A 72089-nucleotide genomic window follows, 5' to 3' on the forward strand; every position below is an offset into this window, starting at 1 on the left:
GCCAAAGTTTAACTGAAGCTGTTGTCTTGCTTTGTTGTATCCTCTTGTAGGATCCATGTGTAAACAGCTGCGAATGAGTTCTTTCTGTTGGCCTGTTGTGTACTGCTCCAAATAATAAAGTCTGTCTTGCATGTTATCGGTTTTACTCTCAATCCCATGTTGGAAGGCTTTAATGAATGACCTATAATGAAGTGGGTCACCACTAAACACTGGTATGTCTCTTGTTTGCAGTAGAGAGCTCTGCTGTTGCTTTATCAGGAATTGAGTGATGTCATTTTGTTTTTGGATAGCGTTAGCAAGAGCATTCTGGTTATTGTTCACATCATCCTGTCTGTAACCTGCTCTTTGAGAGTCAAATACATTGGCACCTCCTGTATTGGTCAATGGTGTTTGTCTCAAGCTTGTATGCAGAGCAGGAGAATGGGGCCTTGATTTGCAAAGACTTGGCCTCCCTTTTGGAATCATGTATTCAGTGGCATTGGATACATCCTGTAATGCTGGCAGATGTTTCTGTGTTAACGATGGTTTGTATTCATGAAAATTATTTTGCTCACATCCATTCCAACTTGCTTTGCCATCCAGTGATGTTCTTATTCTTGCCCGAGCAAGAGAGGATTTTTCACCCTCTTCCAGTTCCAGTATCTTTATTTTTGCAATTGAAGCAGCCAGCTCAGCTTCAATTTCCAGTGCTTCTCTTTGTGATTTTAGTCTGGATATGGATATGGATTCTTCCATATCAAGCATGCGTTTCCTTTGCAAAATTGCAGCTTTAGCCTCCAAAGCAGCATGCTCAGCCTTTGCTCTTAGTCTAGCAGATGATGCTTTTGATGTTATGGATGCATGTGTCTTTCTGCTAGAAACAGCAGAGATGCTGTCATGGGGATGAATCATATCCTGTAGGTTTGAATCCTATTTCAACTTTACAGCACATTCTGATGTAGCATCAACATTTAAACCCAAATTACTTGGCAAGTCATGGTTATCGGCATCCTTATCAAACTCCAGCACACCATGCACCCACATGTTAACTTGACTAAGAAGCTTTGGTTCAAACCAGCTGGCATGATCAGCCTCTTTTTCCTCTTCAGGCAACATGTGCTGCACAGCCACTTGCATCTCCATAAATGTTGACAACAGATCATTGAACATGCAAACATGATAGTCCATATCATCTTTCTTGTCTTTTTTCATGAGTGTGATGATTTCATTCTTTTTCTTTGTCAACATGCCCAGCCTACTTCGCCGAGTGCCAATCAACTTCCATAACATTTCCTCATCGGCCATTTTGATTTCCAGTCACAGCTCTTTGTTCCAAACATCCAATTCAATACAGCATTTCCAGTGAGGCTTTACTTGTAAATCCATTCACAGTTGTGACATCATGATTCTGTGACATTTGTGACATTTGCTTCCAACAACAGATGACTTGTAGACAGTAGATGAGCATCTTTGGTTCTTCATTAACTTGATTTACTTGTAAATTAATTCACAGTTGTGACATCATGATCTCCATTGAGCTTCAAAACACTTGCTGTTAACAACAGATGAATGGTAGACAGTAGATGAGCATCTTTGGTTCTTCATTAACTTGATTTACTTGTAAATTAATTCACAGTTGTGACATCATGATCTCCATTGAGCTTCAAAACACTTGCTGTTAACAACAGATGAATGGTAGACAGTAGATGAGAATCTTTGGTTCTTCATTAACTTGATTTACTTGTAAATTAATTCACAGTTGTGACATCATGATCTCCATTGAGCTTCAAAACACTTGCTTCCAACAACAGATGAATGGTAGACAGTGGATGAGCATTTTTGGTTCTTTATTAACTTGATTTACTCACTGTTTTCATTGTTGTCCTTGATTTACTCACTGTTTTCATTGTTGTCTGTATTGTTCCAAGTTCAACTCCATTGTGTGGAATTCCATCCATGGTAGAATTTTTCTTTAAACTTTAATGTAATGGCTTCTTGTAGGTCAACCAGGTAGTGTCTTTAACACGCACATTCCAAAAAATCCAAAACGAGATCCAAGGTATTATGAATTAAATTATAGATTTATTTTAAGCATCTAAATAAAACACCAAAAGAAAGATTCCAATACTGATAAATAATAGTATTCTAACACTGATGTGGTTTAAAGAAAAATGTATGACCTGGCACCTTCACCAAACATTTTTACCATGCCTAGGCCTTCTCTTCCTGCTCATTAAACCACCTCAGATTCCAAGAGTCCCCGCCCCCCACTCTCAACATGCACTACCGGCCTTTGGATACTAGGTGGGGTAAATGACTACAGAGGGGCAGAAACCAAATGTAAACAAATGATAGATACACTAAGAACACAATAGAATGGCTCCAACACCAATAGTAAAGAGGTCTTGATATGATGCAGGGCCTGTATAAAAAGGCCAGATCGCTGGATCCCAGTCAGATTTCCATTTTTTTTACTTCAGACACCATTCTTATAGCGACAGATACCGTTGAGCGGTGTAAGGAACGGAATCTGTAAATTTTTCAGGGTGGCGTCCCTAGGACAAGACTCTGTTTTTTTAGATCTCTAAATGACAAAGAGAGTTTATGCTATGCTAGAGAAGAGATGTTTTGTTTTATACTTCTTTTAACTGAATTGGACATTTCCAATGCAGTCTCTTTTGTAACTTGCTTTTTCTAATTAAAACAACTTTTTTATAATACCTTCGTGGACTGTTTTCTATCGCAATGTGTCACGACGCTGGCCTCGCCCTTCTCTCGTCTGAGGTAATGGTATAGCTATATCCTGGAAGCCATGCAGATTGAATCAATTGCTGGTTACTGCTTTTCAGCTAAAGTTATATAGAGGATATTATATTATATATATATATATATGGCACTGTTTGTTGTTTGCGGGCTCCAGTATCTCTGTGTTCGACGGGCTCCATCGGGTTTGTGGGAAACTGAGAGTCTAGTCACTGCAGGACCGGACGATCGGTACCACGGATCGATGGATCTGTCGAATTGATAAGGGGTGCTGGGACTTGCAAATGATTATTAAGTGTTATTGCGCTAATATAATTACTATTGTTGTAGGCAAAGTAATATCATCAGACTTTCAAATGAGTAGCATTACAGGCCTTTCCTCACAAATGAGGACAGTGGCGGTGCCGGTGAAGTAATATCATCAGACTTTCAAATGAGTAGCATTACAGGCCTTTCCTCACAAATGAGGATAGTGGCAGTGACGGTGAAGTAATATCATCAGGCTTTCAAATGAGTAGCATTACAGGCCTTTCCTCACAAATGAGGATAGTGGCAGTGACGGTGAAGTAATATCATCAGGCTTTCAAATGAGTAGCATTACAGGCCCTTTCCTGCAATGATGATAATGATAATAATAATATTATTGTTATTATAGGCAATAAGAGTTCTCCCAGACATACATTCGGTTTATTACAAACAAAGAAGAGGTTAACAACTCTTCTATGCTTATATTTCATATCAACTGGATATAACTAACTAGTGACTATGAAGTAAGCTTGATAGAAATAGTAATTGACCCGAGAACTTAGCGAGTTTAGCACCTCGCTGGGGGATATCGGGCGGCCACAGGGTTCTATCTCGAGTAGGTGACCTGAGATAGATAAGAGACAACCCATCGGCATTCAACACTATGCATGCCAGAAACAAGAAGTAATATTTAAGTCATTGATTGTTATTCTCATAGACAAATACACTAATATTAAACATGATTGTCTAGCACACTGTTACACTTAATTTAGAATAATTCCATTATTAGGTTGTAAGCAATTGTAATGTTGTGTTCTAATGATAATGAGGACTGACCTGACCTACTAAGATCATAATTGGAGATTGAATAAGTTAAAAGAAACGGTTTAAAATGTTCTAAATGTATCTTTTCAGATGTACAAATGGGTAAAAATGATAACAAAAGAAGCAATGTGTTTGTTTATGAAAGCTACAAAACAATATATATATATATATATATATATGTCTATTTGAATTCAATTAGTGTAATGTTTTAATTAGGATAAAATTGATCTCCACAAAATATGTGAAGGGGGAGTGTCTAGAAGACTCCCCCGTTCCCAAAGATGGCAGCAGACAGCTTCAATTGGCTGTACTCTTGCTAATATCATCGATGATGACATCAGCAAAAATGTGTGACAACTTGTTTAAATGATGGTTCCCCGGTAACATGAAGACGGACGTTGAGAAAGCTGAAGAAGACACGCCATCCAGGACAACTGGGACTCGATCGCTGATGAAGGTGTAGAAGACACCCTTACTCTACTGCAATTTTTTGAGAGAACTATTTTTGACTATACAAAATCTTGTGTAAGCTGTACTTTTTAACCATAGGTGGAAACTAGGTATACAGCTGTCATTTTGGTATATTTAGAATTCTCCTGAAACTAGAGTGTATATTTTAAGTGGAGAGTGAGTTGGGATGACCGCTGTGGGGACGATTCAATAAAACTCAACAACTCTAATTCACCTGTGTGGGTCTCGATCAATCCGCATTCCTACACTGCACCAAGACCAGTGGTCACCCACACACGTAGATAAAGTACTAGCCACAGAATACACGTCTAGTGCTCCTGTTAGAGTCTTATTCTTGCTTACCAGAGAGGAGATCCGGTACAAGAATCTTGTTCGTTGGTTGACTTGTTTTTTTTACATTGCCATTTTGTCACAGGAAAGATTTTCCTCTAGGATGGAGCCCAGGGCCCTCATTTATCAACGTTGCGTACGCACAGATATGTGCTTAACCCGTGCGTACGACCATTTCAAAGCAAAGTGTGGGATTTATCAATTTGAACGTGAACTTGACTTTGTGCTTATGTCTACGCACAGCTCTGAGCATGCGTAGCTGACGCCCAGTGGTAGAATATCATTACTACGGCATATGCGCTCCTCAGTTCATGCATTAGTTTCAACGCGGAAATAAGCTTTCGTGCATTACTCCCGACACTGGCGCGTGTTCTGTATGAACCGTAATTCATTATAGTTCATTGTGAAATAGCGACAGTAGTGTAATTATAATGGGCTCATGCGCGAACAAGAGGTTGGCTTGCTTGTTTGGCACGGGGGGCAGACGCAGAACACCTAGTGTAACTGCCGCCGTGTCATAGTGTAATTCAAGTTAAGCTTCAGTATGATGTCATAGTAGTACCGGTTAGAACAGGCTAGAACGTTCTGGAACGGTCTTGAGGTTTGAGAATGCCGCAGTGATGTCATAGCAGAACCCTCCAGAACTGCGCTCCACAGTGTATAAATAGAGATAACTTACAAGGGTTCTCTCTCTCACTTCTCAACCACCATCAACCACCTAGCCCCTTTCGTGACTGTGATGCACCGAGTGAATCCACAGTCACTTGCTCCTCAATAGGAAACCAACCTAGATTTACCCTGAATGACTGGTTCTGACCAAACCGTTCGTTATACAAGAATCACAGAGACGTTTCAAAGGTACTTACAGTTGCAGGAGGGTTTCGGACAGAGATACGGGATGGTTTGAAAGCTCTGCGTTGCTAATAAACATTTTAAATAATTTTCATAAACTGGTCAACACTGCATTATTTCCGGCATTGTGTGCATGATGCGCATGCGCTGTGATCACACCAGGCAGCCAACGCCGGAAATAATGCCGTGTTGACCAGTTTATAAAAAATATTTAAAATGTTTATTAGCAATGTCGAGCTTTCAAACCATCCCGTATCTCTGTCCGAAACCCTCGTGCAACTGTGAGTACCTTTGACATTCCTCTGTGATTCTTGTATAACGAACGGTTCGGTTAGAACCAGTGCTTCAGGGTAAATCTAGGTTGGTTTCCTATTGAGGAGCAAGTGACTGTGGATTCACTCTGTGCATCACAGTCACGAAAGGGTTTACAGAACACCCACCTCCAAACGCGATTAAATATTGTTTCAAATAAAAAGCGGCATACTATTATTTTGTGTCATGTTTCCAAATAAGATTGGCCACAACGAAATTCTTTCTACTTCAATTTGTTGGTTAGAATAGATTACCTCGCTCCGTTGAAACTTCACTGAGACTAACAGTAAAAGACAGTATTTTTTTTTGTGAGCTCCGCGCACAGACGTGATAATAATAATAATAACAATAATAATAATAGAGCTTCATTTTATATAGCGCCTTTCAAGAGACCCATGCAAGTGTGACGGATCATACTGGTCTGCGTTGTGTTTGATGTTAAATGTTAATGTCCCGAGGGCGACGACACAGGCCGCTGCACTAAGAAGTGAATTCACTCCTAACTCCCGTACCTATGCGTCTGTTAACCCTGTTATGGGGAAGTGAGTTTAATTTACCAGCCCGCACTGCCACAGTCACTCGTCAACACACCTGTTTCCGTGACTGTGGACATACCCACAGGCTTCCCCGTTACACTCACCTCCCTAAACTCACGCCCCTCAGGACATCCGGGTCACTGGGCACCACTGTGACGGATCATACTGGTCTGCGTTGTGTTTGATGTTAAATGTTAATGTCCCGAGGGGGAGTCGAACAGGGGGCTCCCGCATCCACGGGCGACGACACAGGCCGCTGCACTAAGAAGTGAATTCACTCCTAACTACCGTACCTATGCGTCTGTTAACCCTGTTATGGGGAAGTGAGTTTAATTTACCAGCCCGCACTGCCACAGTCACTCGTCAACACACCTGTTTCCGTGACTGTGGACATACCCACAGGCTTCCCTGTTACACAAGGTCGCTTTACATAGATAGGGGGGGGGGAAATAACAAAGTAATAAACATAGTGGACAGACTATGTAAATATGATGATGGGATTCAAGTTCATGTTTGTATTGATCACATAGGCAGGCTACACATGGCGTATAGGCTACATCATACATGGCAGTGAGATTCATTGTTCTTATATATGCTCTCGTATTATTGTTTATATAGGCTACCCAATACTGACATCAAAATAGATTGTATGCCTCTAGAAATCATATGCAGCAGGTAGAAAATGTACAGAAAATCCGTCGCGATTTGGAATACAATTGAGGAGAACTTTAATCCCTGGGTATTAATCGAACAAAACGGAAAAAGGCAGTCATATTCCAGCTTGGGCTTTATTAGTTAATATGGTCTTTAAGAGATATCATATCCGACATCACCGTACGTGTACATGTCTGTCAGCCTGTCTCGTATTTCTCCATAACATGCAATTCCCTCGGGTCAGTCCATTATTTCACATCCCATGGGGGTGTTTCATGACCATATATGGATAATCGGGGCGGTTCTGGTATGCAAATACTTAAAACCATGCACAAGCTCAAGCGTAGGATCAAAGTGATATTTATCAAGACAGGTGTGCGTAGGACCTGTGTACGCACGTGTGATAAATCCCTTTTTTTTTGTGCGTGCACACATTCTAAATTCTGTGCTTACGTATGAAAATAGAACATTTTCTAAGGAATTTTGATAAATGAGGGCCCAGGTATGTAATTTCATCTTTCCTTGTGACAATATTGTCACCCACTGTAACAGAGAAGCCGTTGGCCTTGCTGAGTTTGTTATTTGATCCAAAGAGAATGGACTCTGTTTTACCCAGGTGTAATGATAGTTTGTTATCACCTAGCCAGGTGCAGATTCTGCCGAGTTCAGAGCTGAGGGCTTTTTCAACCTGCAACTTGTCCCTGTCAGAGACCAGCAGGGCTGAGTCGTCCGCAAACAGGAACAAGTTGCAGTCACAAGCTGTTGACATATAATTTGCATAAATTAGGAACAGTAACAGTCCTAGTATGCTTCCTTGTGGAACACCACAGCTCACTGAGAGGGGGGGATAGTTCACTGATAGTTCACTGATAGTTCAGTGATGAACTATCAAAACCAATTGCTTTTAGCTTGTCAATCAGAATGGATTGACAGTGTCGAAAGCCTTTTGGAGGTCCAGCATGACCCTGCCGCAGTATTTTCCCACGTCCACCTCTTGTTTGATGTGGTCGTTCAAATAGAGAAGGCATGTGTCAGTGGAGTGGGATGTTCTGAAGCCAGATTAGAATTCCTAGATTAGTATTTTTTCCACAAGGTACTTTTCGACCTGTTCGTAGACAATTTTTTACATGACTTTGAGATGGAGGTAAGAATAGAAACAGGGCGGTAGTTGCCTGGGTCTAATGAGCTGCCTTTTTGTGCAGGGGGGTTACTCTCGCAATTTTGAAGTCTTTGGGGACGTATCCCTGTTTTATTGAGAGGTTTATTATGTGGATGATGACTGGGGTGATGGCGGCTGCTGAGTCTCTGAGGAATTTGGAGTGGATATTGTCATGCCCAGTGGCCTTGTTAGGTTGAAGGGCGCTCAGTTTTTTGAACACCTCATCTGTTGTTATTTCTTTGAGTTTGAAGTCGTCTTTGTGGACCCCTAGGTTTTAGTAGAAGGCTAGGATGTGTTCTACCCCAAAATGCCCTGAGTGGGAGGGTAGTTTATTAAGCAGTGTTGTGGCTGTTTGTAAAGAAAATGTAATTGGCCACCTCCAGCTTGTCTGTGATGAGGGTGTTTTCTGTCTTTATGTTGATGTTTGAAAATCTGTTTTTTTGTTTTTTTTACTGCAGCCTAGTTGGTTGTTGAGTAATTTCCAAAGTTCACAGGGTTTGTTTTTGTTTTCCTCAGTTTTGTCATTGATGACATTTCTTTTTGCCGATTTAATCATGGTGTTTACATTGTTTCTTAGCCTGTTCCTTTATAGTTTGAGTTCAACCATGTGGGCTTGGAGGTCACTGTTTGAGCTTTTGGCAAGCTTTGACTGACTTTCATGAAGTTCAGAGAATTTTTTGTCTCTGGTTTTCATAGCGGTCAGTATCTCTGAGTGCATCCATGGCTCAGTGCGTTTTCTAACCCTTGTGGTTCTTAGGGGGGCCATGTTGTTTAGTATTGTTGAGAATTTGGTTTTGAATCCAAGCCATGTTTCTTCAATTAGTGTACCACTGAGCTCATCTAACCGGTCTAGGCTCTCCAGTTATTGGTTAAAGGCCTCACTAGAGTAGGTTTTGAGGTCCCTAGATGTGACTGTTTTGTGACAGCCAGCCTTTTGTTTTAACTTTTTGCGAGTACAGAATATCATATAATGATCGCTTAACCTGCATGCTATAACCCCTTTATTGGAGATCCTGGACTTGTCAGAGGTCAGAATGAGATCAATGGTAGTTTGTGTTGAATCACACACTCTTGTGGGTTGGGTGATTAGCTGGCTGACACATTGCAGATCACAAAACCTGCTGAAGGACTTGGAAACGGGTGCTTCTTTTCATCACATATCCGTGTTCCAGTCCCCACTCAGAATTGTTTCTACATCTTCAACCCCAGCTAAACACCCATCCAGTATTCAAATCATCATAAAAGCCACTCTGTTCTAGTGGTCTGTAGATTGTGCCGACTAGTATAGTCTTAGCCCTTTCGAACAAAATGTCAACCCATACCGTTTGATATGTACAGATATACATAGTATCTACATATTGTGGCAGATATCACCCCCCATCCCATGGCTATGTGAAGGATGGGCGATACTACTGCCACGGGAGGAGTGGAAGCAAATATGTAGCCGATTAGGACTGATAGAACACACCTGTGCACCATTAGATCACCCACATTTAGATAGATAGATAGATAGATAGATAGATAGATAGATAGATAGATAGATAGATAGATAGATAGATAGATAGATAGATAGATAGATAGATAGATAGAGAGAGAGAGAGAGAGAGAGAGAGAGAGAGAGAGAGAGAGAGAGAGAGAGAGAGAGAGAGAGAGAGAGAGAGAGAGAGAGAGAGAGAGAGAGAGATAGATAGATAGATAGATAGATAGATAGATAGATAGATAGATAGATAGATAGATAGATAGATAGATAGATAGATAGATAGATAGATAGATAGATAGATAGATAGATAGATAGATAGATAGATAGATAGATAGATAGATAGATAGATAGATAGATAGATAGATAGATAGATAGATAGATAGATAGATAGATAGATAGATAGATAGATAGATAGATAGATAGATAGATAGATAGATAGATAGATAGATAGATAGATAGATAGATAGATAGATAGATAGATAGATAGATAGATAGATAGATAGATAGATAGATAGATAGATTTTGCATACAAATTATGCTGAGCAGAATGTAATATCATAACTGTCTATTATTCTTCTTGCAATTGAGCCAATTTTCATTTCATTAGGTACGGTTCTGAGGTGTGTGTTCAACAGAATGTAGTATAAAAAAATGGGTTACTGAATGCTGAACAGCGACCCCTACAGGTCGGTTAGAAGACGCCTGCACAGCAGAGACAGGAAGTGGCAAGGGTAGTGTGAGCCTCCCATGCGTTACACCTCGCCAATGAGAATCCACGCTGGCAGGCGAATATATGTGACAGGCTGCCTCCTCGTGTGCCGGAGGGAACACGTGATGCAAGGCTTCTATCCTCTCTACAACCGAACAGTGGGGGGCATAGTCAAGCAACGTTCAAGACAGAGGAGGGGAGAATTGGATACACGAAATTGGGATGGGAGAACATTTTTTAAATAAGGAGAAAAAGTGGATAAAAAAAAAGAAACATAGTTTATTAACAGAGTTCAGGTTATAATCAGAAATGCTAACGTTTGACCAGAAAGTGAGCGTGATCAGTTTATAATCAGAGACATCATGTTGTAACCACAAAGTGACAAAGAGCTTTTGGTCGTACACACATTAAATACATAATCGAAATGACGTATATTAGACACCAGATATGACAGAAAAGGTAAACAAGAATTATGCCCCAGTTAGAATGAATAACAAAAGACGGGTCTAGGCTTATGTTATGTCTTTCACACTAGAACAAGAGTAAAGGCCAAATACCATATCTCCTAACCTTGGTTTGTTGTTAAAGAGACACTCAGACTGTCTCCTAGTGTAGCTGCTGTAGTCAGAATTATTATTATTATTATTTTAATATATATTAATTTGCCAAGGTATGGCGAGTGCCATACCTTGCCATACCAAAACGACGCTCCTGATTGGTCCCCTTGATACCACATTGTTGGGTATGGCCTATGACACTTGGCCATAGTGCAGGGTCTTGTGAGGTCAAACCTTTAGTGGTGGTGGTGATACTGCTGCTTGTAGAGGTGGGTGACACGTCATCTTCATGATGGGCAGGTGTTATGGTCTCACTGAAGGTGGATGTTGACGGACAGGGTTCCTGCAAGTTTCAACAGGTTACATTTAAGACCTTTTTAAGACCACTTTCAATAGAATTGAATGCGTATTTCATGGCCATACCAGCAATAGCCATAGCAAAGAACTATTAAGGAAGATGACTAAGAAGCAGATGACTGAGAGCAGGGGACACAACCAGGCTGGATAAGCTGGTCAGGAAGGCCAGTAGCGTGGTTGGAGTGGAGCTGGACTCCCTAGCGAGGGTGGCGGAGAGGAGGAGCCTTGCTAAGCTCCAGGCCATCAGGGAAAACCCCTCCCACCCACTATACACAGACTTGGCTGACAGGAGGAGCATGTTCAGTGCTAGGCTCACACTACCCAAATGCAGCACTGAACGGCATAGGAAGTCCTTCATTCCAACAGCCATCAGACTATACAATGCATCACTGTGCCTCACTGCATCACTGAGCACAGAGTGGCAGTTACCATCTTCCTGGACTTAGTTCGAAACAGCACTGTGCAATACTACACCTACTGTAGACCTCAGTATATTTTTACTGTATTTATTTACTGTATATTTTATTCCATTTTTATTCTATTTTACTCTACTCTTATCCTAGGCAACAAGAGGGCCTACCTGGAAGAGGTCAAGGTCCTGGCGGGATGGTGCCAGGAGAACAGCCTCTCCCTGAACGTCAGCAAAACAAAGGAGATGATTGTGGACTTTAGGAGGTCGGGGGTCAAGGACTACAGCCCCCTCAGCATCGACGGGGCACCGGTTGAGAGAGTGAACAGTTTTAAGTACCTCGGAGCCCACATATCCGAGGACTTGACATGGACCACACACATTGACAGTGTTGTGAAGAAGGCACGACAACGCCTCTACTTCCTCAGGCGCCTAAGGAAGTTCCAAGTCAGTCAGAAGATCCTTAAGAACTTCTACTCATGTACAATAGAGAGCATCCTGACTGGCAACATCACCTCCTGGTTTGGGAATAGCACTGCACGAGACCGAAGCAGACAGCAAAGAGTGACACGTTCAGCCGAACGCACAATTGGAGGGGGGCTTCCCACCCTCCAGAACATTTACAACAAGCGGTGCAGGGGTAAGGCTAAGAGAATCATCAAGGACTCCAGCCACCCGAACAACTGCCTCTTTGAACTGCTGCGGTCAGGCAAGCGATACCGGAGTCTCAAGGCGAGCACAGAAAGACTCAGAAGAAGCTTCTATCCCCAGGCCATCAGGCTGCTAAACGAACAATAAACACTATGCAACAACCATCAAATGCACACAGCACACACACCCACACGCACACACTCACTTAAACAAACAACACACTGCAGCACCCACTCTCCACACTTTAGATCACCTAAACACACTTTATATTTATTGGTAAAGGATTTGCACTACAACTCGTACACCTTACTGTAAATTGTACCTAAATTGTACCTCATCCCATTTCTGCTTTGCACTATATAGTATTGTATATTAGTACATTGCATAGTATATTGTATATTGTTTGGTAACTCAGTTACTTCTATTCTGCATCGAACATTGTACATATGTCTATACTGAACACTGTGACCTCTATTTTACTTCTATTTTACATGCTATACTATTTTATTTCATACTTATCTTGTCTAGCACAGTCTCTGGAGCGTAACAGTAAGAAGCATTTTGTATAAAAGTATTCTGTACTTCTGTATGACAACTATTAAAGAAACTTGAAACTTGAACATGAAACTTCATTTGATTCGTTTTATTATTCTAATTCGTGACCTGTTCTGTCTAAATGTTTAAATGTTGAGCGATTTGCAGTGTCAAATTTCCCACAGGATAATAAAAGTATTTCTATTATATTCTATTATATTCTAAGTCATTCCATATGTATTGGCCTAATAGGCTATTACCATATCTTAATTTGCAGCCCGGACATTTCCCCCCCAAACACATTTAAACATGATACAGAGAAGTTATCGCAACATAGAAGTAATTTCCTAATCCAATACCATTTTAAGATCTATCTGACTTTTTTAAGGCCCAAAATTCTGATTATTAAATGTAAGACTTTAAGAATCCTGGACAAACAGTTATGAATATCAGCACTTTGAAAGGGATCATGTACCTCGACTAGTGTGTCTCCTGAGCTTGGTCAATATCCACCTGGTCTGGTGTATCCTCCTGCACATTATAGGCAGGAGGTGGGGTGCCAAAATACTTCAATAATGACCCTAGGAGAGATAAGAAAATTATATAATAATAGTAGAAAGCATTGCATTGCACATGTCCAGAGTTAATAATATTGATTTGTTACATTGTTTACACTGCTTTTTTTATTCTATTTTATTTTTACTTGAATGAATGAATGAATGAATGAATGAATGAATGAATGAATGAATGAATGAATGAATGAATGAATGAATGAATGAATGAATGAATGAATGAATGAAAACTTTATTTAACAGATTGCAGAATGGGTACAATACAGTACGGCTCAATACATACAATTGTTAAGGGGATGCAGACCTGAGAAAGACGTTTGTCTTGTTTCCATCAGGGTCCCCCATTTTCAATTCATATAGACATTTATGACATACACAACATACATGACATTTATGGCATAGGGACATATAGGTATTTAGTACTGATACATTTGTGACATAAACGGTATTCAAATATACAGTACTGTAACCCCTAGATCCTGACAGAGTATATACATATGATGGGGAGGGGACTGTACATTAGGAGGGGGTGGGTGGGTGGGAGAGAAATATACATACGGTGGGGAGGGAATTATATACATGCGGTGGGGAGGAGACTGTCTATTAGGAGGTGGTGGGGGTTTTGAGCATTTACGGTGGCCAGTTTCGAATTGCAGCCTCCCATAGGTGCTCTTTAAGAGCGGTTTTGAATGTGGGCAGGGATTCACATTCCTTTACAGCTTTGGGTAGGGCGTTCCACATTGTTGTGGCATAATTGCGAAACATGTTTAGTCCCTTGTTTGAGCCGAATCTGGGTTTACCATGATTTGTTGAGCTTCCTCTGGTGTAGTGGTTGTGGTATTCACTGACATTTGGGAAGTATTTTGACATGTACATGGGTACCCCGGTCGTATAGTGTATCTTGTAGACCAGGCTCATTGCAAGTTGCTGTACTCTGTCGTCTACTCTAAGCCATCCTAGGTTGTCAAAGTGGGCAGGGGTGAGGTGGGTTCTGGGGTTCAGGTCAAGTAGTAGTCTGACCAGTTTGTTTTGTGATGTTTGTAATTTTGTTTTAAGCGCCTTTGAGGTGCTTTGGTACCATGAGGTGCACGCATAGTCATAGTACCCTTGAATGAGTGCTCCTGCCAGAGTCTTCAGGGTATTCTTGTTTACCAGAGAGGAGATCCGGTACAAGAATCGAGTTTGTTGGTTGACTTTTTTTATTACATTGGATGCCATTTTGTCACAGGAAAGATTTGCCTCTAGGATGGAACCCAGGATGGAACTGTACTATAATTATGTCACCTGTACCATGTCTTATACTACCTGTACCGCCCCTTCCCTCCCCATGCTGCTATGATGCCTGCATTTCCCCAAGGGGATCTATGAGGGCCGACGGTCCACTCTACTGGTTAAAGTTGCTTACTCGTGAGTAGTACGTTCATTGATAAAGAAAAATAATGTCCACAACCACTCCGGTGTAAAACAAAGATATCCAAATGGTTTATTTCTCTTCCACAGCGAAGTCTTTCTTTACAGAAGTGATCCTAAAGCTATTTTCCTAAACTAAAACTTGTTTGGCTGTTTACTGCCACGAAATATTTAACGTTACTACTACAAGATACTACTACAAGGTAAGAAAACTGTATTTTCCCAGTCTCCAAAATCACTGCAGACTCCACACGTGACAAATTCCTCCACACCTGCAAGCCGTTAAAATCAACTTGCCGGCTCCTAAAGGGAAAGTGACACAAATGTCCTATAAACAGTTCTGAGCTAAATAAAACGGTTCAATGACTTTATCTAAATCCAATCAATATTCCTAATGCCGTTTCAATGTAAGGTTGTAAAAATAAACATTATAAACATTCTCACTAAATATAATACAATAACATAAATATACAGCTAACCCCCATTGTATTCTGAAATGTAGACTTTAACAGTGTAGGCAACTAAGCCAATAGAAATAAGGTATAACTCATGAGTGCTTTGGCTCCTATAGGATCAATAAAGGAATATCTTATCTTATCTTATTCATCATAGCTTAAAATGACAAGAGCAGCTACAGTAGCTAAGTTAATAATATGCTCAAGTCACCAACAGTGTTCATGAGCTTTTGAAAAGCAAAGTGCATATTTTTCACAAAATTAAGCAATGAGACACTAGACCAGGGGTGGCCAACCAGTCAGAGACACACAAATTACTGTGGTACCACAAAGAGCCACACCATATACCAGCGTTTCTCAATCTTTTTTTTCAGTCACGGCACCCTTCATGTGTTTATAAGTGTCACCCTCAGGCCTCTGAAGTTGCTAATGTCTTTTTTATTTGGGCCTCACAGGGTTAAAAGTACCCTGTGAGACCCACGGTTGCAAAATTACAAAATCACTTTTAGCCATTTAAAAAAAGAATGTTTATTTTAAAAATGTTAAAGGGGAACTATTTTACTATTTCTTTCACTATTTGGGCACTTTTACACAATTCCTGTGAGTCTATGGAACACCTAGTTTTTTTTCAAAAAAAAAATTCATTGTTTTGTATTTCTAATCAAGTACTCAAAAACCGCATTTTTCTACCTCAAGATCTTAAGCCATTTTGAGGCTGGGCTCCAACCACTGTGTGGCCTGGTGCCAACTGCCACATCAACTGCCACATTATTATGCAGCTGAGAAATCTCTGACATCACAGATATGCACATTTTCAGATGACTCAGTTCAGTGAGGGTGAATATTGTGAGAGGAGATTTGGAAGAATGCGCCAATATGAGAATTAGAGACATAGATCCTATTAATATAAGTCCACATAGCTAAGAAACAATGGTAAACACTGAAAAAGGCCATTTATAAGATAGTTCCCCTTTAAGCACATGTATAGTCAATTGGTCCTGTTGTTCAGCCTCACAATGCTATTTGATAGTAAATGTGTTTATATGTCCCACCCTCTGGCCTCTGAAGTTGCTAATGTCTTTTTAATTTGGGCCTCACAGGGTTAACCTCTTAAGCCTGAGATATACAGTAAAAGTGTATATTTTCAGCATTACGCTTGTTTACCAATTATTTTAACTGTTATTAGTGAAATATAAGATTATAGAAATCTCAGGGCATTGAGTCGGAAACCGGCGCATATTGACAGGAGGCAGTGGCACATCCAAAAGTGAGTGTAGTCTTTTGAAGGAAGAGACTCAGGGCTTTCAAATTTCGAAAAACTACCCTACCCAGCTCACACCAGCCCCTGTCAATCATCTGACTTCTGGATTTACTTTTTTATTTCTCTTATTTTTTGGTATTATCTCCCACAAACCTGAACGTTATTGCCATAAAACAGAACGCAGTTAGTTTGTCTACCTTTCTGTGAACGTCTTGCAAAAAACGGTGTTGCAATACGATGAAAAATGGTGGAGAAATTTACATTATAAAAAAGATGGCAGAATTCAGTACTGTATCTACAAAACCTTCTGTTTAATCATCTTCCCTTTATTCATTTGCTTAGATTTTTCAGGTCTGGTCAATTTTAGCATGGTGTTATTCACAGTCAAAGATAAAACATTTTTTAAATAGAATTGATATTCTCCTTTGGTTCATTACAATTTACTCAAGCCTAGCCTAGTAACAGACACACTATTTCTGACACTGATCCATATATTATGTCCCTAGATTCAGATACCAAGAACATGCAAATGGACCATTTAATTTTTTTTGTAAATGTTTATTCTACATCCTTATGGAATGAGTGACATAGAAAAAAAAGTAAAAAAAAAAAAAAAAAAAAAAAAAAGTAAAGTAAATTTTTTTATTTTCTTTTTATGGATGGAAGAGCCGCACATTGACGGGCAAAGAGCCGCATGCGGCTCGCGAGCCACGGGTTGGCCACCCCTGCACTAGACAATTGCATGTTAGTGTGAAAAACACGATAATTTAGTGTCCCTGTCCTTTACAGTTAGCTAGCTAGGATAACTGAAAACAACGTGAGACCTAGCTAGATAGCTCATGTTAGCTGGAGAGTTTTAATATCTAACCCATTGATTAAGGCTATACCATTACTTTTTTTGTCTTCTTTTTTTAATGTTAGTCATTTCCAATTCCCAATCCCCTACCTGGTCGTTGCGTGCTCTGCCCCCTACCGTCGGTCTGGGAGGGCGGAGACTATCACATGCTTCCTCCGACACATGTGTAGCCAATTCCCACTTATTTTCACCTGTTTGTACTTGTAGTACCTAATTGTACTTGTAGGGCTGTCAACAAATATTCTATATTGAAATTAATAATCGACTTGTAATTATTTTTTAAATAATAATAATTATTTTAGATTGTGAAAAAAACTGCCCCCGGTGGGCGGTCGTTAGTGGTTAACATACCGTTGTATTCGTTCGGTACACTACACAGCCGTTCGGTACGGTACGGTACACACTGAAACTTGTTCGGTTCGGTACGGATACGTGTACCTTTACACCCCAAGTTATAATCAAAGGTCAAAAGGTACAACTTTGAGGAGCTGTTACTCGTACACTCCATCTGACACAAGACCTTGTAGACATATCCAGCTGTTCTCACTGGTCTTTGCCACATAAAGATACTAGACACAGTGCTCAGGGTAAAGCACATATCCCGCTGTTCTCACTGGTCTTTGCCACATACAGATACTAGACACAGTGCTCAGGTTAAAGCACATATCCAGCTGTTCTCACTGGTCTTTGCCACATACAGATACTAGACACAGTGCTCAGGTTAAAGCACATATCCAGCTGTTCTCACTGGTCTTTGCCACATAAAGATACTAGACAGTGCTCAGGTTAAAGCACATATCCAGCTGTTCTCACTGGTCTTTGCCACATAAAGATACTAGACACAGTGCTCAGGTTAAAGCGCATATCCAGCTGTTCTCACTGGTCTTTGCCACATAAAGATACTAGACACAGTGCTCAGGTTAAAGCGCATATCCAGCTGTTCTCACTGGTCTTTGCCACATACAGATACTAGACACAGTGCTCAGGTTAAAGCACATATCCAGCTGTTCTCACTGGTCTTTGCCACATACAGATACTAGACACAGTGCTCAGGTTAAAGCACATATCCAGCTGTTCTCACTGGTCTTTGCCACATAAAGATACTAGACACAGTGCTCAGGTTAAAGCACATATCCAGCTGTTCTCACTGGTCTTTGCCACATACAGATACTAGACACAGTGCTCAGGTTAAAGCACATATCCAGCTGTTCTCACTGGTCTTTGCCACATACAGATACTAGACACAGTGCTCAGGTTAAAGCACATATCCAGCTGTTCTCACTGGTCTTTGCCAGATAAAGATACTAGACACAGTGCTCAGGTTAAAGCACATATCCAGCTGTTCTCACTGGTCTTTGCCACATAAAGATACTAGACACAGTGCTCAGGTTAAAGCACATATCCAGCTGTTCTCACTGGTCTTTGTTACATACAGATACTAGACACAGTGCTCAGGTTAAAGCACATATCCAGCTGTTCTCACTGGTCTTTGCCACATACAGATACTAGACAGTGCTCAGGTTAAAGCACATATCCAGCTGTTCTCACTGGTCTTTGCCACATACAGATACTAGACAGTGCTCAGGTTAAAGTACATATCCAGCTGTTCTCACTGGTCTTTGCCACATACAGATACTAGACACAGTGCTCAGGTTAAAGCACATATCCAGCTGTTCTCACTGGTCTTTGCCACATAAAGATACTAGACACAGTGCTCAGGTTAAAGTACATATCCAGCTGTTCTCACTGGTCTTTGCCACATAAAGATACTAGACACAGTGCTCAGGTTAAAGCACATATCAAGGCAGCAAGAGGCAGTAAGACACGAGGGGTTTCCTGCAACCAGCTTATCACAAATTCTGTACTCCGAAACTTAATTTTCGGCATATTTTCCTAAATTGCTCTCCGCTACCTGAGACATTTTGGGGGGGCCTAGACAGTTATTTCTCCAATCAGGCCCTCCATTGTGGATTCCGTCTCTGGTCCTAATCCACTCGTGTCGGAGGAAATTAAATGTGCTTTTGAGATGACTCAATTCAGGGCAAACCTCCCGAAGGTCTCTCTCTCTGTAATGCAGCAGTAGCAACCGGAGGCTTTAGCTATTCAGCAGCATCTGAATGAGAGATGTTAAAAGATCATAAGCACCAGTTATTTTTTGGGCTTGTTCGTTTTAAATTTTCTATAGTAGAAGCTGTAACGGGTCGTTTTGGTCTCCAGCTAGTAGTTTTGAGTGTAGTTTGCGGCGACTGAGATGTTTTATATTGTGTGAGGTCGGTCGGCCGTATTATCATTATTCTCGAGCGCCAGTGGGGGAGAGAGCACTTCAAGAGTGTGTCTGACTCGTAACCACTCAAACCTGCACGGACAGTTTTATTCTGTTCTTATATACAGATGAGGACTACAGTTATATTACATCATAGCTTACGCTCTGCGCTCTATGTGGAACATATCCCATAACAGCCTAGATAGTCGAGGCGGGAGTTGACTGTTGATTGGACGAGGAGTTGGGTGGCTTCTTTTGTCAACTTTGGGGAAAATGGCTGAATGTTGATACAGACATATATTCTTCTGCAAAAGGTTATGTGCGATGTTCAGAAAGTTTCCACGCCAAGGTTTATGAAATGTTAAACAGGATGTGGACGTGCCGGACAAAAGCACCAAATTTTTCCCACGTGTTCCTCATCATCATAGCTTTCATTTTGGGGTAGGGGCCACGTCATCATGATGGATTTCAAGATGGCCGCCATGTAAAATCAAGGTTCTGCCCATTAATAAATATCTTGGTCCATAGCGTGCTCAATATTTGAGCGAACACAAATGTATTGGTATCCCTGTAAACTAGAGAAGCTAAGCTTTACATTGGTATCATCTTCATTAAGCCCAACTGTTGGGAAGGTGGTTTTAATAGGAATTGATTCAAAATTATGTTCAATTTTGGCCTAGAAAAAACTGCCATGCTCATCTTCCAAAAGGTCTCTTGGCCGTTCACATGAATATATCAGAGTGAACATTGGTTTTATAGGTACCCACAAGCAGGGGCGTAGCTGTAAATTCTGGCCCCATGAAAGAATGTATTAATGGGCCCCCAACTAATGCGAGCGCGCGCAAGCGAATTTTTTTTGCCCATTTATTTATTGATGAAAACGCATAATATGGTTTTTACCTATACATTCGGATCAGCAGTTCAGCACCTGCACCGTTGGTGGGTGAGCCTAGTAAAGGATGTCGCATTGCGTTCATCTTCAATGAATGGACCAATGCAATAGTCTACCAAAGAACCTTGAGTCGCACTAGGCTGGGAACAACCCTGGGTCAAGTGATAGTAAACTGGACTGGACGAACAACATCGAGGCCCTACAGGAAGGGACAGAGCAGACTGTTCTTCCTGAGAAGGCTCAGGTCTTTTAATGTCTGCAGCAAACTGCTGCAGATGTTCTACCAGTCTGTGGTTGCTGGTGCCCTCTTCTTCGCTGTGGTATGCTGGGGGGGCAACACCAACACACACAAAATAAACAAACTGGTCAAAAAAGCAAGCTCTGTGGTGGGAGCGGACCTGGACAGTCTGAATCACATTTTTTTTCTCTTTTTTTTCTACCTTAAACAGATATTTTTCAAGTTCCAAGTTTTAATACTCTTATCAACATGCAAGTCAACAAATGCTTGCTTTATGCAGCCATTTAACACAAAAGGATGACCCTCATGCATTGCAAATTTGCATCAAATTCAAAACAGAGTGATGCACAAAATAACTTAAAAGAAAATAATTTAAAACAATGAATAAAGTGTGCATGAAATAATAGGGGAAAGAAAATGTTAGGAACTTGTTACATTCACCCACACAAGGGCTGAGTAATCACCCCCCCCCCTCTCTCTCTCACACACACTCTCACAGCTCTCTTTCTCTCTTGCCCCTTCCTCATCTCTCTCACCCCCCCTCTCTCTATATATCTCACACACACACACACACACACTTCAGAAACAAACATAGTATCAATGAGAGCATCAATCATACACCTGAGTGAAGTCTAGTAAAAAAAAAAAATGTTGGGCCCCCCCCCCAGTGCTGGGCCCTTGGAATCATCCTAAGCTACCCCCCCCCAGCTACGCCTCTGCCCACAAGCCTCTTCTTTCCAGACATACCCACTTTGTCCAACTTGCATGCTATTTGGGGCAATAATCAAGCAGGTTTGTGTATGTGGTACAAATGTGTCGAACATTCTAACAACTGCCAAAAATGTGAATGTTGGGTTAGGGTTTGTTGTTAGAACGTTGAACATAGAAGATCAATTTTGGTGTCAAACTACACATTTTCTGGGTCAATAAATGTGTTAATGCTATGAAGAATGTCACCAGATGAATATTTGTACCATTCTAACAACATATTTACATAATTTTTTACTTGTTTAACACTTTCAGTACCGGCCATTAACATGGTAAAGCATGGTTAAATGCCACCACCCACTTCAATGATAGCGTTGTGAACGCATAATCTCTGTCTTAAATTATGGCTATGTGTCTAATCTGCCTGTCGCTTATTAATGACTTGTTTGCAGTCAACATTGTCGAAAACGGATTGTTTTTTAATCAGTTAATTTCCGTTTTGAAAAGCCCTCGTTTTCAAGGAAAATATATAGATTCTGTGATAAAAGGCATTTACAGGAATATTCTGAAATACACAAACACGTTGTAATTTTTCTGCCTATTTATGAATTGTTTTCAAATAAACGCTAGATTATCAATAGTGTACTTGATTTGATTTGATTTGAAGTCTTTATTTCGAACATGCAATGAATACAACAAACAATAACAAAAAAAGAAAAACAACTCAATCTGCATGTTCGAAAAGGAGTAGGAAGAAGTATACACTTATTTAATCCTACCCCTTTTCCACTACTCAAATGAGTGTACTATTTTAAACATAAAAAAAAAAATATATATATATATATATATATATATATATGCAAAACAAAAAACAAAAACTATATATGTATAAAATAAAATAAAATAGAAAACAAAATAAAAATGTAAACACCCGTGAATATCAAGTCCCTTCCTCATCCCTGTACCTTGTGAACATAATTTCCTTATACATCAGTTTGAATTGTCTCATGTTTGGACATTGCTTTAGCACCACATTTAGACTGTTCCACAGTTTCACTCCACATATTGAGATGCAGTGTTTTCTCATGGTAGTGCGTACGTTTAGCACCTTTAAATTGTGTTCTCCCCTCAGATTATAACCCCCCTCCCTATCAAAGAACAATTCTTGAATGTTTCTTGGAAGTGCATGACTTTTTGCTTTATACATTAATTGTGCCGTTTTAAATTCCACAAGATCATTTAACTTCAATGTCTTTGACTCCAGAAACAATATGTTAGTGTGATCACGATAACCTGCAATGTGAACTATCCTTATGGCCCTTTTTTGGAGTATAAAAAGTGGTTGTAGTGTAGACTTATAATTGTTTCCCCAGACTTCAGCACAGTAATTTAAATATGGTAAAACTAGTGAACAGTAGAGAATGTATAGAGTGATTTTCTATCCAGGATGTGCTTTACTTTACTCATGACTGAAATGCTTCGTGAGAGTTTAGATTGGACATGTTTTATGTGAGGTTTCCAACAGATTTTATGGTCTATTATTACACCTAGGAATTTATTTTCATAAACTCTTTCAATAATCACATCATTTATTTTAACTTGTACCTGAGTATCCAATCTACAGTTTCCAAACAACATAATTTTAGTTTTGCTCAAGTTCAATGATAATTTGTTTCTATCAAACCATTCCTTCAATTTCTTCATTTCAGATGTGATGACCTCTAAAAGCTGCTGGACATTCTCACCAGAAAAAAAAAGATTAGTGTCATCCGCAAATAAAATACATTTAAATATATTGGATACTTTACATATCTCGTTAATGTACAAGATGAACAGTTTTGGACCCAACACTGACCCCTGGGGGACACCACAAGCAATGTCCAAACATTCAGATTTATAATCTCTCATTGTCACAAATTGTTGTCTTTTATTTAGATAGCTTCTCACCCAGTCCAATACTACCCCCCTGATCCCATATCTCTCCAATTTCCTGATTAATATATCATGATTAATAGTATTAAATGCTTTTTTTAGGTCAATGAATACTCCAGCTACATGTTTTTTTTTATCTATGGAATTTGTGATTTTTTCAATGAGTTCTATTAACGCTAGTGATACTTATGCACGCTATAGAGGCGGGCTGAAATATCGATTCTCTCATTTCCTGATCGCGCACACACAGACACACACACACACGCATAAGATAAGATAAGATAAGATATTCCTTTATTGATCCCCTTGGGGAAATTCAGGCATCATAGCAGCATGGGGGGGAGGGGGGGGGGGGGGTACAGGTAGTAAAAACAACACAGGCAGTGTAAACAATTAGGTCAATTTGGTCAATATAATTTACTATCTAACTAGCTGAAGAAAATATTCACATTATTCACAGTGTCACATAAGGTGCAGTATGCATAAGGTAGTGTTATAATTTTACTATCTACTAAGTATACATTATTCACAGTATCACAGTATCCACTGAAATATACATTATTCACATTATCACAGTATCACAGTATCCACATAAGGTGCAGTAAGCCTAAGGTAGTGTAGGTTGTCCTCCTTGGGTTCCTATAAGTCCCAGGTCAATGTCTGGTAGCAGTCGCTGTCGCTGCCCCCTGTTGTGGAGCCTGGAGGCTGCTAGTCGCTGCCCACTGTTGTGGAGCCTGATGGCCGCTGGTATGAAGGACTGTCCGAGGCGGTTAGTTGAGTGTCGGGGGGGAATGAGTCTGTGGCTGAACGAGCTTCTCATCTTGACTAGCTCGTCGTAGAGGGGTGGTAGGGGTTCTCCATGATGGCAGCCAGCTTCCTTATCATCCCCCTCTCTGCCATCACCTCAAGTCTAGGTAGCTCGACTCCCACCACGGAGCTAGCCTTCCTCACCAGCTTGTTGAGCTTGTTGGTGTCCCTTGAGTTGATGTAGCCTCCCCAGCATGCCACAGCATAGAAGAGGATGCTGGCCACTACAGACTGGTAAAAAGACTGCAGCAGTCTGTTGCACACATTGATATAGGGCAAACGCCTATATCTCTGTGAAAATAGCTCTGATTATCCTAAGACTGGTAAAATAAATTCCTTACCTGAGATCAGATGTTATCCAAAAAGATTATTCCAATTCCTGATCGCCATTCCAAATATCGATCACGCTTATTGATTACAGTGTTGGTACTGTAAATACATAATCCACGGGTTTTCCGGGCCGGCGAGCACAATGGATTCTTCAGTTGGCTTGAGGGAAAAGTAAAATGAGGAAACTGGCCCCCCTGTCAGGCCTCTGGCGCCCCTGGGCGGTCTGTTCGCGGTGCTACAGGCCGCCGCCCTTCGTATGGACTTTTGTGTACACATATTGTCAAGTCTGTTGTCTGTCTTGCTCCCTGTGTATCTCCCATTAGTTCAGTTGTTCTAGTCTCCCTTGTATTCCCCGTGTTGTTATGTTACAATGTTTATTCCTGCCTGTTAATTCAGTGTCTAGTCTCCTTCCCTTGTATTCATGTGTCCTGCCTGTCAGCCCCCAGCTGTTCCTTGTCAATTATAATTAGTCCTGTATATATTCATGCCGCCCCTGTCTTCCAGTGTCGCGTCATTGTTTTGTTGCAGTCAGACACGCCCGAGCGGCGTCCGGTGGTGAGTCTGCCTCTTCAAGGGGCCGTTGAACCAAGGCCGTCTCCCGTGAGATGGCCTAGTTCCGGCTCTGGTTCCCCCGCCAGTGGACGGTCGGCCGAAAGGCCGACGGCTCCTCTGGTGGCTGAGGATTTGAGACGCAGGCTCTTCGCCTCTGCTCGCTCCCGTCTTAGGGCGGCGAGCTGCAGGGGCGAACGGCCTGGCTTTGGGGAGGTGCTGGAGCCAAACAAGGGTGCTCTTGCTCTGTCTCCATTTCCGATGGAAACTGAGGATCATATGGAGGGAGCGAGAGCGCTCTTGTTTGATGCCCCAATGGAGTCGTATCACTCTCCCCCTCGGGGTGTGGCAGGGAGTGTTGCGTCTCCTTGGGGTCCCTTGTTCTCCGGTGTTGGGTTAGAACCTCCGACACTGAGACAAGATGCCCAGCTATCTGCCGCGTCAGATGGTGACGCCCGACATGGCAGCCTCCCGTACGTGAGGGACGCGGGCAACATGGAGGGAGGTGCGCAAGGGGAGTTGTGTGCCTTGTTCCCCGAGCTCATGGCGGCCGCCGCAGCCGCTAATGGCGTGGCGTTGCCGCAGCCTCTGCCTGCACCTGTTCCTGATGACATGATAGGTCATCTCTGGCAACGTCATCCTGTGAGGGAGACGGGGATTGTCTGCCCATTCTTCCCTTCAATGGAGGCCTAGGTGAAACAGGGACAGGTAATCTCCCGCATCACTGGCCTTACCTCCGCCTACGTGCCAGTCACGCGGGTGGCGGGTTTGGTCCAGGGACTAAAGGACGGGGTGCCTCGGCTTGATAGCCCGATGACATCCATTCTTTGTCCCGAAGTGGTGTGGGAGCCGTTGCGGAAGCCGGTTCCCCAAGGGAAATCGGCTAGGCAGATGGCTAACTGGAGTGACCAGGCGTACATCGCCGCAACTCAGAGCCTAGCTGCGACGTCTAACATCGCGCAGCTAGCGCGCTACATGTTGGGGATGATGGCGGGCGGGTCGGTGTTGGACGACCATCAACAATACCTTCACGCCCATGCGGCTGGAGCCATCCTGCACCTTACCCAGCTGCAGGCGATAGCCGCCGGGAAGGGGCGCGCCCTGGCCACTCTGTCCCAGCGCCACCTTTGGCTGGAGCAGGCGAGGGTGCCGGAACAGAAGAGGATTCCCCTGCTCACGGCCCCCCTCTCCGATGCTGGGCTCTTCGGGTCGGCCATGCAGCAGATGACGGCTGCCTGCAGAGAGATGGAGGAGGAGCGCGGTGTGCTCCAACCCCATTTCCCCCGACCGATGCCACTGGTGATGGCCGACGGAAACAACGGCGGCAGAGGACCGCGACCGTTACCTCCGCCGCCGCCGCTGCTTGGACTTCATCGAAGAAGGCCAGGAGTGGAGGGAGTGCCTCGTCCGCCGCAGCCAGCCGCTCCACGCCCGGAGGTGACGGTAGGGATCGACGTGACCAGACGCTCCAGACCCGTCCCTCCGGGCCGGCTCCCTGTGGGGACAAGCACCGTGCTGCACGCGGCAGGCGCCGCTAGTGACTTTCCCCTGTTTACCCCTGTTCCCTTCCCCGCCCCAACATATGATTTTGTTAAACTAAATAAAAGGTCCCTCCTGGTGAGGGACTGTTTTTTTGTTACAAACTGTGTTTTTATTCACTGTTATATATTGGGGATACGATGTGTAAACCCTCACCTAGCTGTGGGGTTGTGTGTTGTTTAGGAGAGTAGGACAGTTTCTTGTAAATCGTTCTGGTCGCTATATATCTCATATCTTCTACTCAGGAGCTGTAGAGAGCATCCTGACCGGAAACATCACTGCCTGGTATGGAAACAGCACGGCACAGGACAAGAAGGCCCTACAGAGAGTGGTGCGCTCAGCCGAGCGTACCACGGGTATTGCACTATCCCCCCTGCAGGTTCTATACAACAAGAGGTGCAAATCCAGAGCCTGCAGGATAATGAAGACCCTCACCACCCCAATAACAGCCTGTTTCAGCTGCTGAGGTCAGGCAGACGCCTGCGAACCCCAGCTACTAGGACAGAGCGGCTTAGGCTCAGCTTCTTCCCCCAGGCCATCAGAGCCATGAACAATGAACATTGAGTGCTCAGAACATTGAACTATCCACACACAAGCACACATGAACACACACACGACACGCACGCTGTGCACGCTCACACACGAGCAGCCACTTAACACTTTAACATGAGCGGGCACACACTCATGTCGCACACACGCCCACTTATGGCCAAAGGAAAGGACACTTTAAATTAGAATAACAGGAACAGTGTATTGCACTACCAAAGCTAACTAGCATGTCCCATATGCTCTGTAAATAACTATGTACAGATACCGAGATGTCACTCCATGTTACCTGTTACCTGTTTACTGCACAATGTTGTTTTTTCATTTTATGATTCTATTATATGTTGTACCACTGTATTGCACATCGTTGCGGGCAACACCACCCGCATTTCATTGTATACCTGTATGCCGTGACAATTAAAACTCTTGACTTGACTTGATATATGTGTGCTTGGCAAGGCCTGTGGCTAGCACTCGGTCGAAAGACTTTTCTTCCCTCATCATGAGTCTGTGTTCTTCTTATAGTGGTAATTTTTTACCGTTGTCTGAGGGGGTTGTGTGTATTCTGTTACATTGGAAACATGGCATCGAGTCCACAACTTGGTTGGAGTGTTAGCCTACAGAAGTGCTCGTATATGTAGCTTGTACCGAGGTCTTGACCCTCTCTTAAACTTCTGTGTTTTTTTCTTAAAACATGAAACACGGTTGTCGTGTTCGGACATGAGCCTACAGCCTTGTTTATAAACCCTGTTCGCAGACGAGTTATCGTCTGTGGCTGGCGTGCGTTGGTTTAGCTTATCCTTGTGGATATACACTTTTCATACAGCGTGCTGGCTACACGGGTATCATCGCTGATGTTTTTTTTTTATCGTATCCGGGGTGTGGGGTCATGAGGGGGTGAACTGATAAACCCCTCAAGTTTCAAGTTTCTTTAATAGTTGTCATACAGAAGTACAGAATACTTTTATACAAAATGCTTCTTACTGTTGCGCTCCAGAGACTGTGCAAGACAAGATAAAAAAGTATGAAATAAAATAACATAGTAAAATTAGAAGTAAAAAAATTAGGTCACAGTGTTCAGTTTAGACATATGTACAATGTTCGATGCAGAATAGACGTAGTTACCATACAATATACAATACTGTGCAGTGTACTAATATACAATACTATATAGTGCAAGGCAGAAATGGAGAAATGGGACGAGGTGCAATTTAGGTACAATTCACAGTAGGTGTACGAGTTGTAGTGCAAATCCTTTATCAATAAATATAAAGTGTAAGTGTGTTTGTGTGATCTAAAGTGTGGAGAGTGGGTGCTGCAGTGTGTTGTTTGTTTGAGTGAGTGTGTGCGTGTGGGTGTGTGTGCTGTGTGCATTTGATGGTTGTTGCATAGTGATTATTGTTCGTTTAGCAGCCTGATGGCCTGGGGATAGAAGCTTCTTCTGAGTCTTTCTGTGCTCGCCTTAAGACTCCGGTATCGCTTGCCTGACCGCAGCAGTTCAAAGAGGCAGTTGTTCGGGTGGCTCGAGTCCTTAATAATTCTCTTAGCTTTCCCCTTGCACCGCTTGTTGTAAATGTTCTGGAGGGTGGGAAGCCCCCCTCCAATTGTGCGTTCGGCTGAACGTGTCACTCTTTGTAGTCTGCTACGGTCTTGTGCAGTGCTATTCCCAAACCAGGAGGTGATGTTGCCGGTCAGGATGCTCTCTATTGTACATGAGTAGAAGTTCCTAAGGATCTTCTGACTGACTTGGAACTTCCTTAGGCGCCTGAGGAAGTAGAGGCGTTGTCGTGCCTTCTTCACAACACTGTCAATGTGTGTGGTCCATGTCAAGTCCTCGGATATGTGGGCTCCGAGGTACTTGAAACTGTTCACTCTCTCAACCGGTGCCCCGTCGATGCTGAGGGGGCTGTAGTCCTTGACCCCCGACCTCCTGAAGTCCACAATCATCTCTTTTGTTTTGCTGACGTTCAGGGAGAGGCAGTTCTCCTGACACCACTGTGACAGGTTCTCCACCTCTTCCAGGTAGGCCCTTTCGTCGTTGGCAGAGATCAGGCCCACCACTACTGTGTCATCAGCAAATTTGATGATGGTGTTGTTGTTCCGCTGTGCTACGCAGTCATGTGTGTACAGGGAGTAGAGGAGGGGGCTCAGAACACAGCCCTGGGGGGCCCATATGTTGAGCGTGATGGATGAGGAGGTGCAGTTGCCGGCTCTTACCACCTGGGGTCTGCCCGTCAGGAAGTCCAAGACCCACTGGCAGAGGTCATAGTTCAAGCCCAGGTCCCTGAGCTTGGCTATGAGTTTGGAGGGGACTATGGTATTGAATGCTGAGCTGTAGTCGATGAACAGCATTCTCACATAGTTCCCCTGCCTCTTGTCCAGGTGTGATGCTGCTGTGTGCAGCACATGGGCTATGGCGTCCTCCGTGGACCTGTTGGGGCGATATGCAAATTGCAGAGGGTCCAGGTTGATGGGGAGGGAGGAACAGATGTAGCCCTCCTTCCCTCTCTTCTGATTGGTCAGGGGGTTGGGCCTTCTGTCCTTCGGGCTTCCTGTCGCACTGTTTGGTCATCGTGGCACGGGGTAGGGAGAGGGGGGGGGGTAGGGAGTTCCCTGGTCGACTAAAGACGCATGTCCTAGAAATAATTGAATTAATCTCTATATATTATAACAGGTTAACTGTTTTTTTGCAATAAGATTGCTTTTATAACGGAGTGATTCAGTGATCTTAAGGAATGTGTTCAGCTGCCTTTTGGTGCATGGTCATAGCACTAAAACGACCCTTGGGGCAGCTGGATCAACTACCTTGTGATTATAGACCTGTTTAGAATCACCTGGCCAGGGGCAACAGAGGGTCAGGCGAGTAATTACAGATCGCTTGGGCTGAAGAGAGAAAAGAGCACATTCTTCCTTACACATGTAAGTAACTGATATAGAACTGGTTAAGTAAAAACACTGAATAAATGCTTTTATATAGAATAAAGAGTTAAGAACTTAACATTACAGATGGATTGAAACTAGGCTTGATGACTTGAATACAAAATGTGATATGTAAGGGAAGATGAAAGGTTTAGCTTATCTCATCCCTTTTGGTTAATAGAATTGGAGTAAACTTAGTAAATATAACATAAATTATAAATCAATACACCCTATTTGAATACAGTAAAATAGAAGTCGTGGGGTGAGTATCAATTGTGTTAAGGCTGAGGCCTTTATGATGTATGATGCAATGGAGACAGAGCAAGCAGTTAATGGACTGTCAACTTTCTGTGAATGAATGTCTGTAAAACTGAACCATCATATTTCAATTAAAACCTTTGCCATTCTACAACTCTATTATTCACACTCTTGAAAAGAACATCTTTTGTCTCTTCTCACATATTGTGAGATGATATAATATACAACAAACACTTCTTAAACCATGGACTAACCCCTTGGATAAAATCTGAGGTCACAAGTCTCTGGGTTATCATAGATTCAGAACTGAACTTCAATTCTCATATTCACAAAGTGACGAAAACATAGTTCTGTTCCGTTAGGGGCTCTGCTTGGCATCACACTGCACTCCCTCGCGTACATGCACGCGCACTGAATAAATTCCACAAATGTACCTTTAATACCAGTATTAGTCTGACCACACCCCTCATCAGCTTACCTTCATAAGCAGGTGTGTGGTCACCTGCTCTCCTCCTTCTCGCTTTCACCACAAGGAAGTGCCTCGGTAGTACCCCACTTGACGTGTTGTTAGTTGAAAAGAGTTGTGACAGGTTTACATTGTGCTTAATTTTTTCTTCTCTCACATCTGTTGTACAAGAAAAAGTTGGGTCATAATGTATTCCGCGGAGAGTAGACCCGCTAGACCTACTCTTCACCAGCGGTTCTCCATTCCCGCCTCCGTCGTGCGCCTCGGTGCTGGGCTGTTGCCACTCTCGTGGTTGCCGACCCAGCCCGGGAGACTGCCGGTGGATAGTTTGCCTCACCGAAGAGCCGAGGGTTCGGTGCCGTCGCTCCGGCGATGGCCTGATCTCGACTCTGGTTCCTCTGGTTCTGGGGAATCGCCCGTTGGTGAACGGGGGGTTGTCTTGGAGCCGGAGGATTTGCGACGCAAACTTTTCGCGTCTGCTCGCTCACGTCGCAAGATGGTGGCGTGCAGGCGCGAACGGCCTGGGTTTGGGGAACTGCTGGAGACCAGCGAAGATGCGTCCGGCTCGGGATTTCCAATGGAGACTGAGGACTTCATGGACGAGGCGGACGGGTTTTTGTATGAGGGCCCCGTGGAGGAGAGTATCCCTCCTCAGGAGACCCCGGAGGGGGGGGAAATGGCTCCATGGGGCGCCCTGTTTGAGGATGTCGAGGAACCACCTTGGCCTCATCAGCAGGATGCCCTACTGTCGGCCACATCAGACTGTGGCTCCTTGACCAGTCGCAGCCTGCTGTATGTGAGGGATGCGGGGTCGGTGGAGGAAGGTTCGCAGGGGGAACTGCGGGCCTTGTTTCCCGAGCTCATGGCGGTAGCCGCCGCCGCAAACGGCGTGCCGCTGCCGCTGCCATTGCCTGCACCTGTCCCTGATGACCTCATAGGCCATCCCTGGCAGCGTCCCCCAGTGAGAGGGGTGGACGTTGTCTACCCATTTTTCCCATCGATGGGGGCCTATGTTCGTCGGGGTCAGGCGGTGACCAACATCATGGGACTGACTCCTACCTACGTACCAGTTACGCGGGTGGCAGGGTTGGTCAAAGGTATGGGGGAGGGCGTGCCTCGGCTTGACAGTCCGATGGCCGCGCTCCTCTGTCCGGATATGGTGTGGGAACCACTATGCAAGCCGGTCCTCCAGGGGAAATCGGCTAGGCGATTGGCTTATTGGGGTGACCAGTCATTTATCGCTGGTACACAATCGCTAGCTGCGGCGTCTAACATCGCCCACCTGGCTAGATTTGTATCGGGGATAATGACGGGCGGCACGGATCTGAACGAGGTGAAATGCGATCAGATCACCCAGGCTGCGGGAGCTGTCCTGCACCTTTCCCAGGTGCTGGCCATAGCCATGGGGAAAGTGCGCGCCCTGGCCACCCTGGGCCAGCGTCACCTTTGGCTGGAGCAGGCCCGTGTGCCAGAGAAGAAGAGAGCTCCTCTTCTGACGGCCGCCCTCTCCGACGCTGGCCTATTCGGGAAGGCCCTGCGGTTGATGTCCTCAACATGCAGAGAGATGGCAGAGGAGAGGTCCATTCTCCAACCCCATTTTCCGCCTCCCGTCTTTGCCGGTGGAGTCAGAAGGCTTCCGCGACGTCGAGCTGTCTCCGTCGCCGCTACCACTGCCTCCGCCGCCTCTGCTGGCCCTGCCAAGAGGGCCAGGGGACGACATGGCGCTTCGGCCACCGCCGGCCCATCCCAGACCGGAGGAGACGGTAGGGAACGTCGTGTCCAGCAGACTGTAACCTACCGTCCCTCCGGGGCTCCTCGGGGTGGCAAGACTCGAGCGGCGCGAGGTGGCAGACGCCGTTAACAGTGACTTTTTCCCCTCTGTGTCCCCTCTCCTCTACACCCTCCCCGGCCCCTCTATGATTTTGTGCCTTGACACGATTTAGTTAGTTAAATAAAAAAGTTCCCCGATGGAGGGGGACTGTGTTTTGGCCGAACAAACTGTGTGTTTCTTCAAACAAATCATATGGTGGGGTTGTGTATATATGAATCTGCCCTTTTACGTTGTGGGATGAGTTGTGTTGTGTTACGAGGTTAAGCAAGGTCTGCAACGTACACTCGGTAATAGGTTCTATTTAGCTTGATGCTCCACATGCAGTTAGAACTGGTGTTATTCCATTGCTTGAACTAAGTATATGTGTTTCACAATGCTGTGTTGTTTAGTTGCAGTAATACTCGTACACACACATTTCACGGCCTAGCCGTTTACTCTCGATCAGCGTTTTTTCCTATGTACGACATAGGCAACGGGTATAGGATTCACGCACAGGCGACTTGTGTTTTTGTTGTAAAACCTTTACACATTTTGTGGGTAGCGGACATTGTATTAGCTTCGCTATGCTTTGCTTTCTACCGGAGGTTTTTCAAGATGGCTACGGTTGTTTTTCTGTGTGTAGGGATAAAGGGTGTGTTTTCGGGAGGGGGTGTCGAATAAACCCCTCCTTTCCCACTTGATTGGTTTAGGGGATTTTTTGATCTCTTCTGCTGAGCCAGTCAGGGCCAAGCCAGTGCTTGGCAGGGGGGGGGGGGGGGGGGGTGGGAGGGGTATTCTACCGACTCCTATTACATGACAGGATCCGGTAGGTTTCCCCGCCCATTGTAGCGGTGTTGCTATGGCGACGCCTTCCATGAGCTGGTGTCTTAAAGATGTCGAGGTTAGGGCGTAGGGCTCACAGTTCTGCTGCGCCCGGTTTTTGTGTCAACTTGAGTCAATTGGTCACGTGACTCACAGTTTACATATCTTTTTCTTGGCTATGGTCTCATGTGGGAAGGTGTTTCTGGGAGGGTCTGGTCTTACACTCTGATTAAAAAGAGTGACTGGATTGAAATCATGTGAAAAACATGTTTTTTACTCCCAGCTGTGCAGTTGGGTCATACGGGTGATGCTTTTTCTTTATTTTTATAAAGAGTTGAATGTGTCTATGATGGATTGGAAATGAGGGTCCCTGATGGAAACAAGACTAACGTCTTTCTCAGGTCTGCCTCCTCTTAACCTATTGTGTGTATTGCCGTACTGGGTTGTACCCTTTCTGCAGTCTGTTGGGTAAAGTTTTTCATTCATTCATTCATGGAGTTGATTGCATCTCGCCCCTCTTGTCGTTCCCCTGGGTGTCTTGGGGATTCAATATGGTGGTCTAAACGGCCTATTGTTGATGTGGGTATGTCAAAACTCACACATAGTGCTAGCTCAGGATGTGCTTTTGGGGCATTGGCTGACTGGCGCGCCTTGATTGCTTGGGGTTGAAACAGCGTTTTTATAAAGCAATTGGGATGGGGGTTTTTTCCTCTTCCGACACCCTGTGTGGTTGTCGATGGGTTCCCGTTCATGTCAGGGGATGATGACGGAATGGGTCTGGACATATGGGGAAGGGTCTCACGCCCTAGGGGTGGGCCACCGGGCGCAGTTCATACCGACACGTCTGGGTGGCGCCTTCTTTTTATGTTGGGATCAACACGCATATCTGCCCCTTCTCCTGGGGTTGGCAGGTCGGCGTGATTAGGGCACGGGACTGGTTCTGGTCGCGCTGGTCCAGATCAGTTACACCCGTTGTCCGCTGGGGATGCAGATCTGCTGTTCTGGTACCCTGAGGGACTTGGGGTTTTTTCAGGGGGAAAAATGCTAGGTCGGTCCTTTCTGATCGCTCCGTCGAGACTGTGCTTTCTTTTGTTAATTTTTATAGTATTAGGAGTTTTATTTGCACCAACTGTTGGTGCATTATATGTGTATGACCGTCAGTCAATCATTGACATTGGATTAAGGAAAACTTACCGTTTGGATTGCTCTCTGGATCGGATCGCTGAACAGCAGAAATGGCCCGCCGAGATCCTTTGTTGTGGTCAAGGCCAAGACCAGGAGAAGCCGCCGCGAAGACGTGGAAAGAGAACCGGGGTCCGAAACAGACTGAGGTCCAAGCGACACAGAACCACATTGCCCAGCATATTGTTGGCCAATGTGCAATCGATAGGAAATAAACTGGATGACATCAGAGCACGGATCCAATTCCAGAGGGACATTCGGGATTGTAACGTCCTCTGTTTCACAGAAACTTGGCTGAGTCCAGATGTCCCGAATCACGCAATAGAACCGGCAGACCACTTCTTCGTTCTCCGCAAGGACCGGACGGCAGAAGAGTCATTAAAGAAGAAAGGAGGCGGCATTGCCTTCATGATAAACAAGGAGTGGTGCGATTTAGGCAACACAAAGGAACTGTCTAACCACTGCTCCCCAGACCTGGAGTTTATCACGATAAAATGTCGACTTTTCTTCCTCCCAAGAGAGTTAACATCCATCATCCTCATCGGAGTGTACATTCCACCACACGCGAACACTGGGGTCGCACTTTCAAAACTTCACGACGAGGTAAACAAACTCCAGGCAGCTAATGTTGACGCTGCCATTTTGGTTCTGGGCGATTTCAACAGCGCGCGTCTTAAAAAGGTGCTGCCGAATTTCTATCAGCATGTGACCTGTCCCACCAGAGGCGAGAACATATTAGACCATGTATACTCGCAATTTAAGAATGGGTACAAGTCACAGGCTCTTAGTCCATTCGGTAAAAGCGATCACGCCGCCATCTTTCTTTTGCCAAAGTACAAACAAAGTCTCAAGCGAACGCCGGTGGTCTCGCGAGAGGTTAAGCGTTGGGCCGTGACGTCAGAGGAGTCACTCCAAGCTGTACTGGAATGCACAGACTGGAGTGTATTCCGTGATAACACAGCCAATATTCACGAATACACCGAAACAGTGATTGACTATGTCTGTACTCAGGTAGAAGAAACAATCCCCTCCACCAAAATTAAAATCTACCCAAATCAAAAGCCCTGGGTAGACAAATCCGTCCGTGAGGCTCTGAAAGTGCGCACATCAGCATACAACACCGGGCTGGTGACAGGCAACATGGAAGAACACAAGATGGCAAGATACAACGTCAGGAGAGCAGTAATAGAGGCAAAACGACGTTACAGGGATAAAGTTGAACTTCAGTTTGAACAGGCTGACTCTAGAGGCATGTGGCAGGGCCTCAGAACAATGACAGACTACAAAGGCACCCCCCTCAAACTGAACAGTGACATCTCCTTAGCAAATGATCTCAATTCCTTCTATGCGAGGTTTGAGGCTGTGAATAACAACACCAGCCTACAAACCACGGCAATGGGGGGGGGGGGGGGTCTGCTGATGGAGACTCAGTGTTCAGGGTAACAGAGCATGAGGTGAGACGGATCTTTAAAAAAGTTAATATCAGGAAGGCAGCAGGACCGGACGGCATCCCCGGCCGCGTCCTAAAAGTCTGTGCCGACCAACTGGCCCCGGTATTCACTGACATCTTCAACCTGTCCTTGGAACAGGCTGTCATCCCCACCTGTCTGAAGAAGTCCACCATCATCCCTGTACCCAAAAAATCTACGCCCGCTTGCCTCAACGACTACCGCCCTGTAGCCCTCACCTCCATAGCCATGAAGTGCTTTGAGAAGCTAGTGAAGGGCTACATCTGTTCCTCCCTCCCCATCAACCTGGACCCTCTGCAATTTGCATATCGCCCCAACAGGTCCACGGAGGACGCCATAGCCCATGTGCTGCACACAGCAGCATCACACCTGGACAAGAGGCAGGGGAACTATGTGAGAATGCTGTTCATCGACTACAGCTCAGCATTCAATACCATAGTCCCCTCCAAACTCATAGCCAAGCTCAGGGACCTGGGCTTGAACTATGACCTGTGCCAGTGGGTCTTGGACTTCCTGACGGGCAGACCCCAGGTGGTAAAGCCGGCAACTGCACCTCCTCATCCATCACGCTCAACATAGGGGCCCCCCAGGGCTGTGTTCTGAGCCCCCTCCTCTACTCCCTGTACACACATGACTGCGTAGCACAGCGGAACAACAACACCATCATCAAATTTGCTGATGACACAGTAGTGGTGGGCCTGATCTCTGCCAACGACGAAAGGGCCTACCTGGAAGAGGTAGAGAACCTGTCACAGTGGTGTCAGGAGAACTGCCTCTCCCTGAACGTCAGCAAAACAAAAGAGATGATTGTGGACTTCAGGAGGTCGGGGGTCAAGGACTACAGCCCCCTCAGCATCGACGGGGCACCGGTTGAGAGAGTGAACAGTTTCAAGTACCTCGGAGCCCACATATCCGAGGACTTGACATGGACCACACACATTGACAGTGTTGTGAAGAAGGCACGACAACGCCTCTACTTCCTCAGGCGCCTAAGGAAGTTCCAAGTCAGTCAGAAGATCCTTAGGAACTTCTACTCATGTACAATAGAGAGCATCCTGACCGGCAACATCACCTCCTGGTTTGGGAATAGCACTGCACAAGACCGTAGCAGACTACAAAGAGTGACACGTTCAGCCGAACGCACAATTGGAGGGGGGCTTCCCACCCTCCAGAACATTTACAACAAGCGGTGCAAGGGGAAGGCTAAGAGAATTATTAAGGACTCGAGCCACCCGAACAACTGCCTCTTTGAACTGCTGCGGTCAGGCAAGCGATACCGGAGTCTTAAGGCGAGCACAGAAAGACTCAGAAGAAGCTTCTATCCCCAGGGCATCAGGCTGCTAAACGAACAATAATCGCTAAACGAACAATAATCACTATGCAACAACCATCAAATGCACACATCACACACACCTACACGCACACACTCACTCAAACAAACAACACACTGCAGCACCCACTCTCCACACTTTAGATCACACAAACACACTTACACTTTATATTTATTGATAAAGGATTTGCACTACAACTCGTACACCTACTGTGAATTGTACCTAAATTGCACCTCGTCCCATTTCTCCATTTCTGCCTTGCACTATATAGTATTGTATATTAGTACACTGCACAGTATTGTATATTGTATGGTAACTACGTCTATTCTGCATCGAACATTGTACATATGTCTAAACTGAACACTGTGACCTCTTTTTTTTACTTATAATTTTAGTATGTTTTTATTTCATACTTATCTTGTCTTGCACAGTCTCTGGAGCGCAACAGTAAGAAGCATTTTGTACAAAAGTATTCTGTACTTCTGTATGACAACTATTAAAGAAACTTGAAACTTGAAACTTGAAACTTGGGTGTCACAGGGTTGAGCGTTATGGGACCCTTGTTAGGTGCGTTGTGTTCTGCACTGTCGTAATGGCTTACGGCCGTGCCGACCTGTACGCGCCCGATCTCGTCGGATCTCGGCCGCTGTGCGGGTTGGTCTTGGTTGGTACTTGGTTGGGTGACCTCCTGGGACTACCGAGTGCGGGGTGCTGGGGCTGGTCTTCCATTTTTACGCTCTTCTCTTGCGCTTGGCGCAGAGGGGCCTGTTGGGGTGGTTTTAACCTCCTCGGGGGACCCTGTGCCCCCCGTATCACCGGGCCCGGTCCGGGGTAATGTTCGTTGACCCGTAGGCCCGGGATAGCCCTGTTGGAAACCAGAACGCGGGCTGCGGCGGTGCCGCAGGTGTGTTTTTGGGGTTTCTTTCCTGAGGGGTTATGGGACCAACCATTGCATAGGGTAATGCCTAGGTGGTTGGTTCTCTGGTGTGTTGCTGCAGTGTCAACTCCCGGTTCTCCGGTTGAGGGTGCCCCTGCACGTTCATGACGTCTGCCGATCGTATGGGCCTTTTCTGTGGGCAGCTGTCAGGATGGCCGAGTGGTCTGAGGAGCCAGACTCAAGGTGAAACTTCCATAGCGATGGGGCTTCTGGTCTCTGAATAGAGGCATGGGTTTGAATCCCACTTCTGACATGCTGTTTAAAGGCTTGGTTATGCGACAACGCCAGCATACGCCCCTTCCGCCGGGGCGGCTGTGTTCAGCTGTCCTTCTGGCGCCTGCCTCGTCCGCAGTCTCCAGGCTTGGGTTGACAGCCTGTTGCCTGGTCTTTTTTCCCAGTGCACTGCCTGCTTCCGTTGGTTAACTCTTGTGTGTTACGACCATGCTGTCTGCCTGTTGCAGGGCCCGTGTTCCAGGCGGTGTACTGTTGGGGGGGACAGGGCCCGCTCGGCTGAGGGGCCTTTGTCCGGATACGCTGGCGATGTGGGGGGCGGGGTCACTAGGTGCCCACCTGGTGGGGTCTTGATGCTGGCATCATGGACTTCTCCGGGCCCCCATTCCAGGGAGTCCAGTCCTTTTTTGGGTCTGGGTCTTCCTTCGCGCTCCGCTGCTACGGCCTTGCCACAGGGTTGGGTTTGCCCTTGATCCCGTGATTCTGGGGGCAGTAACGAGGTTGTTTCCTACGTTCGTTCCCGGGTGGCATGCGGGTTGTGCGTGGGTGTAGTCGTGGGGTCAAGCCACGGTCTGCTCACCCTGTGCGTTGAGTTGCTTGAGTGCCTCTTCGCGCGGTCGGGTCCGTCGCCCTCTCGGTAGACCTCTAATAGGGAGGGTGCCCTCCATTAGGGGGGGTCGGGGGGGCTCGGCCCTCCCTGTTCTGTTGGTTGTGGGGGGCCTTCAGCGGGGTGTATTTGTCAGCCAGCGGCTCCGCTTGGCCTCCCTTTGTGCAGTGTGATGCCAAGCAGAGCCCCTAACGGAACAGAACGTTAGGTAATAGCTATAACCAAGTTCTGTTAGTTAGGGGTGATGCTTGGCATCAGACGGCCGCTGCAGCCCTTGACCTCACCTTGTGGTGAAAGCTTGGGAATTAGGAGAGCAGGTGACCACACACCTGCTTATGAAGGTAAGCTGATGAGGGGTGTGGTCAGACTAATACTGGTATTAAAGGTACATTTGTGGAATTTATTCAGTGCGCGTGCACGTACGCGAGGGAGTGCAGTGTGATGCCAAGCGTCACCCCTAACTAACAGAACTTGGTTATAGCTATAACCTAAAGTTTTTTCATCTCAGAAACATAGTGTGACGAACCTGATAGGATACAGGTTTGCCATGGTTTTCACAAGTCTCCCTAAGAAATCCACAGAGAGGCTTCAGTTAATCCAAAACTCTGCAGCCCAACTGCTAACCACAACCAAAAGGAGAGAGCACATTAGTCCAGTCTGCTTTACACTGGCTTCCTGTAACATTTAGAATTTACTTCAAGGTCCTTCTCCTTACATACAAAGCTCTAAATGGACAGGGACCTAGCTACATCGCCAACACTCTAATAAATTACAGGCCAGCAAGAACACTGCAATCATCAGCTGCTGGACTACTAGAGGCTCCCCAAAACAGTCAAAAGAGGATCGGTGATGCAGCCTTTATCAACTATGCCCCAAAACTATGGAACAAACTACCCAAAAAACATCAGGGAAGCCAACTCGCTAGACATCTTCAAAAGACAGCTTAAAACCTCTTTGCTCAGGCATTTAAATGAAACATCAGTGATATCCTGACACAAATTGTACTTTACCTGCACTATTCTTATTATAACTACTGTCGTATATTTAATGAATCAAAAAATGCATGGTACAGTCTCTCTAAAATTGTCAGTAGAGGAGAGAGACCGTTTTTATGGTTCAGAGAAGACAGTTCCCTGCACCCAACCAGGTGGCTGACCTACAGATAATCACTAACTCCTCTAGGCTTATTTTGGGGGAAGTAAAGAGAGGCTTGTTGATTTTAGGTAAAGAGATCAGTTTATCTCTGTCCTCCCCACTGTCAGACCATCCTCGGAAAGGCCATATAAAGTGAAAGATTAGCTTGAGGACTGATAAAAACGGAGCCGGGGAGAAAATACCTCAGTCTGACCTTAATGACCCACTGTGGTCATTAAGTGCTGGAGAGAAGCAGCTGGTACAGAGAGATTAGGCGTTACAAAACTATTAAAAGCTAAACCCCAAAGTAACATAGTAATCGACTAATGGTTAGTCTAGAAGCAAGCAGCTGGTAGAAACAAACACTTTAGTATCATGAATGACACGAAATGGCCACTGGAAAAGCTAAATGCAGTAATTACATAATGGTACCAGTGAAACTTATATAGAGAAACGGGGTTACTCCTTCACAAAAGGTGTTAAAACAACTTGTAAAAGGCTAAATTATATTAAAACATTAAGAGCTATGCATGCAAAAACAAAGTAACTCAACAAGCTACTTAGTTAGTTTCTACGTCAAATGAATATACTCACTTTTCTTGACTCTTGCTGTATCACAAACAGTACTGTGTTTTGCAAATCTGGTAAGTCATAAAATGTATAGATGTAGTAGTACTGAATATAGTTATGTCACATGTCCTGATGAAATTGCTGCATCCCTTTGACAGGGGTGTGTTAAGCTGCTGTGTGGTGCTCATTCTGCAGTCTGTTGGTAGAGTTTTTAATCAATCTATTCGATTAAGCCGTATAGCCATGGGACGGCCAAAAACCTAGTCTCTACAACCACCAGTTACCTTACATGGAGTTGGGTGCTCAAATTTAAGATGACGTGACATACAGCAGAAAAGAGTTTTAGCCAATAGGAAACGCCCGAGCCCAGGAGACGTCACGCACGTCTCCAGGGGCTCGAAGGGGGGGGAGGATTTTCCTTTTTAAGCAGGATGGAGAACGGAGAAGGGAGCGCGCTCAGACGAACCACGGGACACAGCAGGACGAGAGACTCAACCGGAGACGGAGAAAAACCTGGAAACCTCAAACCGAGACGCAACCCCGGCCTAACTACTGATTAGAATAGAAGCTGTGAACCAGATAATTTAAACGGTTGTTTTACCAATAAAACAACAGTCAGACTGTTTTCACCCGTTAGCGCTGACTCCGTCTCCAAATCCTTTTGAATGAACTTGTTACAAAAACGTGTGAGTACCTAGCAGAGTACAGTAGCTAGCCACTATACAAACTTGAGACTTTAGCTACATAGAATCTATTGAAAGACACGTTATTCTGGCGCCGTGACTACTGGGCTGATCATCCGATCCTACACACCATCGAGGGCACTCCTACAGGACTTCAAAATATCTCAAGCAGAGCAACGACGCCTGACTTCACCATCCTCGGCGAACAACAACCAGCGGCGTTTTAACGGTGAGTTGACGGGGAAGATGTGTTTAGAATGGTTTAGGATCGGGCAGCAATTAAACGGGGTTGGGATAGAGTGTACTGATAATGTCGAAACGACGGAGATCGAGTTCCAATTCTCACAAGATTGGACTGGTCTCGGTCAGGCAATATTGTTGGATGCTTGAGGGTAAAAAAAGGAGAGGGGCGATCAGATTGAACAAATACGGATGTGGAATGAAGGGCGATGATTTTATAAGCAACAAAACGCTATAAACAATTGAAAAGTCTAGGGGTATACATGGTTGGTTGAGGGGAATGGTTATAATGGTACCACAATTCGTTCATTTAAACTGCGTCCAAGCTCTGCGGCGATTGGGTGAATGAAGCGTGGGAATCGTTATGGATTTATGAAACCATCCCGTCAGTCAAAAAATGTGGCCTCCGGTAAAGAAGGGATTAAACTGGTTTTGTATTTAGTTCAGATCGCGCCGACCAGGAGGGTATTTTCATGCCAGTCCGCTTAGCAAAGCTTCTCTCTTAGACTCGGCGCGCAAGACAAACGAACGATGGAAGACGTTCCACGCGAATTTGTCTAGACGTGATCCGACATCATCTGCTTAAGATTCGCCTGTTGTTTGAATCTAAGAAGGTATCGGCTCGTGGAGGAGAGAAAATCGTAGAAGTGGGGTTTGTGGTCAGAACGGTGAGCACGGTTTGGCAAAACAGACCTCCACTTAATGCCGACAAATGGCCTGCACAGACTCTCCACAGAGCGACGGTATGAAGATGGAGAGAGCGGTGGGGTATAGCGGGATGAAACTACGAGATCTTGGAATGTAAAGCACTTTTTGAGAATAAAATATAAGAACTTGCACTATGGTGAGGACAAAATGAGTTGTACGGTGATGTTGAGATTGGAGAAATGCACTTAGAAACGGTTAGGGGATGTATTTAAAGTACTGTTTAGTAGCGAGGCTAATGGAGACCTATGTAAAAATGTATATATATATATTGGTTAAAAATGTAGGATGACACATACATTGAATCAAAGTTATAAAAGGGGTTGCCTCGTCATAACGTTAACGTCGCGGGTTGCCATATATGCTGCGGTGAATGGAATAGATTGCCGTTTGAACCCGTGAGCTAATGCTATGCTGGGCAAGGCTAATACATGCTAAGCTAGGCTGCAAGCTAACGGGCAATGCTGGGAGCTGGCGGAGCTTGTAGCATCATCTCTGGTGGCTAAATGGCTACCGAACGATGCTACAAGCTACACAAGGCTAACCGGTGCTAATGGTGATAATGTTGCTGGATGAAAGTATGAGAGTAACTGTGGAAATGTGAGAGAATGTGTGTACATGGATTGAATTAGAGGTTAGGAATACATGGTGAAAATAGATATTTTTTGTAAACAGATGTAAATCCTGTAACGAAGTCTCACGTGAAGCTACTCTGGCTGGCAACGAGACCTTGTGGTTGTAAACATGATGTAACTTCTGTGGCGACGTCTCGCGGGAGGCCATCCTTAAGGGCGGACTACGAGTCGTTACAGGGAATTCTGGGAATTGGGGTTCATGTTGAGTGAGCACGTCGGCTGACGTCATGGGGGGGAGTGGCTGCGTGATGACGCACTTGTTATTAGGAGGGTGAGGGCGCCTTCTGCAGGACGTTGGGAGTACTGTAGTGCAATAGAAGTGATGTGCGAATAAATACAGCAGGGGGCGGTGTTGTCTTTGGAGTGGATACACCTCTTTTGTTCCATGGTCCCCTCGCTTGTGCTGGCTCTCCCTCACCTCCCTCTCTCCCTCGGTTGCCCCCCACTCCCTCACCTCCCTCTCTCCCTCGGTTGCCCCCCACTCCCTCACCTCCCTCTCTCCCTCGGTCGCCCCCCCTCCCTTCCTCCATCCCTCCCTCCCTTTCTCTCTCTCCCTCGCCCCCCTCCCTCCCATACCCCCCTCCCGTACCTCCCTTCCTCGCCCCTCCCTCACCTCCCTCTCTCTCTCCCCTCTCCTTTCCTCCATCCCTCCCTCCCTTTCTCTCTCTCCCTCGCCCCCCTCCCTCCCATACCCCCCTCCCTCACCTCCCTCTCTCTCTTTCTCCCCTCTCTCCTTCTCCCTTCCTCCATCCCTCCCTCCCTTTCTCTCTCTCCCCTCTCCTTTCCCTCGCTTTCTCTCTCTTTCTCCCCCCTCTCCTTCTCCCTTCCTCTATCCCTCCCTCCCTTTCTCTCTCTCTCCTTCCCTCCTTCTTCCCCTTTATGGGTAAGTGGTACAGTACATGTAGTGGTACTGGAAGTTTCATTCGGGACCCCCCCCCCCCTCCCCAGTATGGTACTTCGCCGTTCCCCCTCCCCACTGTGGCCTTCCCTATAGTGTGTGCCCCCCCCTTCCCCACTGTAGCTACCATGGTGTGTGCCCCCCCCCCTCCCCATTGTAGACATCTCCTTCCCTCCCCACTCCATCTCCTGCACTGTCATAGTGTGTGCCCCTCTCCACTCCATCCTTCCCTCTATACCATAGTGTAACCCCCCGCGCCGTTATAGTGCTCTTTCCCTCCCTCCCACTAGGTGAGATGCCTTAGTGGGAATTACCTTCCCTCCACATCCCTCCCTATTTCATAGAGTACCTTTCCTCTCTCCTTGGGTGCCCCCCCCCCCCCCCACAATTTTTTTCCCTGAAGGTGCTCTCTCTCGCTCTGCCCTTGCTTTCTTTCCATATTACTCGGTCCCTCTTAGGGGGATCCAGACTGTGGTCAGGGGCATTGTGGTCATGGGCTAGAATACTAACACATAATAATATTGGATATAGGGATTAATTGAACTGTTAAGGTTGACTAATGCATGACTAATCTGACCAGTGAAAGATGGTGAAAGGCCAGATGGTGGAACGGCGGTCTGCACCACAGGGCTGGTTTGCGAGGGCAATCGCAAGATTGAGGGGAATCAATGCGCCATCTGCATCATCACCAGAGACTCGTGGTGCCCAGGTCCGGTCAAGGAGGCTTATGAGGGAGCTTCAGGAGATCAGACGACTGGGCTGCAGTTTTATTACGGTGGAGTTGGTTGAGGATAATCTCTTCGACTGGGAGGTTCGGTTATTTCAAGTAGATGTGGACTCTCTGTTGTGGCAGGACATGAAAGAAACAGGGACGGAGTTCATATTACTGAGTGTCTCTTTCCCTGAAAATGTCCCATTCTCTCCGCCTTTCATGCGGGTACTCGCCCCGCGATTAGAGCATGGTTACGTGAGTAAGGGTGGGGTCATATGTATGGAACTGTTGACGCCGCGTGGTTGGTCTAGCGCGTATACCATGGAGGCTGTCGTGAGGCAGTTTGCCACTAGCCTAGTGATGGGACAGAGTCGCATGGTTAGAGGGGTGGAAGAGGCAAATGGGGTATCTTTCAGCCAAAAGGAAGCGGAGGCTGCCTTTGAGACCCTGGTGGAAAACCATGACAGATTTGGCTGGCGGTCTCCACCAAAATCGGAGGGTTAGGGGACGCCGCCTACCTCCCTTTAGAGATGAGCTATGTTTTCGTGTTGTTGTATGAATGATATTGTTGTGGTTTCGGCCCCCCCTCGTCTAAGTCTCTTTTCCTCCCTCCCTCCCCTCCTTTCCTAGCTCCTTTCCTAGGAACATCACTCCCTCCCTAGCTGTTCACTCCCTCCCTAGGCGTTCACTCCCTCTCTAGGCTTTCACTCCCTCCCTAGTCGTTTCTCCTTAGTTCCTCCCTTCCTGTCTAGTCTAGCATACTCTAGTCTTCCCTGGACTTATTCTAGCTTCTTGCCTAGCTCCTCTCCCCTAGAGACTCGTATTTGCTCCCTCCCTCCCAGGCTCCTCCCAGGTATTCCCCCCCTCACTATCACTCCTTGCGTGTGCGTCCCCCTCCCCGGCCCGGCAACACCCTCCCACCCCCTCTCTTCCGCTCTCCTATTAGATAATATTGGAGGGTTGGTTAGGGGTGGGGTGAGACGTGGTTGTATATTGTTTGATGAACGTGTTGTTAAAAGGGGTGTTGTTTATTGTTGTTTGTGGGGCGTTGCAGGGAAAGTAGGAAACGCGCGGCAGAAGGAGGGAAGCAGGGATAACGCAGAGGAGGGCAGGCCGGTCCAAAGATGTTTGGTTTGTCTAGACATGTGGAGTGCGCTTTAGTGACGTGCGCTCTGGTAACAACTGTCATATTATGTACGGCGGGAGTTATGCTGTATTTTTGGGACCAGACACCGGAGCTTATAAATATAGACGTGGACAAGCGGGCATTGCAAGAGCCTCACACAAATGCGTTTATTAAAATAGCGAGGGAGGTGGCGAAGAGTGCAAATAGGACTGATTGTTATGTGTGCGGCCTAGCACCGGAATCTGCTGCAGCCGGTTTACCGCTTATGGCCCACCCGGTCACTGAATGTCATTACTCTGTGATAAAGGGGTATAATTTGCCTTTCCTATGTAAGGGAGTAAGTGAGGAGAGGATGGAGGCTTATCGTAGGACGGGGCGGTTGCTAGGGGGTGAGAAGGGGCAGGCTCCATTGGATGTTGGGCCTATTCCGGTGGCAGTTAGGCCGGAGGGGTTTACGAGGTGCGAGGATGGTGAGAATGGTAAGTATGTGGGCACGTTGGGGAATTGTGTAGGTGGGGTGAGCCTAGGGGCTGCAAAGGTGGCTGCACAGGCTCCCCCAAGTACGTATTGGATTTGTGGTGAAAATGCGTATGCAGCGTTGCCAGCAGGTTGGAAAGGAAGATGTGCGTTGGGATATCTGGTGCCGGCGATGAGGGTAGCTGATGTCTTGCCGACACACCCTGGGGCTAGGAAGGCGCGGGCTGCGGCTCATGCGGATCGTTTTTTCAGGGTGGCGATTCCCTCATATGGGACATATGCAAATATGAAGGAGATTGATCATTTGGCTAAGATATTTGAGGACATGGCGGCCACGACGGCAAAGGGGTTTAGCCTAGAGAATGAGGAGATGCGGTCATTGAGGCTGATGGAGATGCAGACAAGGGCGACTATGGATTTTTTGTTGGCAGCTTCGGGGGGTACATGTGTGTTGATTGGTCAGGAATGCTGTACTTATGTGCCCGCCAATGATGAAATAGGGATGCCAGATGTGATAGCACATTTGAGGAACATTACGAGGGATCTCCATGACTCTCGAGAGGGTTCGTGGGATGATTGGGGTCAGGAGCGGCTGGGGTATATAGGTTGGGTAATAATTAAGTACCTACTCTATGCAGTGGTGATATTTGTGATATTAGTCGTGTGTGTGTCAGTGATTAGAGCATGCTTTGGGTATCTGATTAGGACTCTCTGTGCAGCCGGCCCGGCGGTGATAAATCCGATTAGCCAAAAGAGGTACATTCTTGTCGTGGTGTGTCGATTTTCGAGGTGGGTAGAGGCTTGCTAAGCATAAGGATGCTGCCTCAGTGGCTAAGTTCTTATGCCGTGATTTGAAGTCGTTATGGAATTCCAGACGAAATCTGCTCAGACAATGGAAAAGAATTTGTGGACAAGACTGTACGTTTAGTACTCCAACAAATGGGAATAAAACAGCGTTTCGGGTCCATTTACCACCCTCAGAGCCAGGGGGCTGTGGAACGCATGCACGGGGTACTTAACCCCCTGTGGTCTAGAGTTTCTAGCTCCACCTTCTCAGAATATTCTCTTTTTTTTTGTTACATAATGTAAAATTACAGATTCATACCTTCAAAATAAGCCATCAATTGTCAAATTTGAGACGATAGTTTTCAATCAATGTCCTATCAAACATTCTGGTACAGTCATTACCAATTTGCAGCAGGAGCCTCTGAAGAGAATTCAGTGAATTCAGCTAATGATAAGGGAACTACACTCCTTCCCAGAATGCAATGTGATGTCAATGTCAATGTCAATGACTAATTCACACCATGAAACAAAGGCCCAGCAGGGAACAATTACGGCTGAATGGGGGTATAGTGTGACTGATCAATACAGGCAGGCCTACAGCAACACACACTTTGATTTGATGCCATGCATACACACACTAGATAGACAGAGGTTTAGATATTTAGATAGATATATAATAGTAATATAATAGAAAGAGAGAGAAAGAAAGAAAGAAAGAAAGAAAGAAAGAAAGAAAGAAAGAAAGAAAGAAAGAAAGAAAGAAAGAAAGAAAGAAAGAAAGAAAGAAAGAAAGAAAGAAAGAAAGAAAGAAAGAAAGAAAGAAAGAAAGAAAGAAAGAAAGAAGGGGGAGAGGGGGAGAGGGGGGGAGAGAGGGATAGATTGGGGGCCCACAAATTGATTCTTTCATGGGGCCCAGAATCTCCAGCTACGCCCCTGTGAGCGCACCTTTCTACTCTAGAGAGCTGTCATCACCGTGATGCACGCTTAAATGAACTGCGAGATAACTCATAACTCGTACACACACACACTCTGTCTCTGCCATACAGTAGTTTATGTTGTTTTAGCGCGACGTGGGTATATACACGGGCGAGGATGAAAAGCAAAGACTACTTTTAATACATAAATTAACGTTCCGTCGGGTCCCGTGTATTCTCGAGAATGATAATAATAATAATGCAGGACCTCTTCAGATTATATTATCAACGACAGACAGTGAGAAACACAACCCCCCCCCCCCTCTCGCGCTGAAGAATATGCATATTAGATCACTCAGTGATTAACACCTATGCGCTGTTTGTGTGTGCGCGCGTCCATGTATGTGCGTTTCGTGACGCGATGTAGTTCTTATCGCAAATGGAGATTATTACAATCATACCATCTAGCAAGAATTAAACGTATTTACAAGTCGTATTAGGTTTAGCAAGTTGGGGGACGTATACCTTACATGTCAAAGCACTAGAAATGGCCATTTTTCAATTTTTATCGATTTCTGAAAAGATGTCCTTTTTGAGCATTTAAGAGGGATTCTAATTATTTTGTTGTCCGCCGACGGGTTCAAAGCTCCAGCGTGACCCCTAAGGGTTAAGAACAAATTGGTTAAGATCTGTCAACACACAGGTCTAAATTGGCTAAGTGCGCTACCGTTAGCCCTGATGGCGTGTCGTTCAAGCGAGTTTAACACCGCACGAAATGTTGTTTGGCCGATGTATGGTTGTGCCAGGCTTGTGCGCAGCAGGCAAAGGTCCGAGTTTGGACAGTCTGGACCACGAGATGCGTGAGTATGTGAAGTACATGTCAAAGCTCCATGGGGCAATCTATGATTATGTCTCTAGTAAACAAGAGACAGAAGAGGAGGAGAATAGGTGGAGTACTCCTCAGATAATACCAGGAGATTACGTTTATGTAAAAGTGTTCAGACGCAAGTGGTACGGCGCGCGGCGGGAAGGACCGTATGAGGTCGTAAGAGCTACGGAAAAAGCTCTACAGGTTAAAGGATCACCAATGTGGTTTCATCGTTCGCATTGCGTAAAAGCCCTGCAAGATGGGCAAGAATTGGAATCCGAACCCCTGTTCATTGATCAAGAACAGGAGGAAATGCACGACGAAGGGTGTCATGTACAGAGGTCTAACGACCATATAAGATAGTAACTGGGCAGGTGGTACATGAGCAGAAACAACCCCCTCAGTAGAAAAATGCTTTTCAAAAACAGTCCCGGGTAGGCAGATAGTAAACAAAGACGTTTTTCAAATGGTAAATTATGTTTATTGTAATGTGGGGCTTCCAACCCACTGCCTTTTCCCAAAGGGAAAAGGGACGTTGTCAGTGGGGATTTCAACCCACAACACACATAAATGAAAAGGGTAAGGGGAGAACAAACAAGGTGAAGAACAATAATAAGCAAGGCAATCCCGAACCACACAACCACATGCCACGTGGTTGGCAATCTGGGACCGAAGGAACACCACTCTAACCATGCAGTTCACAGTGTAGGACGAATCTAATATGGCCAACAATATACCTACCCCCCACAGGGTTTGGTCCATGCAGGCAGCACATAATCAAAAGTCCACATACCGTGGCAATTGGCATAAACCAGTAAAATAATAATCACTACACAAACAGTGGCAACCAGAGGCAACCTCACTCCACTTGGTCACTGGCAAAATGACACCATGACGCGCCCCGACGTGTGTGTGCTGTCAGATATTTGGCTACCCATCCCTCCTGATGTGATTGCCATCAGCTGTCATTCATTAGGCAATCAGCACTCTTCAGTAGGAATGGGCAGCACCTGACAGGGAGAGAAAAGAGATATCATTAGCTCTCATGTTCACACACACACAAACGATACTAATCTGATGTTCACATGGTCTTCCAAATACAGTAATAATGATAATGACCAACCCACGTACGTCACACCTCCCCCCATAAGAGCGAACCCGCAGGGTTAGCAAAACATTATCACTTATTATCAACCAACATCCGATTAGTACCAACAGAACAAAAATAAATAGAAATCACACTCCATATAGGCCACATGCCCCTATGTTGGGCCCACACGGTCAACCACCACCTCACCCAATACCAGATGCATCAGCCGCCGGACGTGGCTGGCACATTCCTCATACCAAGGCCATGACGGTATACTGTAGTCAACCATACGCGAATTGCTCAATGGTGTTCGCACTCCCAACATCAATCCTGTGCGTCCTGTAAGGCACATTAGAACACAACACAGCATGTGAAACAACAGTCCTGTCACATCTCAACTCCGACGAGACGCGGGAAGGACTTTTCCTTAGCCTATTCACATGACACCAGCGTGTCCTCCCGAGCGTATGCAACATATACTTAGTGGCAGAGACCTTTCCCCTTACCACATAAGGTCCTGAGAACCAGGCAGTGAGCACCGTACTAGGCGTGGGCAGCACAATCAACACCTCATCCCCCGCCTCAAAATGCTGCGTCACCGCCAACTTGCAAAACTCACCACAGACCGAGTCACCCAACGCTAGACCTTGGTCTCGCTTCCGCTCCTGTGCACTAGGGACAGCACAAATAGAAGGGACATTGGGGTGATTATTAATCAATGCATCACACAATAAGTTCGTAAATGGAGCGTCTCCAACCTCCAACACAGGGATGACCTTACCCCCAGCGATATCATTCCCCATGACAAAATCCACGCCCTTTACGGGAAAACATGGGCGAACCGCGACCGGAAAACAACCTGTGATCAGTGCAGACTGTACGTGCACCTTATGCAACGGCACGCGCACACACCCCATGCCAATACCTCTCACCAATCCGCTCGACCGACAGGAGTCCACATCCAATGGTAATACATCAGCCAGGATGAACGATTGAGAGGCTCCTGTATCACGGAGTATTCTCACCCGTTGGTAGTCCCCAACCTTACCCGACAGGGACACACAACCATCAAACAAAAAGGGCTCAAAAGAGCTATGCTGGTCAGGACATGACACCGTACCAATCAACCCCACCCCTTTCGGTTCCTGGGCTGACTCCCTGGTCTCCTGTCGATCCCTTAGCGCATGACAGTCCTTCACAAAATGCCCTTCTTTTTTACAATAATGACACACTCGCTCGTCACCCAAGGCATTTCGAGACGGCGGTGAGCGAGGTCGGCATGGTCGCTCGTCACCTCCGCGATACGGCGGCCCCGACGGAGAAAACGCGCCCCCTCCTACATACACACCATTTCGTACAGAAACCTTTTTGTGGATCATTGCCAACTCGTCACACAAAACTGCAGCTTCCTGGAGGGTAGAAACCTTGCGCTCCTCTAACTGTATTAGCATGTGTTCGGGCACAAATTTTTTTAATTGTTCAATGAGGATTAACTCGCTCAAAGCCTCGACCCCATCCACCTTACACGCTTCACACCAACGAGTGAACATCAGCCGTTGTTCATGGGAAAATGCCACATGTGTTTGCGAGGGAGCTTTACTTAGTCCCCTAAACCGCTGCCTATACGCCTCCGGCACCAGTTCATATACGCGCAAGACAGCACCCTTCACTTTCTCATATACCATGCTGTCCTCCTTCGATAATAACTGGCATGCGTCCTGAGCCCTACCCGTGAGCTTATATTGCACTAATAGTGCCCACTGATCCTCCGGCCAATGCGCAGCCCCCGCTACCCGCTCAAAATTAACAAAAAATGCTTCCACCTCAGACTGTCGAAAAACAGGAACCATAACAATATGCTGCCCAACATTAAAACTGCCCTGGTAACCTTCAGATGAGGGCGAAGAAGAGCCAACACTCTCCAGTTCCATCCTCTTTAGTGTAATCTGGAGCTCTCTATCTCTCTCCTTCTCCCTTCCTCGCTCTTCCCTGTCTCTCTCCCTCTCCCTCTCCTCTCTGTCAGCCGCTTTGTCCTCTCTGTCTCGTACAGCTGCTTTGTCCTCTCTGTCTCGTACAGCCGCTTTGTCCTCTCTGTCTTGTACAGCCGCTTTGTCCTCTCTGTCTCATACAGCTGCTTTGTCCTCTCTGTCCTCTCTGCGCAAAAGCGCTCTCTCCTCCATCTGGAGACGGGCAAAACGCAGACTAGAGCGCGTATGGCCAGAAGACGTGGATTCTTTATCCGAATCGCCCGCGCCCTCACTTTCAGCTCTGGGCGTACTACCATTCTTCCTAATAGCACCACCCTCCGGGTTAAGATCACGCAAGGAAGAGTCAACCCATTCGCCAGTGTGTTCAACCTCCTGGTCACTATGACTCACTACTCCCCGAGCCGTGCTAAACACCTGTTGCTCCACCAACCCCGCTATTACAGCTGCCTTCATATCCGCCTTGGATTGGGAACTTTGCACAGTAATATTATAATGCTTAGCAATAAAGCATAATTCCGCCTTAGTGCAACCTTTCACCTGATCCTCTGTCGGATCCGCCACGAAGACTTCAAAAACAAACGCAGACGCCGCCATATTATGTCTTTATGCGTGCGTAAAAAAAATATATATATATATCACGTCCTCACTTAATTAACCATGACTGTGCACAATAATAATAGACACATTCTGCTTTTATACCTCTTAACCAAAACAATCCAACTGACCACATCTACTAAATGAAAACAATAACAAATGGTCCTAACCACTCAACTAGGAGTCACCTGTGTCACTCTAGCATATCCCAGATAAACTACTCCACTACCTGGATGAAAGGCTACACATATCTTCAGTCGCTTACCGATTTCATTGCGCGCTCCACCGGAATCACGACTCGTGCCCCCCACCCTCTAGCCAAGCAGGTGACCCCCCCTGTTACCTATGTGGCAGAAAAATAGAATGGTTAAGAGCATCACAACAACAATGGTTTACATCAATCAACTGTGCACGGACAATGGAACCCACTAACTTACCAATTTAGAAAACGCTATCTTATTACACCTGATATGCTTCAATCGACAAGTCACCCCGTTATTTTACCAACAAGGAACCATACAATTGCGCAAACTTAACGAGCCCCCATGTCATGTACAGAGGTCTAACGACCATATAAGATAGTAACTGGGCAGGTGGTACATGAGCAGAAACAACCCCCTCAGTAGAAAAATGCTTTTCAAAAACAGTCCCGGGTAGGCAGATAGTAAACAAAGACGTTTTTCAAATGGTAAATTATGTTTATTGTAATGTGGGGCTTCCAACCCACGGCCTTTTCCCAAAGGGAAAAGGGACGTTGTCAGTGGGGATTTCAACCCACAACACACATAAAGGAAAGGGGTAAGGGGAGAACAAACAAGGTGAAGAACAATAATAAGCAAGGCAATCCCGAACCACACAACCACATGCCACGTGGTTTGCAATCTGGGACCGAAGGAACACCACTCTAACCATGCAGTTCACAGTGTAGGACGAATCTAATATGGCCAACAATATACCTACCCCCCACAGGGTTTGGTCCACGCAGGCAGCACATAATCAAAAGTCCACATACCGTGGCAATTGGCATAAACCAGTAAAATAATAATCACTACACAAACAGTGGCAACCAGAGGCAACCTCACTCCACTTGGTCACTGGCAAAATGACACCATGACGTGCCCCGATGTGTGTGTGCTGTCAGGTATTTGGCTACCCATCCCTCCTGATGTGATTGCCATCAGCTGTCATTCATTAGGCAATCAGCACTCTTCAGTAGGAATGGGCAGCACCTGACAGGGAGAGAAAAGAGATATCATTAGCTCTCATGTTCACACACACGCACACATACAAACGATACTAATCTGATGTTCACATGGTCTTCCAAATACAGTAATAATGATAATGACCAACCCACGTACATCACAAAGGGGAAAATGAAGACGATTATGGGGAACCAGACAGGGGGCAACATGATTGTCCCTCTATGGGAAATGAAGGATTCTTGCAGGAGCCAGACAGAGGAGATCATGAATTGGAATTGAAAAATGATGATTTTTCCTCTGTGGACAACAGTGCCAACAGCGGTACAGAGGACGCCGGAGGAGATAGCGATTAGCGCAAATGCAACGGAAAGGCCACGGCCAAAAAGGGTGTCATATTAATGTCATATTATTAACTGATATTGGGTACAACTGTGCAGATGAGAATGTTGGTGAAATGATGAATTTTGGAATTTTTGGATTTTTTTTTTTTAATTGTTTAAATCTTATAGAAATATTATATCATTTTTGATTTTGAAATTTACTGGTCACATAATGAGGGTAGACCCCTCAGAGAAGGGATTGTCGTATATTTAATGAATAAAAAAATGCATGGTACAGTCTCTCTAAAATTGTCAGTAGAGGAGAGAGACCGTTTTTATGGTTCAGAGGAGACAGTTCCCTGCACCCAACCAGGTGGCTGACCTACAGATAATCACTAACTCCTCTAGGCTTATTTTGGGGAAAGTAAAGAGAGGCTTGTTGATTTTAGGTAAAGAAATCAGTTTATCTCAGTCCTCCCCACTGTCAGACCATCCTCGGAAAGGCCATATAAAGTGAAAGATTAGCTTGAGGACTGATAAAACAGAGCCGGGGAGAAAATACCTCAGTCTGACCTTAATGACCCACTGTGGTCATTAAGTGCTGGAGAGATGCAGCTGGTACAGAGAGATTAGGCGTTACAAAACTATTAAAAGCTAAACCCCAAAGTAACATAGTAATCGACTAATGGTTAGTCTAGAAGCAAGCAGCTGGTAGAAACAAACACTTTAGTATCATGAATGACACGAATTGGCCACTGGAAAAGCTAAATGCAGTAATTACATAATGGTACCAGTGAAACTTATATAGAGAAACGGGGTTACTCCTTCACAAAAGGTGTTAAAACAACTTGTAAAAGGCTAAATTATATTAAAACAGTAAGAGCTATGCATGCAAAAACAAAGTAACTCAACAAGCTACTTAGTTAGTTTCTACGTCAAATGAATATACTCCCTTTTCTTGACTCTTGCTGTATCACAAACAGTACTGTGTTTTGCAAATCTGGTAAGTCATAAAATGTATAGATGTAGTAGTACTGAATATAGTTATGTCACATGTCCTGATGAAATTGCTGCATCCCTTTTACAGGGGTGTGTTAAGCTGCTGTGTGGTGCTCATTCTGCAGTCTGTTGGTAGAGTTTTTAATCAATCTATTCGATTAAGCCGTATAGCCATGGGACGGCCAAAAACCTAGTCTCTACAACCACCAGTTACCTTACATGGAGTTGGGTGCTCAAATTTAAGATGACGTGACATACAGCAGAAAAGAGTTTTAGCCAATAGGAAACGCCCGAGCCCGGGAGACGTCACGCACGTCTCCAGGGGCTCGAAGGGGGGGGAGGATTTTCCTTTTTAAGCAGGATGGAGAACGGAGAAGGGAGCGCGCTCAGACGAACCACGGGACACAGCAGGACGAGAGACTCAACCGGAGACGAAGAAAAACCTGGAAACCTCAAACCGAGACGCAACCCCGGCCTAACTACTGATTAGAATAGAAGCTGTGAACCAGATAATTTAAACGGTTGTTTTACCAATAAAACAACAGTCAGACTGTTTTCACCCGTTAGCGCTGACTCCGTCTCCAAATCCTTTTGAATGAACTTGTTACAAAAACGTGTGAGTACCTAGCAGAGTACAGTAGCTAGCCACTATACAAACTTGAGACTTTAGCTACATAGAATCTATTGAAAGACACGTTACTACTTTTATACACTTCCTATCAAATTCATGTGTCAGTTCTATGCTAATCTTATCTCACTACCTCTTATGCACTGTAATTTTTTTTTTTTTTAAGATACAATTTTTAGCGTGTATCGCTTTATTCTACTGGGCAGTCGAGTAGAGAGAGAGAGAGGTGAAACGGGAGACAGAGTGGGGGGAAGACATTCGACAAATAACGACGGGTTCGGGAATCAAACCCAGGTCGGCCGTGCCTCGTGGTTCGCCACTGGGGCGCCTTATGCACTGTAATTTTAAGTGCGCTGCTCTGTTGTAATTTAAAACTGAACATTGTAAAGAAACTCAAAGTTGAGAGTGATGCACTGCTCTGTTGTTCTATAAAGTGTTGAGAGCGATGCACTGGTCTGTTGTTAAGTTGAGAGCGACGCACTACTCTGTTGTTCTATAAGGTAATTTAGAACTGAACTTTGTAAAGAAACTCAAAGTGTTAAGAGCGATGCACTGCTCTGTTGTTCTATTAAGTGTTATGAGCGATGCTCTGTTGTAAATGTTATTGTATATTTTTATTGAACTATTTTATCACACTTCTTTAGTCTATAGTCTATTCTATTTGATTATTTTTAGTATTGCCTAATTTTTAACTGAATCAAACCGCACTTTTTTACTCTGTCTATTCTATTATTATTTTTTGTGAACAAATTTTTTTATTATTTTTTTGACATGACATAAAACTAGACACACAAGCATTAACAGTAAATATCCACAATAAATCACAGGATTATACATTCCAGTATTTGAATCAATATAAATGTAGTTTACGAGATATATACATAATACTTGCAATACAATACATACATATTATGCTCTTGCTCGCTCTTCTTCCCCCCCCTCAGGACCCCCCTTGGATAATCCATCCATTATTTCGTTTCTAACCAAGTGTAGCAGCCTGAATATTCTACAAAGTATTCAGTAGTGCTAACTAACTGTTACTTTCCCTGTGTGTGTATAACGTGTGATTTACAGTGTTCCTTTGGATAGGCTGACAGTGTTCCTTTGGATAGACTAACAGTGTTCCTTTGGATAGCTCGCCCAGTCTAACGACGAGGTGAGGTGCTACTCCTCTCCAGATGCAGTATGGATTACTAGCAATAACATTGAGCCTTTGTTTCCCTTTCTGGAGCAGTCTTTGAGTGGGACCGGTGGAGGTTGCCAGCAGGGGGCGGAGTGCAGTGGTGGCAGGTGGAGCAGTGGAGAGAAGCAAGCAACGAGGAAGAGGGAATCACCTGGAGGTGAGGGGAACAGGAAGTTCTCTTCGACATTGGACTTGACGGTGATCAGTCGCAGTTACAGTGGACGGGTACTCAAACGAGCCCGTTGAAGGAGAGCCCCGCCGGAGCGAGCGACGGGTGATGAGACATACTTGCTAGTGACGGGTTATCCTAGAAGTATCAGCGATAGTGTGTGAGTAAGAGAAACCGAACCCAAGGACTAACGTCTAAGCTAACGAGACTAACGTCTAACGGTATCGGGTTATAGTAGTTACTGTGTGCGGTATAGTAGCATGCCGCTAACGGCTCCGTCTGACTTGAGTAGACTACCGGGCACGAGGCGCTGAAGAGACCGGTGGTGAAGTCAGCCACGTTGCGTTAACAGTATAACCGAATAGCAGGAGGGTGCGCCGAGACCCAAAGCTTAGCTGTGTTTAAGGTAGCCAAAGTATTAGCTCGCGCGACGGAAGCAAGCCAGCAACAGCAGCGGTGGACGTTTCCCAGACGGTACAGAGGACGCCTCTTCCCACCAGCAGAGGACGCCATACAGCAAGCTCTGCCCGCTAACCACTGCCTGCTGTTCGCCCAACCTGCTGGCTGTGCTCGCGGATCGCCGACGCCATCTTGTCATCCGGACTAGTGGTGACAAGAGTGGGTCCGCCATTTGGCTAAGTACTAACAGTACCACGTGTGTATCAACAGCAACGTCCATTGAAGTGAACGCTAATCACCAGTGTCTAAGGCAGACCTGGGCATTGTACGGCCCGCGGGCCGGATACGGCCCGCGGGATGATTCTGACCGGCCCGCGAAAGATTACATGATATTAAAAAAAAATAAAAAAAAAATGTTTTAATTTAAAAAAAATAATTTACTTTTGTTTTTTCATGTCAACGTTCACACGCACAATATACGCGTACCTAGGATTTTACTTGATTCAACAACAAAGCAGTCGGGGCAAGCCGAACCGGTATCGATTCACAGATACCGGTACCGTATCGGTTCAAATGTGAACGGTACCCATCCCTACTGAACACACAACTGCAGGGCAAGGGCATTTTTGCTCATGAAATGCATAGCCATGTGAAAGCCTTCATGACAAAGTTGCAATTAATTTCAAGGCAACTAGGCAGCAACAATCTCAAACACATGAAAACCCTGAAAGAAGTCAAACCATCAGCTGATCACCGGCACAGGTACTCATCCATGTTGGGAGCACTGCATGATGCATTTTCAAGGCGTTTTCATGATTTCAAAAAGGTTGAGGATGAAATGCAGCTGGTTTCCTCTCCCTTTACCTGCAGTGTTGATAGTTGTTCAGCTTGAACTCATTGACCTGCAGTCTGATTCACTACTGAAAGAGCACTTTAAGTCAGCATTACTGCTAGAGTTCTACTCTGCTATCAAGGAGAACTTTCCAAACATGAGGAGACATGCTCAGAAGATGTTGGTTCTCTTTGGATCCACCTACATATGTGAACAGACATTCGCAGTCATGAGGTTTACCAAGTCCAGGTACAGATCCTCTCTCACTGATGAACATCTGGCAGCTGTGCTTCGTATCTCCACCTCAGACATGCAACCTGACTTTGATGGACTTGTTAAAGCTCAACAGAGACTGGATTTCTCACACTGAATGAAAAAAAAAGAACTGAAGAACACTAAAATGTGGAAATATAACAAGTGAAATGGGAAACTTGATATTTTTTTTCTTTTTTTTGCAACAGTTCTGAAAACATTAAATGTTTAATATAGGCATGTAAAGTAAAAAAGGCTACACAACTGGGACACTTTTCTTTACACAGTTCAGTGACATGTCATTTTTGTGATGATGTGATGTCTTTAGAAAGCTAAGAAAATCCTTGTTTCAATAGTATATGAAACTCAAAATTCCCTTTGTTATTAATGTTTCACATTTTGTTTATCATTTTGGAAATAAATTCTATTTGAATAAATTATATTTTTTAAAGCTAACCTCACCTTTTAATTGCCAAATAATAACACACACTCTTACCAGGGGTCAAAACAATGCCATTTACTGCTTTTTATATAGAAATAAAATGTATATTATGCATAATTGAGTTTGGAATTTTGGCCCGGCCCTCCAACATATTTTCAGTTGCTCATTCGGCCCCCTGGGAAAAATAATTGCCCACCCCTGGTCTAAGGGGTACCCCAAACAATTTAAGCCGGCTTAGGTTAGGGTTTCTTTGATAACGTGGGCCCACATTTATTGGTTATTTTGTTATTTGTTTATTTGACTGTTTGATTCTGAGATTCCCAATGTGTCTACGTTCTATGCATGTGTTCCCCCAGTACAAGCGGGGTGGTTTAATGTATTGAGCACTCGGTGCCTATGGTGGGAAGAGCTTCCCCTACATTGATAACAAGAGCACCCGGTGCCATATGAGTAAGCATTAACGTTGTAATGTAGAATCTGCCCAGGCTTCACTAAACGTAGATTTAATCGGGATCATTGTGTGTGTCTCTTTCTTTGAGTTCCATTTGCTATTTTATTCTCTGGGTAAATATTGTGACGGCATAATTATTTAAGCCTTACACCCCATTTACAGAATAGCATTTGAAGGGTCTATATACAGGTGGTCAAGGAATGGTACTGCTTAAAGGGAAGCCCAATAATACTATTGAACTGACAGTCACTGGGTGTGGGAGGGCTGTCGGAGGTACTGAGGGAGTGAGGGTGTGTGGGGAGCTACTGCTGACCGCCTTGGAAGGCGAGGGAGACCAGAGTACCAGTCCCCAGGTTAGTAAATCCTGGGCCCCATCCACTCCAGCTGCAAGCCCTCCAGTACGACGTTCCGGGCCAAAGACGGGGGTACTTATAGGTCCAATACTATAGTATCCTACTACCCAGTGTCTGTGTACTACTACTCCCACAAGCAGGGATAATCCACCCTTCTAAACAAGGATTACAATTCATATGCTAACCTTTATTCTCTCCACCACTTCTAACCAGATTGCAATGCTGGCTTCATTGACACCTAAAATTCTTGCTGTAGATATCTCTAGATAAATCACATCGAGATAGGTAAGAACCCATACCTTCAGGCACATTTTATCCGGTTGAATCCAGCGTGATGCTATCAGATTTTTTTAGCAGCCGTAAGACCGGACAAAATTAGTCTCTTTAGCTGTATAGAGGCTGCTAACTGAGAAACATCATTCAACAACAATACAGAAGGCAGTACAGGTATGGTCAGAAATAAAAATTTGCGTGCTTACTTCTTCCCAGAATATCTTAACAGGGGGGCATTCCCAGTACATATGTATAAATGTACCGATATCACCCCTTAGACACAAGGAGCATATAGAGTCTTGTTTAAGCCCCATTCGGTTCAATCTTATAGGAGTCAGGTAAGTCCTATGAATATAATTAAGATTAATCTGTTGATGATCCGGGTTGCGTGACGCTAGTTGAACGTTTGCCCAGACTTCTTGCCAATCAAAATCTACTTCCAAGTCTGGTATATCCCTCCTCCAGACTGAGTCTAGGGGGAGGATTCCATACGAAGATGTAAGTAAGTGATGATAAAAGTCTGATACGAAGCCTCTCGATGTCTCCCTTTCATAGAAGAATTTGTGATATCTGTGGTGCTCAAGTGGTATCTTTAATGGGACTCCATGAGCCTTCAAAGTTGCTAATAACTGTATATAGAAATAATAAGTGGAGCTGGTGAAATTTGTTATGAATTTCATGATAGCTACAGTAACCCCGTTCGTTGAAGATATCTCCCAATGTATGTATGCCCTGCTTTTCCCATTTGGGATATCTGATTCTTATTGAATAGGGGAGAATGGCTATGCCATTTATGTTGGTTAGTACATTCTTTCTGTGTGTCACGCCATATCCGAATCACATGTGTAATAAGAGGATTTATTTCATTATTTGTATTACTGAATGAAACCGTCAACAGAGAGGCATATTGGGATGTTAGATCCTAATTGTATAAACTGTGATTTACCTTACCTTGCTACCTCTTTATCTTTTTTATTATTATTATATTATTATTATTATTATTATTATTATTATTATTATTATTGTAACTGAGGGGTACAATTCCCTGACTGTATTGATAAGTATGGTATCATTAAACCACTACCGCTTTATGTACTTTAATTACTGGCCATACAGTACACGATATATGAATATGATGAACACTTCCCACAATGAAATCGGTTCCACACAAAGGTATAATCAAGTATTTAATGGAGCAAAAGGTACATAATATACTTTACATTATTCTTTGAATGCACTTGTAAGGCAAAGGAATGTGCGTAGGCAAATCAACAATGAATGTCCATTCTCTGGTTACGCAGGAGGTAATTATACAACCTGAATCTTAGGGAATTATATCTATGGTACACTAGTAATATAGCGGGAGATACTGGAAGGGTCCCCCTGGTTGTAAGCCAGCAGGGGTAGAAGATCTGTCGGTAGTAGAGAGTCTGGTCAACGATGACTAAGGAGACTCCAGGTACAGGAGCCGGTGCAATAGCCTCTTGATCCACAGACGAATACAGCTGTTCTCCGTAGACTGTAGCTCCACAGTGAAGAAAGCTAGTCGGCCTCAGGCTCTCTGAGGCGCCGACTCGACTTGACTCCTCTCGGGGTAAATCCAACACGTGCAGGCGTCAGCGATTATCCGCTCCATAAATCACAGGACCAAAGCAAATATATTCCAGCCGCAAAGGGCTATGTAGTCATCGGGTAGATTAATCCAGTGTACATGTCCATACGGTTCTCGTCTAGGTCTCCTCGGGTGAAAGCGCCATGTGGTCAGCCCAGCCTGGATAAGAACTCTAGCTAATACGAGGAAGCGTTGGAGATGCTGGTCACTGTAGAACTTTAGCCGCACGATACACTATACACAAATAGACTATTATTAACTTAATAGAAATATGTCGCACTCGACGGTATAGCGCCAAACTCTGACAATTCAGTTATTAATTCGCACGCGGTCTCAATGCTCTATTCTGGGGCCAAACAGGCCATACTTCACCGCACGTTGTATCGTGGGTGAGGCTTCAACTTATTGGGTAACTCTTGACTTCTGACTAAGTGCTTCTGTATTCACCTGCGCCGTATTTATATGCACGGTGAACAAACTAGTGCCAATCTCATTTCTGTCGCGTATCCCTGGGCAAGGCCGGGCATGTCCAGCCATGTCTTGACGGTGACTTTGAACCTGACTCCGGAGGCCGGTCCCTGGCGCCGGTGGACCGCTGTCCAATAGGAGAATGAAATATTATGGTCTGTAGTAGGCTAAAGGGATATTCCGTGTATATGTACAAGGAATATACAAGGGATATCAAACGATATACAAATACTATGCAATATATATCAATAAATAAATATATATATTCGGTTTAATCTGATCCTTTGTAACATCCGCCCCCTAATTAGTCCCACCTAATTAGCTAAGCAGAGACAGATTAACCGCACTGTCCACTACTCAATGTCTGTTGTGAGGGGTCGGTCAGTTCACAAAGTCATGGGGTCATGGTCGTCATCGATAGTATCGGGGAGCCTTGGCAGTTCTATTAGCCTCGCCACGGGTCGGGTGTAGATCCGCCCTTGGACGAGCACTTCGGCTGCTCGGACCTTTCCGTCGGCACCGGTGATCACTTTGCTTACGCGGCCAGCCGGCCACATAGCTCGGGGTAGTGACTGGTCGATAATCATGACGACTGTTCCTTCTGTCAAATTGTCTCTCTCTTTCACCCATTTCTGGCGGGTCTGTAGAGACGGTAGATAGTGGAGTAGGAAGCTGTTCCAAAACTTGTCAGCCAATACTTGACTGTACCTCCACATTCTTCGGCCGTTCGCTTCTTCAGGCCTGTACATTGTCTGTGGTAGCGCGGGGTCCAGCCGCGCCATCAAGAGTGTGTTGGGGGTGACTGGGTCGACATCTGCTACATCACTTGAGACGTAACCGAGGGGCTTTGAGTTCAATACTCCCTCGATCTCCGTGAGGACTGTCATTAGGACTTCTTCCGCCACGGTCTGGGCCCCAAGCACGGCGTACAGGGCTGTCTTTATTGAACGTACTTCTCGTTCCCAAGTTCCACCGAAGTGAGGTGCGTTCGGGGGATTAAACTGGAAGTCAATCTGGGATGGAGCGAGGTGGGTCTTAAGTTCTGGGCCCATAGCTTGGAAGCTCTCTCTCAGCTCTCTTTCTCCGCCTTTGAAGTTTGTCCCGTGATCAGACAACAATATAGACGGTTTACCTTTCCGCGATGTGAATCTTCGGAAGGCCATAAGGAATGAGTCTGTGCTCATGGTTGGAAGGAGTTCTATATGCATCGCTCGGGTGGTCATGCATTTGAATACAATACCCCACCGCTTCTCGGTTCCTCTTCCTTTCTTTATATACAGCGGGCCGAAACAGTCCATACCGGTGGAGTGAAAAGGCTTGTCGCCGAGTCGGAGGCGACAGGGAGGTAGGTCAGCCATCCGGGGTATACTGGGCTGCGCTCGCCACTTACGACAGTCTAGACAGGTTCGCTGGAAGCGCCGCACTGCTTCTCTCCCTTGCAGTATCCAATAACGACGTCTGATCTCCGTGAAGACTCTCTGCCCCGGCGTGATGCACATCCTCGTCGTATTTCTTTATGATCAGCTCTGTGACCTTGTGTCGGCTGTTTAAGACTATCGGGTACTTGACGTCATCCGGTAAGTCTGGAGCTCTCCGCAGACGACCACCCACTCTGATGAGACCATGGGCGTCGCTCTCGGGGGCTAGGTGAAGCAGTCTGCTGTCTGATGGGACGGGCTTTGCTCCCTGTAGACAGTCTAGCTCATCGGGGAACGAGTCTCTCTGGGCTCGTTGTAGTAGAAGAAGTTCTGCTTCTTCGTAGTCAGCTGCAGTAATGTCAGTAGTGAGCTGAACCTCTGGGTGGTGCCACAGGAATGTCTTTAGCTGCGCACTCTCTAGGGTGAGGCAATCGTCTATGTCGGGGTCTGTGGAGACGAGTGTGTTCAATCCACAGAACATAGATTTCTTGTTTTCTGCCTCCTCTTTACTCGCTTCCCGTGGGGTGGGTGTAGGCCACTCTTCTTCCGGGAGCTTGAGGAACTCTGGCCCGTCACTGTATAGGTTGTGACGGGTGAGGTCATCCAGGGACATTCCCCGGGTGATGACGTCAGCTGGGTTGTGTTTTGTGTCCACATACCTCCAGCTTGCTACTTCTGCTAAATCTTGAATCTCTGTGACTCTGACTCCCACGAAGACCTTGTATCTGCACGAATCAGACCGGATCCATGTGAGTACTGTCGTGGAGTCTGACCACAAGATTGTTCTTTGCACTGGAATGGTGAGTTCACGTTGGATTAACGTGGCGAGTTGCGCTCCTGCTAGGGCTGCGCAGAGCTCTAGACGCGGGATAGATTGTTGCTTTCGTGGGGCTATTCTTGAGCGGGCCAGGATGAAAGCAGTATGTATTTCTCCTCCCTCCTCTCGGGCACGCAAGTAGGCCACCAAACCGTAGGCTACTTCGGAGGCGTCGCTGAAGACGTGCAGGTCCATCTGGCACGTCTCCGGCCTCACTGTGGGTGGGAAGTAGCTGCGGCGTATGTTGACACCTGGGAGTGAGCTGAGTTCCGTCTCCCACTCTCTCCATGTGGATGCAAGGTGTTCGGGTATGGGGTCGTCCCAGCCCTGGTCCTTGTCCCATAACGCTCTTACAATCATCTTTGCCCTGGTGGTGTAAGGTAGAATACATCCCAACGGGTCATATTGTCTGGCGAGTGTTCTGTATACACTCCGTCTGGTGGTCGGTAGTGCAGTCGACCTTCCCTGCTCCTTGGTCAGGGGTGTGTGTTTATAATGGAGCGAGTCTGTTTTGAAGCGCCAGACTAGTCCTAATGTCATTTCTTGGGCTTCTCCTGGGATGGTCGCCATCCAGGTCTCGCTGCTTGCTGCCTTGTCCTCGGGGGAGAGGCTGCGCAATACTTGCGGGTCGCTGCTGGCCCACTGCCTGAGATCAAAGCCGCCTTTGATCAGGGAGGCGCGGAGCTTGAGTAGAAGGGCCTCGGCTTCTTCTGGCGTCGAGACGCTTTGCAGACAGTTGTCCACGTAGAAACTATTTCCTACACTTTGTCGGACCTCTTCATCAGCTGCTGGGTCCTCTGCGACGTGTTTTTGCAGTGCAAACGTAGCACAGCATGGGCTGCATGTGGTTCCGAAAGGGAGGACTTCCCATTGATAGATGGCTGGTTGCTCATCCCCGATCCTCTCTCTCCATAGGAACCGCAGCAGGGGCTTGTCCTCCTCCACTAGTCTCACCTGCAGGAACATCCCTTTGATGTCGCCGCTGATGGCCACCTTGTCCTGGCGGAAACGTAGTAACACGCCTAGTAGGGAGGGGCCGAGTGTTGGGCCGGGCAAGAGCTCTTTATTCAGATTTTGTGATCCGATCTGGTAGCTGCAGTTGAACACAATACGATCCTTGCCGTTGTGGTGGACTTTGTGGTGCGGCACGTACCATGATTCGGTCGTCTGATCGGCCTCTTTAATGTCAATTTTCTTTATGTGTCCCGCTGTGATTAGCTTGTTAATCTCAGCGCGGTACACAGTCTCCTGAGCGGGGTCTCTGGCTAGGCGCCGCTCTGTGTTCAATAGATACCGCTCCGTCGCTTCTTTTGGGGCGTGGAAGGTAGGCATACCCTCTCGCCTCAGGAGTGGAGTTGCGTATCTCATCACTCCGTTGACTTTGACTCTCTTTGTCCCTTGCTCGAGGAGGGCTATAGCGTAAATGTCTTCCTTGGAACGAATGTCTTTCTTTTCGTTCTTAAAGGGCATTGTCTCTAGTGTCCGTAGCCTCTCGACATGCTGTAGGAGGGTGGTGTCTTCTTCTGTCACTCTGGAGTGGAGGCAGTTAGTGGCTGCTGTTCGGTTAAGAGACTTAGCGAGGGGGCCTTGTAATGTCCATCCTAGGCGGGTCTCGACTGCTGCAGGACAGCCTCTGGGCCCTGTGTGGACCCGGTCTATCGGGACTATGAGGTCTGCATGGTCGGAGCCTATCAGCAGGGTCGGGGTGGCACCGTCTATGAGCGGGATAGGTAGTTGACGCAGGTGCACATATTTATCCATCAGCTTGGCGATGGGGTAGGTGTACTGCGACAGGCCTATTTCTTGGCTAGTGAAAGCATTAGTAATCCTATACCGTCTCTCTGGCTGCCCGCTTGCTGCGATAGTGAAGGAGACATTCTCGCCCTTTATCGTCTTTAGATCTCTTCTTATTGTCCGAATCGTCATCTGGTTTTCGCTCCCCCGCAGCCCCAGCTGGGCCGCAGCGGACGCGAGGAGAAGGGTCTTCTCTGACCCGTCGTCAAGGACGGCGTAAGTGTCCATGACCTTGTCTTGGTAACTCAGTGTTACGCGGACCACCTTTAAGAGCACCCGGGCGCCCCCGCTGCTGGCGGGGTCAATGTACATAACACTTGCCTTTGTGCTGCTTGAGGGTGCAGGCTTTCTTCTGTTACTGTCGTGTAGGACATCTAGGTGGGCTCCGTCACACCGACTACACCTCTTCTTTAAGCGGCAATCGGCTGCCATGTGACTGCGCGCACATCGGTAACAGCGTCGGTTGGACTTTATCCATTGACTCACCTCGTCGGCGGTCATCTTCTTGAACGTGTCACATTGTGACAACCAGTGTTCCTTTTCGCAGTACGGGCACACCATCTTCCACTTCTCTTTCATCGAGGGGGTACTGTGGTTCTTGCTGCTCGGTACTGATTCTGATTGGTGCATGACGGTCACCAATCTTCGGCCATCGTTTGCTCTCCTAGGTCCCTCTCTGGAGCTTGGGGTGCTCCGCATGAACGTATCCAACCGTAGGCTGTTGACTTCTCTCGCCAGGAAGTCGGCTAGGTCTAGGAGGGATGGCTCGGGACCGTTAGGATCACGGTGGTCTCTTTGCCGCCTGAAGCGCTTTTGTCGGGCGGGCGGAAGCTTCTCTAAAATCCTCTCGACATTAGAGTTTGCGTACAGTTCGTGCATACCCTTTTCTCTTTGCGCCCCCAGCATCCCTACCAGGGATTGTACCTTGATAGACAGGTCATCTAGTGAGCGATTGTCTGTGGCTGGGGGTAGGCGGTCAATATGCCTTATCTCTTGTATTACGTAGTCCCATATGCGTCCATATCTTTGGTCGAGTGCTGCTAGAGCCGCTGTGTATGGGGTAGTAGAGGTGGCATAGGCCAGCGCTATATTGTGCGCTCGGGGCACCTTGAGGTGCTTCAGTAGGATAGCATACTTGTACGGTTCATCAGCTACATCGGACATCATTGTCTCTAAGCACATTCGTAGCTCCGTGTACTGTGCTCTGTTCTCGTGGGTGAAGTCCGGAAATGTCGGTGTGCCAATGTATGATGCCATGGATGGCTGGCACATCGGTGAGCGTTGGAAGAGAGGCCTCCTAGGCGAGTCTCCTCTTACGCCTCTTGGTGGGCTGGTACCTGCTGGGTACCATGGCCCGCGTATCCAGGTGCTATTCCTCGGGGCTGGTCGTGCGTCAAGCTTACCCGTGAATTGAGTCGGGGGTCTGTAGCGCAGAGCCGCGGGGGTAGAGCCTGGGCTGTACTGGACCTCCTGGTCCTGTGGAGTACTGTGCTGCTGTCGGGCTTGACTCTCCTCCTCTCCCTCTTCTTCTTCCTCTGGCAGGTCCTCTAGATCCTGTAGTCGTCTATTTAGCCTCTCCGCGGTGTAGACCGTTTCTTCCTTGTAGCTGGGTCTCACGTGGACCGGTCGGGGAAGGAGTTCGGAGGGGGGTATAGGCTCTCTCTGGTGGTCGGGCTCAGGGTCGCTTGATCGGGTAGGGGAGGGTGCCCTTGACCCTTGTCTTGACGAGGCCCTGGAACCCCGTGCGGAGGGAGGGGGTGTCGCCCTGGCGATCAGCTGCTCCATTATCTGCGCTTGTAATCGGTCGCGCTCGGCTTCGCGCTTGGTGAGAGCGAGGTCGCGCTCTGCTTCTCTTTGGGCACCGGCAGCGGCGCGCTGGGCTTCGGCGGCGGCGCGCTCTGCTTCGGCCCGGTCTCTTACCATATTCTCTTCCGCCTGAAGGCGTCTAATCTCTAGACGTATACGATCTTCGTCGCTCCGTTGCTGCGCTTGAAGGCGTTCTCTTTCCATGGAAGAATGTTCGCGCTCACTAAGCGTCTGTGCTTGGAGTCGATCGCGCTCTGTTGAGGCTGCTAGGCTGGCGAGGAATGCCTGTGCCAGCATCTTGTCCGCCTCGCTGGGGGAAGACGCTGGTTGAGGTGATCCGCTCCTGGCAGTACTCGTTGGAGATCTGTTCTCCTGTGGCGAGTCCTGGAGATCCATCTCCGGGGTGCTCTCCTCTTCTTGTAGCGGGTAGAGTTCCATCCCTGGAGAGCTGTCTTTATCCTGGAGCTCTCCGGGGACTACTTCTTCGGTCTTGGCGGGGGGTAAAGTCATGTCAGGTCCCTCCTGGTCCCTACCGTGAGCTTGGTCAGTTACGTTAGAACCCACTAGGGCCTCTATTGGCGGGGTAGCCTGGGCGATAGGGTCGGACATAATTTTACTCTCTATTTTTTCCGCGTTTACCGTCTGTAGAAGGCTAGGTAGTATATTGGCAACGTAATCCTCTAAGTACTGAGGTGTCTGCCGTCTACGCTGCGGGCGATCTACTTTAGGAGAACCGTTTTGTGGAGTGTTCATCATAGGCCATGTCAATATTAATACCACTATATTAATATTACACTAGTTACCCTCCGGCTCGAAGGACCAATTGTAACTGAGGGGTACAATTCCCTGACTGTATTGATAAGTATGGTATCATTAAACCACTACCGCTTTATGTACTTTAATTACTGGCCATACAGTACACGATATATGAATATGATGAACACTTCCCACAATGAAATCGGTTCCACACAAAGGTATAATCAAGTATTTAATGGAGCAAAAGGTACATAATATACTTTACATTATTCTTTGAATGCACTTGTAAGGCAAAGGAATGTGCGTAGGCAAATCAACAATGAATGTCCATTCTCTGGTTACGCAGGAGGTAATTATACAACCTGAATCTTAGGGAATTATATCTATGGTACACTAGTAATATAGCGGGAGATACTGGAAGGGTCCCCCTGGTTGTAAGCCAGCAGGGGTAGAAGATCTGTCGGTAGTAGAGAGTCTGGTCAACGATGACTAAGGAGACTCCAGGTACAGGAGCCGGTGCAATAGCCTCTTGATCCACAGACGAATACAGCTGTTCTCCGTAGACTGTAGCTCCACAGTGAAGAAAGCTAGTCGGCCTCAGGCTCTCTGAGGCGCCGACTCGACTTGACTCCTCTCGGGGTAAATCCAACACGTGCAGGCGTCAGCGATTATCCGCTCCATAAATCACAGGACCAAAGCAAATATATTCCAGCCGCAAAGGGCTATGTAGTCGTCGGGTAGATTAATCCAGTGTACATGTCCATACGGTTCTCGTCTAGGTCTCCTCGGGTGAAAGCGCCATGTGGTCAGCCCAGCCTGGATAAGAACTCTAGCTAATACGAGGAAGCGTTGGAGATGCTGGTCACTGTAGAACTTTAGCCGCACGATACACTATACACAAATAGACTATTATTAACTTAATAGAAATATGTCGCACTCGACGGTATAGCGCCAAACTCTGACAATTCAGTTATTAATTCGCACGCGGTCTCAATGCTCTATTCTGGGGCCAAACAGGCCATACTTCACCGCACGTTGTATCGTGGGTGAGGCTTCAACTTATTGGGTAACTCTTGACTTCTGACTAAGTGCTTCTGTATTCACCTGCGCCGTATTTATATGCACGGTGAACAAACTAGTGCCAATCTCATTTCTGTCGCGTATCCCTGGGCAAGGCCGGGCATGTCCAGCCATGTCTTGACGGTGACTTTGAACCTGACTCCGGAGGCCGGTCCCTGGCGCCGGTGGACCGCTGTCCAATAGGAGAATGAAATATTATGGTCTGTAGTAGGCTAAAGGGATATTCCTTGTATATGTACAAGGAATATACAAGGGATATCAAACGATATACAAATACTATGCAATATATATCAATAAATAAATATATATATTCGGTTTAATCTGATCCTTTGTAACAATTATTATAAGTCAACACAAAAGTAAGGAGCAAATATGTTATTTCAGTGTGTTCAACCCTCTGTTTCTCTATTACATTAGCACTCAAAGTGATTTTTGTGTAAGAAACTTCAGAATGTTACGTTTCAAAGGAGACCAGACTCATGCATGTGCTATACGTATAAAGTAATATAAATCACAAATTACTTTGGGTATGCAATCGACAGGCGCTTTATGCTAAATGTGCCGGACTGTTACGGGGGTTACGTAAGTCATTTTACAATAGATAGAGTTATAGATGGTTAGACGGATAGATAGATAGATAGATAGATAGATAGATAGATAGATAGATAGATAGATAGATAGATAGATAGATAGATAGATAGATAGATAGATAGATAGATAGATAGATAGATAGATAGATAGGTAGGTAGGTAGGTAGGTAGGTAGGTAGGTAGGTAGGTAGGTAGGTAGGTAGGTAGGTAGGTAGGTAGGTAGGTAGGTAGGTAGGTAGGTAGGTAGGTAGGTAGGTAGGTAGGTAGGTAGGTAGGTAGGTAGGTAGGTAGGTAGGTAGGTAGGTAGGTAGGTAGGTAGGTAGGTAGGTAGGTAGGTAGGTAGATAGATAGATAGATAGATAGATAGATAGATAGATAGATAGATAGATAGATAGATAGATAGATAGATAGATAGATAGATAGATAGATAGATAGATAGATAGATAGATAGATAGATAGATAGATAGATAGATAGATAGATAGATAGATAGATAGATAGATAGATAGATTGTGAGGTTTCTGTCCTTGCTCTCTCACTCGTTCTGTTCCTTTAACCACCCTCGCTCTGTTTTCATTTGTTTTTCTGTTAATTATTTCAATTCCCTCATTCACACGCTTCTCCCCAGTGACGTCATCAGAGACGTCGCTGATTGGTTCTCTCAGGACCGCACGCTTTTCAATCACATTCCCCAGCTGTCACTGCCTTTCAATCAATCGATCCCCTATTATTTATACCCCGTTTCTCCACTCTAAGTTTGTTGGATCGTCTTGATTTTTCTCTGGTTGCATTTCCCCGTGTTGCTGCTGCTGCTGCTTTGCTCCTTGTGCTATCTCCAGGAATTTCCAAGAAGCCTTCCCTTGGACACCTGTTCCCGTGGCGCGCCCTCGCTCCGCTGTTTGTTCCAGCACCATTACGCATTACGTCTGGGTGAGTTTTTATTGACTGTCTTGATCTATTCCGTTTTTCGTGTGTAACTATTACACTGAAGACTACCACCTTTTGTCAGACAGTCACTCACCCAGCTTCTCTATTTTTGCTTGTTCCCTTATGGGATAATATTTTTGGGACCTTCCATCTCCCTCTGTGTGTTGCTCACACCGAAGATATTATTTCACTATTGGATTGTTTTGGACTTCACTAACTGTGTATTTTACACGAAGATATTCACTGGGACTGTGTTTGGATTTTTGCTAACAGTGTGTACATTACACGAAGATATTCACTGGGACTGTGTTTGGAGTTTTGCTCACTGTGTGTATTACACGAAGAGATTCACTTGGGCTGTTTTGGAATTGTGCTCACTGTGTTTAAATTACACGAAGAATTGTTCACCCTGTTCTCCTGCTCGTTCAAACTGCACTGTGTTGACTCGTTCCCTCTCTCCCTCTCTCGGTCTCGCAACACATCTGAGATTCTGCCGAGAGAATTCTGCAGAGCGGTTCAGACATCAACACCAGCTATCCCCAAGACTACCATCACGGGAGAAGCTGCAGAGCAGCAGAACTTTGCCCCTTGTCCTATGTACCTGTCTTGTTGACTTGCCTTTCCTGTACTCTTTATATTTAGTATCAAATAAACAAGCCCTCGTATTTGGCAACTCTGAATTCCTA

Source organism: Notolepis coatsorum (assembly GCF_963971535.1).
Source record: "Notolepis coatsorum genome assembly, chromosome: 1".
NCBI classification, from domain to species: domain Eukaryota; kingdom Metazoa; phylum Chordata; class Actinopteri; order Aulopiformes; family Paralepididae; genus Notolepis; species Notolepis coatsorum.